This window comes from Coregonus clupeaformis, unplaced genomic scaffold (assembly GCF_020615455.1).
Source record: "Coregonus clupeaformis isolate EN_2021a unplaced genomic scaffold, ASM2061545v1 scaf0343, whole genome shotgun sequence".
Lineage (NCBI taxonomy): Eukaryota > Metazoa > Chordata > Actinopteri > Salmoniformes > Salmonidae > Coregonus > Coregonus clupeaformis.
Genome location: NW_025533798.1, coordinates 267950 through 339615, shown reverse-complemented (window position 1 = coordinate 339615; position 71666 = coordinate 267950). Strand labels below are relative to the sequence as shown.

Below are 71666 nucleotides of genomic sequence, written 5' to 3'. Positions count from 1 at the left end.
CTGTCTGTCTGTCTCTGCAGCAGGTACTCTGTCAATCTGTATGTCTGTCCATCTGTCTGTCTCTGCAGCAGGTACTCTATCTGTCTGTATGTCTGTCTGTCTGTCTCTGCAGCAGGTACTCTGTCTGTCTGTCTGTCTGTCTGTCTGTCTGTCCGTCTGTCTGTCTCTGCAGCAGGTACTCTGTCTGTCTGTCTGTCTGTCTGTCTCTGCAGCAGGTACTTTGTCTGTCTGTCTGTCTGTCTCTGCAGCAGGTACTCTGTCTGTCTGTCTGTCTGTCTGTCTGTCCGTCTGTCTGTCTCTGCAGCAGGTACTCTGTCTGTCTGTCTGTCTGTCTGTCTCTGCAGCAGGTACTCTGTCTGTCTGTCTGACTGTCTCTGCAGCAGGTACTCTGTCTGTCTGCTTGCCTGTCTGTCTGTCTGTCTGCCTGCCTGTCTGTCTGTCTGTCTGTCTGTCTGTCTGTCTGCCTGTCTGCCTGTCTGCCTGTCTGTCTGTCTGTCTGTCTGTCTGTCTGTCTGTCTGTCTGTCTGTCTGTCTGTCTGTCTGTCCATCTGTCTCTGCAGCAGATACTCTGTCTGTATGTCTGTCTGTCCATCTGTCTCTGCAGCAGGTACTCTGTCTGTCTGCTGCTGTAACCGCCCAGGCAGTCGAACACTGATCTATCATAGAGCTGGAACTGAACGGATCTATGTGTCACAGATCTATGTCTGTTTTGTTTGAAAATGTCCCCTGCTGCACCATCTATAACCTTTGAGGACATAATGTTTTCAGTATTCTTTTCATATTTATCTAAATGAAGTGGGAGTAAATGCAGTGGGATGTTTATCTGAGCAGCAAGCGTTTAGCCGTAGCAGTCTTCATCAGGTTGACCTTTCAACATCTATTCAGACCAGACTAACTAAAGGGATGTCCAGCTAATCAATGATAATCAATTACTTTGATTAATCAACTGAGGGGAATGAGACTTGACAACCAGCAGACAATGCTATGCAATCCAACCCTGGGGCACCAAGGTTTAGGATTTAACCTAATTATGAATGACTAAAGTCAAAACCCCACCATTAAAGCAACCTTACCTGTCATTATAAACACACACAGTCTAATTCCTCTCCCCTCTCCCTCATCAGTGAGCTGTCTTCCTTTGCAAACTTAGAATAGATCATAACTAAATGATTCCACTGTGAGGGCCACCTGTGGCTCTCTGTAATAACCAAAGTGTCACACACTCTCTAGTCAAACACACAGACGCCCCCTGCAGGTTGTTATTTTGATGCTCCCAATGGTGCTGCAGGGTTCGTTACGTTACCTGGTGAATTGCCATGTAGTGCCATTTAGTGTTTTTCTTGTCTTAGTGGTGTGATGATGGTTGGTGATGACTCTTGGGCTCTGTGTAATGTGCTATATCGTATTTCAGAATTACATTTACATTTACATTTTTTGGTACTCTGTCTGAATGAACTGCACAGTCACAACAGCTGAGGCATATCGCCCCCTTGTGTTCAAGTTAAATAAAATAAAATAAATACATGTTTCGTCATCACCTACGTAATCTCTCTTAATATGATCACTCTATTTTCGCAGAGAACTTTCCTGTGCAGCAGGAAATGCAAATGTGTAGTGTATTCGAAGTTTGAAAAGGCTTCTAAAGTTTGTAATTTCCACAAAAAAAGTCTGACTTGATTTGCCCTAATGAAAAATGTATCAACCCCTTACAAAATTGTCCATTAATTTATATGCACATAATAATTCACATTTCCTGTAACTGGAGGATTATTTTCCTGCTGTGAGAAACTGGTCAAATTAAGATCTGATATCTGTAGAATTAGAGCAATAGAGTGCTTGCTTGCGTTCATGTGTGCAGATATGGGATTCTATGTGTGTGTGTGTGTGTGTGTGTGTGTGTTTGTGTGTGTGTGTGTGTGTGTGTATGTGTGTGACACTCACCATGAAAGATGCTGTTGTCTGTGAGGAAGTGGCGGGAGTACTGCAGTCCTCCTTTCCTGTTCACAACCCAGGAACTCATGGTAGAGGGAAGATGGAGGGTGCGATGGGAGACCTGTGAAGGGGGAGAAAAGAGTGATACTCAGTGGACTGGACACAATACAGTTCCCCATAGGCCTAAGCTTTTTGCCTGGTTCCTCTCTAGGTTTCTTCCTAGGTTCCTGATTAACTTCTTCCTAGGTTCCTCTCTAGGTTTCTTCCTAGGTTCCTGATTAACTTCTTCCTAGGTTCCTCTCTAGGTTTCTTCCTAGGTTCCTGTCTCCTAGGGAGTTTCTCAGAGCAACTGTGCTTCTGCCTCTGCATGGCTTGCTCTGTGGGGTTTTAGGCCGGGTATCTGTAAAGCACTTTGTGACAACTGCTCATGTAAAAAAGGGATTTATAAAATCTGATTGATTGATGAAACTAGTGTAGCATGCTCTTGAGTCACTGACGTCACTCTGTGTGGAATAGAACACCACAGACGGGACATCTCTATGTGTGATGTGATGAAGCAACAGCATTTAGAATTAAATACCACGTTCACCTCAGAGAGCCTTAAGAATGAACTACCACCTCTGAACTCTGGTCTAGACAGACTCCTTCCTCTCAGGTCAGCTGACATCAAGACACCCCAGCCTATCAGAAGACGCTCCTGAACTCTGTAGACAGAGGCTGTCAATCACAGGGAGACGGACCAGGAACAGGTGGAAAAACAAAGAGGAGAGGAAAGATGAGAAGAGAGAGAGAGGAAGGGACTAAGGGTTAAGGGGAGCAATGGAAAAACAAAATGGTAGAGTGGAGGTGGAGAGGGACATGATAGGGAGAAGGGAATATGAAAGATGAGGGGAGGTAGAGGAGAGGGTTAGGGTTATATGTAGGGAGAAGGGAATATGAAAGATGAGAGGTAGAGGAGAGGGTTAGGGTTAGATCTGTAGGGAGAATATTTAAGTGCCTTTGAACGGGGTATGGTAGTGGGTGCCAGTGGCACCGGTTTGAATGTGTCAAGAATTGCAACGCTGCTGGGTTTTTCACGCTCAACAGTTTCCCCGTGTGTTTCAAGAATGGTCCACCACCCAAAGGACATCCAGCCAACAAGACACAGCTGTGGGAAGCATTGGTGGTAACATTGGCCAGCATCCCTGTGGAACGCTTTCGACACGTTGTAGAGTCCATGCCCCAACGAATTGAGGCTTTTCTGAGGGCAAAAGGGGGGGTGCAACTCAATATTAGGAATGTGTTCCTAATGTTTTGTACACTCAGTGTACAAATCTCTGGTTGCAGTGGAATTTCTTTACACACACAGAGAGAGAGAGAGAGCATGACGCTGGTGAATTTGCACGTCCTATGTAATGTAAGTGGGATCGATGATTGTTTTCTGACACATTCATCACATAGCCAGCCACACAGACTTGTGGGGCATAGTAACACTAGGCTATTTCCTGTGCGTTGATTAACAACTGAACAGCAAGCGTTGACTAGTTTATAAAAGGTGTCCAGCTGACTGAATAAAGTCCATCTCCTACATCCCTTTACCATTAATAAATCATGCAACGTGGTTATATGTCCATGGTTATCCCTTTACCATTAATAAATCATGCAACGTGGTTATATGTCCATGGTTATCCCTTTACCATTAATAAATCATGCAACGTGGTTATATGTCCATGGTTATCCCTTTACCATTAATAAATCATGCAACGTGGTTATATGTCCATGGTTATCCCTTTACCATTAATAAATCATGCAACGTGGTTATATGTCCATGGTTATCCCTTTACCATTAATAAATCATGCAACGTGGTTATATGTCCATGGTTATCCCTTTACCATTAATAAATCATGCAACGTGGTTATATGTCCATGGTTATCCCTTTACCATTCATAAATCATGCAACGTGGTTATATGTCCATGGTTATCCCTTTACCATTAATAAATCATGCAACGTGGTTATATGTCCATGGTTATCCCTTTACCATTCATAAATCATGCAACGTGGTTATATGTCCATGGTTATCCCTTTACCATTCATAAATCATGCAACGTGGTTATATGTCCATGGTTATCCCTTTACCATTAATAAATCATGCAACGTGGTTATATGTCCATGGTTATCCCTTTACCATTCATAAATCATGCAACGTGGTTATATGTCCATGGTTATCCCTTTACCATTAATAAATCATGCAACGTGGTTATATGTCCATGGTTATCCCTTTACCATTCATAAATCATGCAACGTGGTTATATGTCCATGGTTATCCCTTTACCATTAATAAATCATGCAACGTGGTTATATGTCCATGGTTATCCCTTTACCATTCATAAATCATGCAACGTGGTTATATGTCCATGGTTATCCCTTTACCATTCATAAATCATGCAACGTGGTTATATGTCCATGGTTATCCCTTTACCATTCATAAATCATGCAACGTGGTTATATGTCCATGGTTATCCCTTTACCATTCATAAATCATGCAACGTGGTTATATGTCCATGGTTATCCCTTTACCATTCATAAATCATGCAACGTGGTTATATGTCCATGGTTATCCCTTTACCATTCATAAATCATGCAACGTGGTTATATGTCCATGGTTATCCCTTTACCATTAATAAATCATGCAACGTGGTTATATGTCCATGGTTATCCCTTTACCATTCATAAATCATGCAACGTGGTTATATGTCCATGGTTATCCCTTTACCATTCATAAATCATGCAACGTGGTTATATGTCCATGGTTATCCCTTTACCATTAATAAATCATGCAACGTGGTTATATGTCCATGGTTATCCCTTTACCATTAATAAATCATGCAACGTGGTTATATGTCCATGGTTATCCCTTTACCATTAATAAATCATGCAACGTGGTTATATGTCCATGGTTATCCCTTTACCATTAATAAATCATGCAACGTGGTTATATGTCCATGGTTATCCCTTTACCATTAATAAATCATGCAACGTGGTTATATGTCCATGGTTATCCCTTTACCATTCATAAATCATGCAACGTGGTTATATGTCCATGGTTATCCCTTTACCATTCATAAATCATGCAACGTGGTTATATGTCCATGGTTATCCCTTTACCATTCATAAATCATGCAACGTGGTTATATGTCCATGGTTATCCCTTTACCATTAATAAATCATGCAACGTGGTTATATGTCCATGGTATCGCATCGGGACAAGCAAATCAAAGGACTTCGTAGGTTTCCTTTCGTACGACGTCGGGCCTTGCCAGACAGCGACGCTAAAGTGAGTGACTCTCGTCTCGTCAGTCAGTGTAGCGTACCAAACCGCATTGGTGAGAAAGACGTTCATTTGGCTCCTTCATTTGCATAGGCTACTGGTAGACCTTTGCTTTTTGTCGATGATCTGCAGATGAATTATGAAAACATACCATGAAGGAACAACAGGTAGTAAGAGAACCTCATTCTGGTCCAAATAGGATAATCTGGGCCCTCACGGAATCCAGCCATTAAAACGGAATTCAACAATATTCAAAAATGCATTGACCTTATGGAATCAACTAAATGTATTGAAAATGTATTAATTCGCCCAAGTTTATCATAAGACATGAACAGAAGGTATCGTATTTTCCTGCAACTTTCTGAAGAGGCAACGAGAATGCCCCTGTCTGTTTGTGTGTGTGCGTGGTGCACCAGTCTACCACTTTGTGTAGTCGTTAGCATTGATGCTAATGAAAACAGTCTTCTAGTAAATGGAAAGGCTTTCCCAAAAACCTTCTCAATGAGATGTTATCTACAAAGTAGCCTATGCTTACCTGGCAGAATGCTATCATGATTATTTTCATTAATATCAATTCAGTGGGTATTGGTTTTGCAAAGGTGAGCAACAAAAACATTGCTAAACTAGAGCCTCTAGTGGGGTGTGTACTTGAATTAAAGGGAAACTACACACAAAAATCTAAATGTCTCACATTTTTCCCAGACCTCAAAAGTGGTCTCCTGATGTGATTTAAGCATTGTTGTGGACTTAGAATAACCAATTCTGTAGTTTTTTCTATTTAAAAAGTGTGATTTTGAGAGCGAAAAACAGAAACCTGAAAAACTTGAAAATAAAATAGATAATGTGGGCTATTTTATTTACTTCATTTTTCTGTTTGAATAAAATACATAATTTGAAGAGCTAACATCATTGCGGCAATTCACATCTTGCAGTAAACCTGTAAATAAGACTTTAATCTCAAGAGAACACAGGTTAAATGTTAAAAAAGGTTTAATGTTCTCTTAGAAAACAGTCCTGATCATATAGTCCTAGACAAGATCCAAAACTACTAACAACACACTGAACTCATACATTTTCAGTCATTTTAATTGTAAAGTCATGTCTTTCTACACAATAGCACAACTCATTTTTCCAGTCTGGTAGGTAAAGTCGTTAAAGTATTCAATAATTCCGCTGTGTATTTCAGATGTAATCAAGGCATTAGAATGTTCCAGAGACCACCAAAACAGAGCTCCTTCTGCAAAACAATTCAAACCCAGGCGGGAAAGGACCCCCGGACCTGGCTAGTCAAACACTGGGATAGACAGAATGCTATAGAGAAAGGTGAAAATGAAAGAGAAAGGGAAGCAGAAAATAACAAATAGAGTGAAAGAGTTGGAAAGAAAAAGGATTAAAGAGGTGAGATGGACTGACAGAACAGGAGCTGGTCTGGGCTGGGGTTGGAGGTGAGAGGGGACTGACAGAACAGGAGCTGGTCTGGGCTGGGGTTGGAGGTGAGAGGGACTGACAGAACAGGAGCTGGTCTGGGCTGGGGTTGGAGGTGAGAGGGGACTGACAGAACAGGAGCTGGTCTGGGCTGGGGTTGGAGGTGAGAGGGACTGACAGAACAGGAGTTGTTCTGGGCTGGGGTTGGAGGTGAGAGGGGACTGACAGAACGGGAGTTGGTCTGGGCTGGGGTTGGAGGTGAGAGGGGACTGACAGAACGGGAGCTGGTCTGGGCTGGGGTTGGAGTTGCGAGGGACTGACAGAACGGGAGTTGTTCTGGGCTGGGGTTGGAGGTGAGAGGGGACTGACAGAACGGGAGCTGGTCTGGGCTGGGGTTGGAGGTGAGAGGGGACTGACAGAACGGGAGCTGGTCTGGGCTGGGGTTGGAGGTGAGAGGGGACTGACAGAACGGGAGCTGGTCTGGGCTGGGGTTGGAGGTGAGAGGGGACTGACAGAACGGGAGCTGGTCTGGGCTGGGGTTGGAGTTGCGAGGGACTGACAGAACGGGAGCTGGTCTGGGCTGGGGTTGGAGGTGAGAGGGGACTGACAGAACAGGAGCTTGAGCACTATATGGGGGAGCCAGTCTAAAGTAGCAGGAGATTAGGGGTGGTCTGGACTGGGGTTGGAGGTGAGAGGTCACTGCCCTGAGTAACTGCTCCACTGTGACAGGCAGCCAGTACAGAGACATGACAGGACGGAGACAGGACAGGACGGAGACATGACAGGACGGAGACGGGAGGTTGCAAATGACTTCGACACATGTTTTACCTCTGCACGTTTATCCTGATACGGTAAACACGTGTAGATGAGTAGTACTGGTACCCGTGTATATAGCCAAGTTATCGTTACCCATTGTGGATTTATTCCTCGTGTTATTATTGTTATGTTATTTCTCTTTTTTCATTGTTGGGAAGGGCCATTATGTAAGCATTTCACTGTTAGTCTAAACCTGTTGTTTATGAAGCATGGGAGAAATACAATTTGATTTTATTTGAGTTTTATGATGGAAGACATTTTGTTTGTTTGCTATTCACAGCACCTTCCATAGCTTTACAATAAGGCTAGGTTTGGCCAATATCAGAATTTATAAAAACACATATATGGTTCTTTGTTTGCAAGGGTTAATTTACATGTATCTAATATAGCCCCTACAACACCATAATATCTATCCCTGTAGCCTGTAGAACTGTGATATCCAAACACTGATCAAATGTGAAAAATACATTACATTAATACGAGCACATACAGTGGGGAAAAAAAGTATTTAGTCAGCCACCAATTGTGCAAGTTCTCCCACTTAAAAAGATGAGAGAGGCCTGTAATTTTTATCATAGGTACACGTCAACTATGACAGACAAAATGAGGAAAAAAAATCCAGAAAATCACATTGTAGGATTTTTAATGAATTTATTGGCATATGATGGTGGAAAATAAGTATTTGGCCAATAACAAAAGTTTCTCAATACTTTGTTATATACCCTTTGTTGGCAATGACACAGGTCAAACGTTTTCTGTAAGTCTTCACAAGGTTTTCACACACTGTTGCTGGTATTTTGGCCCATTCCTCCATGCAGATCTCCTCTAGAGCAGTGATGTTTTGGGGCTGTCGCTGGGCAACACAGACTTTAAACTCCCTCCAAAGATTTTCTATGGGGTAGAGATCTGGAGACTGGCTAGGCCACTCCAGGACCTTGAAATGCTTCTTACGAAGCCACTCCTTCGTTGCCCGGGCGGTGTGTTTGGGATCATTGTCATGCTGAAAGACCCAGCCACGTTTCATCTTCAATGCCCTTGCTGATGGAAGGAGGTTTTCACTCAAAATCTCACGATACATGGCCCCATTCATTCTTTCCTTTACACGGATCAGTCATCCTGGTCCCTTTGCAGAAAAACTGCCCCAAAGCATGATGTTTCCAACCCCATGCTTCACAGTAGGTATGGTGTTCTTTGGATGCAACTCAGCATTCTTTGTCCTCCAAACACGACGAGTTGAGTTTTTACCAAAAAGTTATATTTTGGTTTCATCTGACCATATGACATTCTCCCAATCCTCTTCTGGATCATCCAAATGCACTTCAGACGGGCCTGGACATGTACTGGCTTAAGCAGGGGGACACGTCTCGCACTGCAGGATTTGAGTCCCTGGCGGCGTAGTGTGTTACTGATGGTTGGCTTTGTTACTTTGGTCCCAGCTCTCTGCAGGTCATTCACTAGGTCCCCCCGTGTGGTTCTGGGATTTTTGCTCACCGTTCTTGTGATCATTTTGACCCCACGGGGTGAGATCTTGCGTGGAGCCCCAGATCGAGGGAGATTATCAGTGGTTTTGTATGTCTTCCATTTCCTAATAATTGCTCCCACAGTTGATATCTTCAAACCAAGCTGCTTACCTATTGCAGATTCAGTCTTCCCAGCCTGGTGCAGGTCTACTTTTTTGTTTTTGGTGTCCTTTGACAGCTCTTTGGTCTTGGCCATTGTGAAGTTTGGAGTGTGACTGTTTGAGGTTGTGGACAGGTGTATTTTATACTGATAACAAGTTCAAACAGGTGCCATTAATACAGGTAACGAGTGGAGGACAGAGGAGCCTCTTAAAGAAGAAGTTACAGGTCTGTGAGAGCCAGACATCTTGCTTGTTTGTAGGTGACCAAATACTTATTTTCCACCATAATTTGCAAATAAATTCATTAAAAATCCTACAATGGGATTTTCTGGATTTTTTTTTCTCAATTTGTCTGTCATAGTTGACGTGTACCTATGATGAAAATTACAGGCCTCTCTCATCTTTTTAAGTGGGAGAACTTGCACAATTGGTGGCTGACTAAATACTTTTTTTCCCCACTGTAGATGAAACAGTGTAATGTTGCTTGGCTCTCTCTCCTCTCTTCCATAAAGACAAATAGCATTGTCAGATCTCATATAGGAAGCTAATATAAATCTGCTACATATACTTCGTACTCCATCTGTACCTAGACAGAAAACGGCTGTTGCTGAGATCCACGGAGGCTTGGCCCGGGGGGAGTATTAATGGGCATGAGTGTGTTGTCATGCTGTGGTAATGCTGTGAACACACCTCTCCTCTCTGTAACCCAAGCCACCCACTCAGACATGGGAGGGTCCCTAGCCCAGAGGAACACAATCTGCTCCTTCCTGTCCAACGGGGTAGTGTGAAAACCTGCCCTCATAAATAAATGCAGTCCTACTAGTTGCCCTCTCCTTCTGAAGGCTGTGTCATAAAGAGTGGATATCCTCTCATTCTGATGGCCCACAAATGTCAAGGGACTCGTCTGTCTGAAGGTAACCCATACAGATTAATGGAAATATGGAGGTTGTTTTGTGCCCACAAAAATAAGGGGTTAAATATGTGTAAAACAAAACAAAAATATTTCCTGAGCTTTCTTATCCTAGATATAGGACAGACACTTCAAAACCTTATTCCTTATAATTAATTTTTTTACCGTCTTTTTGGCCATTTATGAATGTGTTATTCAATGTGTTTCTAGGGTAGTAAAAGGTCAAATTAAGTATTATTTTTTTGATACCTAAAGGGGTCCTAAAATTCTAACCCCCCCCCTTTCTCCTTAACCCCCAGAAGCTACTCTTCTCTCTCCTATAGTTTTTTCAACTATCACTCTCCTCCTCTTTCCCGAGACCTGTCTTTCTCTTTCTTTTTCACACACACACACACACACACACACACATGCGCGCACACACACACACACACACACACACACACAGTGCCAAAGTGCTTCTGCTTTCATCCCAAACTGAAACACCAGCTGTGGTTTTTGAGATAAGTCAATAAGTCAAAAGGTGATCGATCTGCTTTGCCAGCGCTCAGTCCAGCCTCGTTATATGTGTCTGTGTGTCTAAATGAGATTGGCCATCACAAATTACACACAAAGAGAGCATCTGTCTCCCCTGAGTTTGTGCACACACACACACACACACACACACACACACACACACACACACAAACATACACACACAGTGACACAGAGACACACACACACACAACAAGACTTAGAGTTTTTCCATTTAAGTTATTATAAAAAATTATTGCAACCAATAGAATGTTATATAGTGTACATTATACAGTGCCTTGCAAAAGTATCCATCCCCCATGGCATTTTTCCTATTTTGTTGCATTACAACCTGTAATTTAAATGGATTTTTATTTGGATTTCATGTAATGGACATACACATAATAGTCCAAATTGGTGAAGTGAAATGAAAAAAAATAACTTGTTTCAAAGAATTCTAAAAAATTAATAACGGAAAAGTGGTGCGTGCATATGTATTCACCCCCTTTGCTATGAAGCACCTAAATAAGATCTGGTGCAACCAATTACCTTCAGAAGTCACATAATTAGTTAAATAAAGTCCACCTGTGTGCAATCTCAGCGTCACATGATCTGTCACATGATCTCAGTATACAGTGGGGGGAAAAAGTATTTAGTCAGCCACCAATTGTGCAAGTTCTCCCACTTAAAAAGATGAGAGAGGCCTGTAATTTTCATCATAGTCTGTCAACTATGACAGACAAATTGAGAAATGTTTTCCAGAAAATCACATTGTAGGATTTTTTATGAATTTATTTGCAAATTATGGTGGAAAATAAGTATTTGGTCACCTACAAACAAGCAAGATTTCTGGCTCTCACAGACCTGTACCTTCTTCTTTATGAGGCTCCTCTGTCCTCCACTCGTTACCTGTATTAATGGCACCTGTTTGAACTTGTTATCAGTATAAAACACACCTGTCCACAACCTCAAACAGTCACACTCCAAACTCCACTATGGCCAAGACCAAAGAGCTGTCAAAGGACACCAGAAACAAAATTGTAGACCTGCACCAGGCTGGGAAGACTGAATCTGCAATAGGTAAGCAGCTTGGTTTGAAGAAATCAACTGTGGGAGCAATTATTAGGAAATGGAAGACATACAAGACCACTGATAATCTCCCTCGATCATGGGCTCCACGCAAGATCTCACCCCATGGGGTCAAAATGATCACAAGATCGGTTAGCAAAAATCCCAGAACCACGCGGGGGGACCTAGTGAATGACCTGCAGAGAGCTGGGACCAAACTAACAAAGCCTACCATCAGTAACACACTACGCCGCCAGGGACTCAAATCCTGCAGTGCCAGACGTGTCCCCCTGCTTAAGCCAGTACATGTCCAGGCCCGTCTGAAGTTTGCTAGAGTGCATTTGGATGATCCAGAAGAGGATTGGGAGAATGTCATATGGTCAGATGAAACCAAAATAGAACTTTTTGGTAAAAACTCAACTCGTCGTGTTTGGAGGACAAAGAATGCTGAGTTGCATCCAAAGAACACCAAACCTACTGTGAAGCATGGGGGTGGAAACATCATGCTTTGGGGCTGTTTTTCTGCAAAGGGACCAGGACGACTGATCCGTGTAAAGGAAAGAATGAATGGGGCCATGTATCGTGAGATTTTGAGTGAAAACCTCCTTCCATCAGCAAGGGCATTGAAGATGAAACGTGGCTGGGTCTTTCAGCATGACAATGATCCCAAACACACTGCCCGGGCAACGAAGGAGTGGCTTCATAAGAAGCATTTCAAGGTCCTGGAGTGGCCTAGCCAGTCTCCAGATCTCAACCCCATAGAAAATCTTTGGAGGGAGTTGAAAGTCCGTGTTGCCCAGCGACAGCCCCAAAACATCACTGCTCTAGAGGAGATCTGCATGGAGGAATGGGCCAAAATACCAGCAACAGTGTGTGAAAACTTTGTGAAGACTTACAGAAAACGTTTGACCTGTGTCATTGCCAACAAAGGGTATATAACAAAGTATTGAGAAACTTTTGTCATTGACCAAATACTTATTTTCCACCATAATTTGCAAATAAATTCATAAAAAATCCTACAATGTGATTTTCTGGAGAAAAAAAATCTCATTTTGTCTGTCATAGTTGACCTATGATGAAAATTACAGGCCTCTCTCATCTTTTTAAGTGGGAGAACTTGCACAATTGGTGGCTGACTAAATACTTTTTTCCCCCACTGTATATACACCTGTTCTGAAAGGCCCCAGAGTCTGCAACACCACTAAGCAAGGGGCACAATCAAGCAAGCGGCACCATGAAGACCAAGGAGCTCTCCAAACAGGTCAGGGACAAAGTTGTGGAGAAATACAGATCAGGGTTGGGTTATAAAAAAAAATATCCAAAATTTGAACGTCCCACACAGCTCTGACACCCATGCATACCCCACAAGACATGCCACCAGAGGTCTCTTCACAGTCCCCAAGTCCAGAACAGACTATGGGAGGTGCACATTACTACATAGAGCCATGACTACATGGAACTCTATTCCACATCAAGTAACTCATGCCAGTGGTAAAATTTTATAAAAAAAACAGATAAAACTACACCTTGTGGAACAGCAGGGACTGTGAAGCAACAGGAACGTTGACACCTGCATACAAACACATGATAACATACACACTATACACATGGATTTTGTGTTATAGATATTTGGTAGTAGAGTAGAGGCCTGAGGGCACACACTTAATATGTTGTGAAATCTGTTATGAATGTATTGTAATGTTTTTTTTTATGTATAACTGCCTTAATTTGCTAGACCCCAGGAAGAGTAGTATTATGGGGATCCATAATAAAAACAAATACAAATACAAATCTATCTCTGTAGACCATCCAGTTTAGATGTTTTAATTGCCAAATATTTTTCAGCTGTGATGTTTAACAAAAGTTCTGAACCTTTCTATTCTCATAGTTTCTACAGATTGTAAATTAAAGATAGATTTTTTTGCTAAGAGTGTTAATATATTATTGATCTATTGACTATGACTTCAAATCACCCAGCAGTGCTATTTGCAGAGTTAGCTCCAGGTAAATGTTGCAATTCTTCAGCCATTCCTGAACCTGCGACCAAAAACAAGCTACATATAGACAGTACCAAAACAAGTGATCTAATGATTCTGTCTCTTCACAGCAAAATCTGCAGAGCTGGGACGGCTGTATCCCCCATACAGTGGCTTGAGAAAGTATACACCCTCCCTTGGCATTTTTCCTATTTTGTTGCCTTACAACCTGGAATTAAAATGGATTTTGGGGGGGGGTTGTATCATTTGATTTACACTACATGCCTACCACTTTGAAGATGCAAAATATTTTTTATTTTGAAAGAAACAAGAAAGACAAAAAAACTGAAAACTTGAGCGTGCATAACTATTCACCCCCCTTTGGCTTTGACTAGGCCATTCCAAGACATTTAAATGTTTCCCCTTAAACCACTCGAGTGTTGCTTTAGCAGTATGCTTAGGGTCATTGTCCTGCTGGAAGGTGAACCTCCGTCCCAGTCTCAAATCTCTGGAAGACTGAAACAGGTTTCCCTCAAGAATTTCCCTGTATTTAGCGCCATCCATCATTCCTTCAATTCTGACCAGTTTCCCAGTCCCTGCCGATGAAATACATCCCCACAGCATGATGCTGCCACCACCGTGCTTCACTGTGGGGTGTTCTCAGGGTGATGAGAGGTGTTGGGTTTGTGCCAGACATAGTGCTTTCCTTGATGGCCAAAAAGCTCAATTTTAGTCTCATCTGACCACAGTACCTTCTTCCATATGTTTGGGGAGTCTCCCACATGCCTTTTGGCGAACACCAAACGTGTTTGCTTATTTCTTTCTTTAAGCAATGGCTTTTCTCTGGCCACTCTTCCGTAAAGCCCAGCTCTGTGGAGTGTACGGCTTAAAGTGGTCCTATGGACAGATACTCCAATCTCCGCTGTGGAGCTTTGCAACACCTTCAGGGTTATCTTTGGTCTCTTTGTTGCCTCTGATTAATGCCCTCCTTGCCTGGTCCGTGAGTTTTGGTGGGCGGCCCTCTCTTGGCAGGTTTGTTGTGGTGCCATATTCTTTCCATTTTTTAATAATGGATTTAATGGTGCTCCGTGGGATGTTCAAAGTTTCTGATATTTTTTTATTACCCAACCCTGATCTGTACTTCTCCACAACTTAGTCCTTGACCTGTTTGGAGAGCTCCTTGGTCTTCATGGTGCCACTTGCTTGGTGGTGCCCCTTGCTTAGTGGTGTTGCAGACTCTGGGGCCTTTCAGAACAGGTGTATATATATACTGAGATCATGTGACATATCATGTGACACTTAGATTGCACACAGGTGGACTTTATTAAACTAATAATGTGACTTCTGAAGGTAATTGGTTGCACCAGATCTTATTTAGGGGCTTCATAGCAAAGGGGGTGATACATATGCACGCACCACTTTTCCGTTATTTTATTTTTTAGAATTTCTTGAAACAAGTTATTTTTTTCATTTCACTTCACCAATTTGGACTATTTTGTGTATGTCCATTACATGAAATCCAAATAAAAATCCATTTAAATTGCAGGTTGTAATGCAACAAAATAGGAAAAACTCCAAGATTTTACTTACTTTCTCATGGTCGTCTTATTTCTATTTCTTGTGTGATTTTGTTCTACTTTGTGTTCTACTTTTAGTACTACATTGATATTAATTACTGCATGATTGGATTTGGAGCTTGCAAGAAATTCATTTCACTGTACTTGGGCAATGTGACATTAAACTTGAAACTTGAGACCCCGACTGAGTTCCTCTTTTTATTTTATTTTATAGAACAATAATTTTTGAAAGTTACCGACCGGACCTCGGTGTCCTCTTATGTAACTTAGTCTTCTCCAGAGGTTCCCAGCACTAAACCACCTGGTAACTGATAACTGTCCTACAGGGCAGTCCTACAGGGCTGCTGCAGAGTTTCAACAGCTCCACCTCTGCTCTGTAACACTCCCCAGACTCTCCTCTAACCCCCCTGACCTAATGCTCTCCATGTCCCTCCTATCAGCTGAAGTAACTCGTTATCAGGTACCAGGTAGTTTAGTGCTGGGAACCTCTCCAGTTGTCAGTTACCAGGTGGTTTAGTGCTGGGAACCTCTCCAGTTGTCAGTTACCAGGTGGTTTAGTGCTGGGAACCTCTCCAGTTATCAGTTACCAGGTGGTTTAGTGCTGGGAACCTCTCCAGTTGTCAGTTACCAGGTGGTTTAGTGCTGGGAACCTCTCCAGTTATCAGTTACCAGGTGGTTTAGTGCTGGGAACCTCTCCAGTTATCAGTTACCAGGTGGTTTAGTGCTGGGAACCTCTCCAGTTATCAGTTACCAGGTGGTTTAGTGCTGGGAACCTCTCCAGTTATCAGTTACCAGGTGGTTTAGTGCTGGGAACCTCTCCAGTTGTCAGTTACCAGGTGGTTTAGTGCTGGGAACCTCTCCAGTTATCAGTTACCAGGTGGTTTAGTGCTGGGAACCTCTCCAGTTATCAGTTACCAGGTGGTTTAGTGCTGGGAACCTCTCCAGTTATCAGTTACCAGGTGGTTTAGTGCTGGGAACCTCTCCAGTTATCAGTTACCAGGTGGTTTAGTGCTGGGAACCTCTCCAGTTATCAGTTACCAGGTGGTTTAGTGCTGGGAACCTCTCCAGTTATCATTTACCAGGTGGTTTAGTGCTGGGAACCTCTCCAGTTATCAGTTACCAGGTGGTTTAGTGCTGAGAACCTCTCCAGTTATCAGTTACCAGGTGGTTTAGTGCTGGGAACCTCTCCAGTTATCAGTTACCAGGTGGTTTAGTGCTGGGAACCTCTCCAGTTATCAGTTACCAGGTGGTTTAGTGCTGGGAACCTCTCCAGTTGTCAGTTACCAGGTGGTTTAGTGCTGGGAACTTCTCCAGTTGTCAGTTACCAGGTGGTTTAGTGCTGGGAACCTCTCCAGTTGTCAGTTACCAGGTGGTTTAGTGCTGGGAACCTCTCCAGTTATCAGTTACCAGGTGGTTTAGTGCTGGGAACCTCTCCAGTTATCAGTTACCAGGTGGTTTAGTGCTGGGAACCTCTCCAGTTGTCAGTTACCAGGTGGTTTAGTGCTGGGAACCTCTCCAGTTGTCAGATACCAGGTGGTTTAGTTTAGTTTTATTTTTGGCCGATACCGATATCCAATATTTTCTTGCCAAAAAACCCGAAACTGATACCAATAACCGATATTTAAAAATGTTAGTGGCCTTTTAAGCATTCTAGTACAGTTAAATAGTTGAAACAAAGTGTCATATGTTCATTTGTTCAGTTAGGAACAGATTGTTTAGTAACTTGTAAATCAGAAAAACAACAAATCCATGAACGTATTTTATCGCACAACTGATATTCATGACACAAATATTTTAGCAGCCACGCATTACAAAGATGGTTCAGTTGGTGGCTCTCCTTACTATCCAATCTTGACTGTATGGAGAAACTTAAAAATGCTTTGAAATAAACAAAATAACAAAACTGCTTTGTTTTAAATTAAATGAAAATCTTGACCTATACCAGCCATGAATAAACAGGAAAGCCATTGGGCTTTAGTCAATTTTTGTCCAGTGACTCTAGATGGCTGGGTTACAATATGACTGCCCATTTACAATTTAACATTTGGGAGAGGATTTTCTTCACAAAGAGGACCTGCTCGAGGTCAAGTCATGTCAAGCAGTGAAGTTTCAGCTCTGTCTGTCCGTGGCCTCTTCTGTCCGTGGTTCCTCTCTATCGATGCGCAGTGTCACCGTGTCCGTTTCCATCTTGTCCAGCTGTGTCTGTAACATTTCACCTAAACCCTGTTTCTTGTCTGCGTCGAAGTAGCGGTCCTTGTACCTGGCATCGAGCATGGTGGCAACACAGTAAAGAGGCTGAGAGAGAATGCCTCCGAATCGCTTGTTCACAGCCTCTAGTAGAGTACATTTGCAAGTTTTAACCGCCACGGTCTGTGTCGGCAGTTTTGTTGAGCAGGCGTTTCAATGCCATGACAGAGGGTATCACATCTGCTGCAGACGCAGTTGATGAGCTTATTTCTCTAGTCAGTTGTTCGAATGGAGCTAGGAGTGTGTTCATGGTTTGTACTGATTGTTGCAGGTAACTCATAGTCGGCTGTGTACACGCCAAGCACTGGTTTCTGTTCCAGCAGGCTCTCCATCATGTAAAAGGTACTGTTCCATCTGGTGGAAATGTCTTCCTTAAGCCTTTCCGTTTTCACTCCAAGCTGCTCCTGTATTGCTTGCAGGTGGCTGTATGCTAGCTGTGAGTGTTTAAAATGACCCACTATCTTTCTACCTGTTGTCACTGTGTCAGATATGCTGAGCTATGCAAAAACATCTTAGTTCACAGCCAGTTGCAGATTGTGTGCCACGCATGGCAAACTGGCGACTCCGCATTCTTCCAAAGCCTTTCTCATGTTACGTGCATTATCACGTAGCACAGCCTGTTCTTTGTTCTTGGGTATTTTCCAAGTTTCAAACATGTTCTCAAATGCCATTGAAATGGCAGCAGCGGTATGAGAACCAGCACATTCTTGAGCATGCAATACGGCTTTCCTCAGTACAAAATCCTCGTCGACCCACTGTGCTGTCAGACTCAGCATGCTCGTGGGGCTGACATCGCTGGTCCAAATGTCAGTAGTGAAGCTAATAGCAGTGACGCCCATGGCAAGTAGCAAATGGATGTGCATTTCAACAATACTGTGTAACTCTCTGGTAGGGCAACATCTGAAAAATAGTGCCTACTTGGTAGTGTGTACCGGGGCTCGAGGTGCTCGACCAGTCGGCAATAGCCAGCATCATCCACGACAGAGAACGGTTGATTGTCAAGGGCAATGAATTCCATTATCTTGGCGTTAATGGATTTGGCCTTTGAGTCTCGCTGAAATTTTCTTACTCTTCCAAGTGACTGCTGGACTTGTTTAGTGATTGGAAGTGTGCGCTTAGTTTTTTCTGCTTTTGTTCTAAGTAGTCGCTGAACGTCTGGGGGTGATGCACTTTCAAATGAGCAATTAGGTTTGTGGTTTGAAAAATTTCACTTTCTCCCTTCCTCAGGAAATAATAGCAACACAAACGTTGCATATGGCCTTTCTGTTATCTTCCTTTGAAACTTCAGAATAGATCCACACAACAGACATTGTGGGCTAGGTTGGGAATGATGTGTTGCACGTGTAGCACTGTATTTTTCGTGGCGTCATTACGTCATCTACCTCCGTTATATACAGGTATGCACGTCAGCTTTGACATCGGTTTTGCACATCGGCGTTAAACTATACACAGAGCCGATACCGATGTTGGCATTTTCAGCTAATATCGGCCAATTCCAATATGCTTACCGATATATTGTGCATCCCTAATGTTTACCGTTCATTTTTTATTGTTTATTAGAGACACATATTTCCCTCAGATTACAGAGATCCACAAAGAATTAGAAAACAAACCCAATTTTGATAAACTCCCTTATCTATTGGGTGAAACACCACAGTGTGCCATCACAGCAGCAAGATTTGTGACCAGTTGCCACAAGAAAATGGCAACCAGTGAAGAACAAACACCATTGTAAATACAACCCATATTTATGTTTATTTATTTTCCCATTTGTACTTTAACTATTTGCACATTGTTACAACACTGTATATAGACATAATATGACATTTGAAATGTCTTTATTCTTTTGGAACTTCTGAGTGTAATGTTTACTGTTAATATTTATTGTTTATTTCACTTTTGTTTACTATCTACTTCACTTGCTTTGGCAATGTTAACATACGTTTCCCATGCCAATAAAGCCCTTGAATTGAAATGAAATTGAATTGAAAAGAGGGCCTTGTATGAGACAACTGGGCAGTCTTTAGGAAGAGAGAGTGGAGACAGGGTAGAGACACAGAGAACACACACACACACACACACACACACACACACACCACCACACACACTCACACACACACACACACACACACACACACACACACACACACACACACACACACACACACACTCACTCACACCCTCACCCTCACACACACACACACACACACTCATACCCTCACACACACACACACACTCACACGCACACACTCACACCCTCACACACACACACTCTCACACACACACACACACACACACACCCTCACACACACACTCACACACACACACACACACACACTCACACCCTCACACACACACACACACACACACACACACACACACACACACACACACTCACACCCTCACACACACACACACACCTACACTCACACACACACACACACTTACGCACACTCACGCTCGAAAACATGCACACACGCACTCGCACACGCACACACTCACACACTCACACATACACACTCACACCCTCACACACACACACTCACACACACACTCACACACACTCACACTCACACCCTCACACACACACACACTCACACACACACACACTCACTCACGTTCGCACGCATGCACTCGCACACGCACACACACACACACACTCACGCTCTCACACACACACTCACACACACACTCACTCACACACACACACTCACACACACTCACACTCACACACTCACACACACACACACTCACTCACGTTCGCACGCATGCACTCGCACACTCACACTCTCTCACACACGCACTCACACACACACACTCACGCACACGCACACACTCACACGCTCTCACACACACTCTCACACACACACTCACTCACACACACACACACTCACACTCACTCACACACACACACACACACACACTCACACACACACTCACACAATCTCCCTACTGTTCACATTATTGTCCATCTTGATTGACACACACTACAGCAGTGGACCCACAAAGAGATCGGTTCACTTCAACCCAATATCTGACCCCTCCAGTCCTCTCCTCCTCCAGTCCTCTATTCCTGCTTTCCCACACTAATCCATGTCTCCAGTCCTCTACTCCTCCAGTCCTCTGAGAGAAATAGTGAAATTATTAATTAGGACTCACTCTACTAACAAAGAGATTGTTTCCACTCCAACCCTACACCCAGCAAACTGAACCACCCCAGAGTACTCCACTCTAACCCTACACCCAGCAAACTGAACCACCCCAGAGTACTCCACTCTAACCCTACACCCAGCAAACTGAACCACCCCAGAGTACTCCACTCACATAACACTGGAATGACTTCACCCTCACACAAACACATGCACATATACACACACACACACACCCACAACAGATCCTTGTGACAACGAGAAGATTGTTTACTTATTCATGAGGGGCATTCCTTTACTGTGCAAGTGGGATTCTTTTCCCTTGAGTGAGAGAGAGGAGGGTTGAGGGAAGTTACACGTCCTGTCACCACAAGTGTCCAAGAGACAGACAATAACATTGGAGTGTGTTTGATGTTCTGTACACATTCAGATAGAATATAGATAGAATCTGCAGCAGTGTCTACCTCAATGTCCTAGTAAAACAACAGCTTTCGACTCTGTCAACCACCGCATTCTTATTGGCAGACTAAATAGCCTTGGTTTCTCAAATGACTACCTCGCCTGGTTCACCAACTACTTCTCAGATAGAGTTCAGTGTGTCAAATCGGAGGGCCTGTTGTCTGGACCTATGGCAGTCTCTATGGGGGTGCCACAGGGTTCAATTCTTGGGCCGACTCTTTTCTCCGTGTATATCAATGATGTCGCTCTTGCTGCTGGTGACTCTCAGATCCACCTCTACGCAGACGACACCATTTTGTATACATCTGGCCCTTCATTGGACACTGTGTTAACAAACCTCCAAACGAGCTTCAATGCCATAAAACACTCCTTCAGTAGCCTCCAACTGCTCTTAAACACTAGTAAAACTAAATGCATGCTCTTCAATCGAATGCTGCTGGCACCCGCCCACCCGACTAGAATCACCACTCACGTGGTCTGACCTAGAGTATGTGGACAACTACAAATACCTAGGTGTCTGGTTAGACTGTAAACTCTCCTTCCAGACTCACATTAAGAATCTCCAATCCAAAGTTAAATCTAGAATCGGCTTCCTATTTGCAACAAAGCCTCCTTCACTCATGCTGCCAAACATGCCCTCGTAAAACTGACTATCCTACCGATCCTTGACTTCGGCGATGTCATTTACAAAATAGCCTCCAACACTCTACTCAGCAAATTGGATGTAGTCTATCACAGTGCCATCCGTTTTGTCTCCAAAGCCCCATACACTACCCACCACTGTGACCTGTACGCTCTTGTTGGCTGGTCCTCACTACATGTTCGTCAGTCAAACCCACTGGCTCCAGGCCATCTATAAATCACTGCTAGGCAAATCCCCGCCTTATTTTAGCTCATTGGTCACCATAGCAGCACCCACCCGTAGTCTGCGCTCCAGCAGGTATATCTCACTGGTCATTCCCAAAGCCAACACCTCCTTTCGCCGCCATTCCTTCCAGTTCTCTGCTGCCAATGACTGGAACGAATTGCAAAAATCTCTGAAGCTGGAGACTCTTATCTCCCTCACTAACTTTAAGCATCAGTTGTCAGAGCACCTTACCGATCACTGCACCTGTACACAGCCCATCTGAAATTAGCCCACCCAACTACCTCATCCCTATATTGTTATTTATTTTGCTCCTTTGCACCCCAGTATCTCTATTTGCACATAATCTCTTGCACATCTAGCATTCCAGTGTTAATACTAATTGTAATTATTTTGCACTATAGCCTATTTATTGCCTTACCTCCATAACTTGCTACATTTGCACACACTGTATATATATATTCTGTTGTATTTTTTGACTTTATGTTTTTTTACCCCATATGTAACTCTGTGTTGTTGTTTTTATCGCACTGCTATGCTTTATCTTGGCCAGGTCGCAGTTGTAAATGAGAACTTGTTCTCAACTGGCTTACCTGGTTAAATAAAGGTGAAATAAAATAAAATAAAACACCTATCAGGAAAACCTCCTATAACAAACACAGGTGCTTTCAACTTTAGTGTCCATCCTCATCATCACTGTGTCAGAGCGGACATGGAGGGGAGGAGCCATGCATGACCAGACTGGCACAGAGGCTTGGCCATCTGATCCCTGTAGTGGAACTGCCGTGCCTGGTCGAGGGATAAGCGTGGGGAGACTGGTGTACTGTGCGCTTGATCCTGTTCCTTTAATGGGCTGTTTTATTGCTCCCTGATCTTTATGACTCCTCATGTGACACTCGGAACCAACCGACTCACTGAAGAGTGAGTGTAAATAGAGCGCGTCCCGGGACTATAGCGCAGTTCATGATTAACAACTATAACGGCTCCAACTTTATGGCTCTTTTTTTTTTTTTTACTCAGAAACAAATAAGTAACTGACTCTAGAACCACCAGAGGCGGGCGAACACGCCTGTATCGCTTTACTGTACATACGATCTCTACCTACCTGTAGGCCTGACAAAGCGATGATTGCGGTTACGCCGCACAATGTGGTTGAGGGGACGGGGTGAGGGGTGAACCTTTAGGGCTTTGTCCGTGGGACGTCATTTATGAAGTGCCCCTCTCTATTCAATTCAATTCTCTATCTCTCTCTCTCTCTCCGAAAATCCCAAAGGGCCCAGAGGAGGAGTGCCATGTATCTTTCTTTAAGGGACGTCTACCCGGCGGGGTGTAAAGGCCATGTCCTGATACAGGCATAATAAAGGCTTAGTTTACCAATTTTGTGAGGAATTAAAAAAAAGTATATACGTATTTTTTTCTTCCCATTGATCAGGGTGCGCTGCAGCACCCCTCCATCCCGTGGCTATGGTAAAGGCCCTTTGTTATTCCCATCAACCAATTCTGGTGCAAATCGGTGGTGCAAAAGGAAAATGAAGCGAAATTCCAAAATTATTGTAAAATGTAGAAAGTACACTCAACTTTGGTTTGAATCAATCTTGCAAATTAATTCATGATTTTGATGTCACATGAAACATATGCCTTTAATGCTCACTTAATTAGGCTGTTTGCACAACAATGAAACAATGTTGCCTAATATGTGTAAAAGTAAAAAAAAATATATAGCCTAATCAAAAACGTAAAAGCTTAAGAGATGCAATAAAGCTTTAATAAATAGCATATTGCAGTGTCTTTCTTATAAACTACAAAACTATAAAACCTCTTTAGGCCTATAAGAAAAATTGTGACAAAACATTGGGCAGATAGCCTATTCAAAACATAGACTGCCATTGGTTTATGTGGTAGCCACAGCAGCCTAACTCAAAAACAAGGGCAGGCGCATTGGTCAGCAAGTTCCTTGGCTCCTTCTCCTGTAGCCTTCCTGTGCGAAGCTCATCTCGTGAAAACAATCTTGCAACTTTAACATTGTCAATGGCAACATGCGCACTTTACGCAGACAGGACATTGTGCCAAGAGAAAACAAACTATGTTGACTATCGAAGAGCACACAATAACACATGCAACATCCGCCACATAGATTCTTCCATAAAATGTACCAGCTAGTCCAACAAAGAAAATAAATACTTACGTTAGTCCGTTCTTTCCAGAGTCAACTTCTAATAAAATGTTAACATCTATTCACCAGAATAATATTCCTTCAGGGTCCTGTCTTCCATGTCATGAAGCACATCAATACTATCCTGTTCCCGTCTAGTAGTGAAGGGAGTGTCCAACTGTCTCGAGAAAGTCCCTACCGCCAACAGCCGAGTCCCCATTCAAACCCGCAAGTACATTTAGGGACCCGGCAGTTTGGGAAAACCCGGAAAGGATTTATTGGAACGGGTTCCTGAAAGCTCTCTCTGCTTCGCTTAGCCTACTTACTACACACGGAATCCTACTCGGACCTGTCTTGGAAATTGAAGCTCAAGAAAAAGACCACAAAAATTGTATTCTAAAGTTATTTCATTGTCTGCCACTGAATTCAACTCAAAGGGCTTTTTATTGGCATGGGAAACGTGTTTACATTGCCAAAGCAAGTGAAATAGATAAACAAAAGTGAAATAAACAATCAGAAATTAACAGTAAACATTACACTCACAAAAGTTTCAAAGGAATAGAGGCATTTCAAATGTCATATTATGGCTATGTACAGTGTTGGAAAGATGTGCACTCACTCACTCACTCACTCCTCCTAATGGGCAGATCAAAGTTTTCCAAGTGAAACATTTATTAATTAATTCTCTTCCAAAACAATCACATTATCCTTGTAAAAAAAATTAACTATGAAAGAAAGGTTTAGAATACAATTTTAGTGATCTTTTTCTTGTGCTTCAATTTCAAAGACAGTCTTCCATTTCATAGTTATTATCTAGTGCAGTGTGATATTATCTAGTACAGTGTTATGATCTAGTGCAGTGTGTTATGATCTAGTGCAGTGTGTTAAGATCTAGTGCAGTGTGTTATTAAAAAGTGCAGTGTGTTATGATCTAGTGCAGTGTGTTATTATCTAGTGCAGTGTGTTATTATCTAGTGGAGTGTGTTATTATCTAGTGCAGTGTGTTATTATCTAGTGCAGTGTGTTATTATCTAGTGCAGTGTGTTATTATCTAGTGGAGTGTGTTATTGTCTAGTGCAGTGTGTTATTATCTAGTGGAGTGTGTTATTATCTAGTGGAGTGTGTTATTATCTAGTGGAGTGTGTTATTATCTAGTGCAGTGTGTTATTATCTAGTGGAGTGTGTTATTATCTAGTGGAGTGTGTTATTATCTAGTGCAGTGTGTTATTATCTAGTGGAGTGTGTTATTATCTAGTGGAGTGTGTTATTATCTAGTGGAGTGTGTTATTATCTAGTGCAGTGTGTTATTATCTAGTGCAGTGTGTTATTATCTAGTGCAGTGTGTTATTATCTAGTGCAGTGTGTTATTATCTAGTGGAGTGTGTTATTATCTAGTGGAGTGTGTTATTATCTAGTGCAGTGTGTTATTATCTAGTGCAGTGTGTTATTATCTAGTGCAGTGTGTTATTATCTAGTGCGGTGTGTTATTATCTAGTGCAGTGTGAATCAGACAGGCTTGTAGTGATGGTGCTCTATAGTTAACATACACTGATGGCTCTGGCCGATTCTCTCCGTGGTTTCCTTCCCACAATTCCCCTCAGTGGCAGTTCAAAGTCTGCCAGCACCAGTCATCAATGCTCCATGCACCATACAATTCAAACCAGCCAACCAATGAGAGTCCACGTACACAAATCAAATCAAATCAAATTGTATTTGTCACATACACGTGTTTAGCAGATGTTATGGCGGGTGTAGCGAAATGCACTCACTCACTCACTCACTCACTCTCCTAATGGGCAGATCAAAGTTTTCCAAGTGAAACATTAATTAATTAATTCTCTTCCAAAACAATCACATTATCCTTGTAAAAAAAATTAACTATGAAAGAAAGGTTTAGAATTCAATTTTAGTGATCTTTTTCTTGTGCTTCAATTTCAAAGACAGTCTTCCATTTCATAGTTATTATCTAGTGCAGTGTGATATTATCTAGTACAGTGTTATGATCTAGTGCAGTGTGTTATGATCTAGTGCAGTGTGTTAATATCTAGTGCAGTGTGTTATCTAGTGCAGTGTGTTATGATCTAGTGCAGTGTATTATTGTCTAGTACAGTGTGTTCTTATTTAGTGGAGTTTGTTAGTATCTAGTGCAGTGTGTTATTGTCTAGTGCAGTGTGTTATGATCTAGTGCTGTGTGTTTTATCTAGTGCAGTGTGTTATTGTCTAGTGGAGTGTGTTATTGTCTGGTGGAGTGTGTTATTGTCTAGTGCAGTGTGTTATTGTCTAGTGGAGTGTGTTATTATCTAGTGCGGTGTGTTATTATCTAGTGCAGTGTGTTATTATCTAGTGCAGTGTGTTATTATCTAGTGGAGTGTGTTATTATCTAGTGCAGTGTGTTATTATCTAGTGCAGTGTGTTATTATCTAGTGCAGTGTGTTATTATCTAGTGCAGTGTGTTATTATCTAGTGGAGTGTGTTATGATCTAGTGCTGTGTGTTTTATCTAGTGGAGTGTGTTATTATCTAGTGCAGTGTGTTATTATCTAGTGCGGTGTGTTATTATCTAGTGCAGTGTGTTATTATCTAGTGCAGCATGTTATTATCTAGTGCAGTGTGTTATTATCTAGTGCAGTGTGTTATTATCTAGTGCAGCATGTTATTATCTAGTGCAGTGTGTTATTATCTAGTGCGGTGTGTTATTATCTAGTGCAGCATGTTATTATCTAGTGCAGTGTGTTATTATCTAGTGCGGTGTGTTATTATCTAGTGCAGTGTGTTATTATCTAGTGGAGTGTGTTATTATCTAGTGCAGTGTGTTATTATCTAGTGCAGTGTGTTATTATCTAGTGCGGTGTGTTATTATCTAGTGCAGTGTGTTATTATCTAGTGGAGTGTGTTATTATCTAGTGGACTGTGTTATTATCTAGTGCAGTGTGTTATTATCTAGTGCAGCATGTTATTATCTAGTGCAGTGTGTTATTATCTAGTGCGGTGTGTTATTATCTAGTGCAGTGTGAATCAGACAGGCTTGTAGTGATGGTGCTCTATAGTTAACATACACTGATGGCTCTGGCCGATTCTCTCCGTGGTTTCCTTCCCACAATTCCCCTCAGTGGCAGTTCAAAGTCTGCCAGCACCAGTCATCAATGCTCCATGCACCTTACAATTCAAATCAGCCAACCAATGAGAGTCCACGAACGACAAATCAAATCAAATCAAATTGTATTTGTCACATACACGTGTTTAGCAGATGTTATGGCGGGTGTAGCGAAATGCTTGTGCTTCTAGCTCCGACAGTGCAGTAATATCTAACAAGTAATATCTATCACAGCAACAACCGCTAGTGACATTTACAAAAGACACACAGGCTGATTCAACCCACTCCCCCTCCCTCCCTCCCTCCCTCCCTCCCTCCCTCCCCCTGGTTTCAAAATTTCATCTGCCTCTCTCCCCGGCTCCCCCTCTCCTCTCCCCCTCTCCCCTCTCCCCTCTCCCCTCTAATCCCCTGGTGCCCAGTAAAGTTGATGAAGCCCTCTTTCACTGCCTAGGCCCCCACAGTACCACTACACACATACACACACATTTTACTGGAAAGGCATTTCACTGTACTTGTGCACGTGAAAATAAAACTTGAAACACACACACATGCACACAACCTCCAGGACCATCACATCAACCCTGCTGGGAAAACAAAATGGCTAACACTGTCACCCCAAGCACGTGGTTAACACTGTCACCCCAAGCACATGGTTAACACTGTCACCCCAAGCACATGACGAGTGAAGGGTGGTACTTTCAAATAGTTTATTTGATGGGGGAAAGATACTATCATCAACATGGACACAGTAAATCGTCAGACAAGTGCATTGTAGCATAGTCATGAACAGATACACAGCCATATGTGTAATCCTCTCTCCTCTCTGTTCGTTCGTCCATCTCTCTGTGTATTAGACTGCTCCAGTGTCTCTCATTGGGTTATAGAGCCTGGTCTACGGGCCTCTAGTCTCTACCTCCTGCTTTAAGACTGAGTTACAGTGGGGAGAACAAGTATTTGATACACTGCCGATTTTGCAGGTTTTCCTACTTACAAAGCATGTAGAGGTCTGTCATTTTTATCATAGGTACACTTCAACTGTGAGAGACGGAATCTAAAACAAAAATCCAGAAAATCACATTATGATTTTTAAGTAATTAATTTGCATTTTATTGCATGACATAAGTATTTGATACATCAGAAAAGCAGAACTTAATATTTGGTACAGAAACCTTTGTTTGCAATTACAGAGAACATACGTTTCCTGTAGGTCTTGACCAGGTTTGCACACACTGCAGCAGGGATTTTGGCCCACTCCTCCATACAGACCTTCTCCAGATCCTTCAGGTTTCTGGGGCTGTCGCTGGGCAATACAGACTTTCAGCTCCCTCTTCAGGTCATTGACCAGGTCCTGCCATGTAGTTCTGGGCTGATCCCTCACCTTCCTCATGATCATTGATGCCCCACGAGGTGAGATCTTGCATGGAGCCCCAGACCGAGGGTGATTGACCGTCATCTTGAACTTCTTCCATTTTCTAATAATTGCGCCAACAGTTGTTGCCTTCTCACCAAGCTGCTTGCCTATTATCCTGTAGCCCATCCCAGCCTTGTGCAGGTCTACAATTTTATCCCTGATGTCCTTACACAGCTCTCTGGTCTTGGCCATTGTGGAGAGGTTGGAGTCTGTTTGATTGAGTGTTTGGACAGGTGTCTTTTATACAGGTAACGAGTTCAAACAGGTGCTGTTAATACAGGTAATGAGTGGAGAACAGGAGGGCTTCTTAAAGAAAAACTAACAGGTCTGTGAGAGCCGGAATTCTTACTGGTTGGTAGGTGATCAAATACTTATGTCATGCAATAAAATGCAAATTAATTACTTAAAAATCATACAATCTGATTTTCTGGATTTTTGTTTTAGATTCCGTCTCTCACAGTTGAAGTGTACCTATGATATAAATTACAGACCTCTACATGCTTTGTAAGTAGGAAAACCTGCAAAATCGGCAGTGTATCAAATACTTGTTCTCCCCACTGTAGTTCTCTAACGTCTGAGTCATGTTAGCTCTAAAGAGCCCTTTTATGAGCTCTTCAACACCCCTTCTCCCTGTCTCTCCGACTCTCTCCGTCTCTCTCTCCCTGTCCCTCCGTCTCTCTCTCCCTGTCCCTCCGTCTCTCTCTCCCTGTCTCTCTCTCCCTCTGTCTCTCTCCCTGTCTCTCTCTCTCTCTCAATTCAATTTCAATTTCAATTTAAGGGCTTTATTGGCATGGGAAACGTATGTTAACATTGCCAAAGCAAGTGAAGTAGATAGTAAACAAAAGTGAAATAAACAATAAATATTAACAGTAAACATTACACTCAGAAGTTTCAAAAGAATAAAGACATTTCAAATGTCATATTATGTATATATACAGTGTTGTAACAATGTGCAAATAGTTAAAGTACAAATGGGAAAATAAATAAACATATATATGGGTTGTATTTACAATGGTCTTTGTTCTTCACTGGTTGCCCTTTTCTTGTGGCAACAGGTCACAAATATTGCAGCTGTGATGGCACACTGTGGTTTTTCACCCAGTAGATAAGGGAGTTTATCAAAATTGGGTTTGTTTTCGAATTCTTTGTGGATCGCTGTAATCTGAGGGAAATATGTGTCTCTAATATGGTCATACATTTGGCAGGAGGTTAGGAAGTGCAGCTCAGTTTCCACCTCATTTTGTGGGCATTTTGTGGGCCTACGGCGGCCTTTCTCAATAGCAAGGCTATGCTCACTGAGTCTGTACATAGTCAAAGCTTTCCTTAAGTTTGGGTCAGTCACAGTGGTCAGGTATTCTGCCACTGTGTACTCTCTGTTTAGGGCCAGATAGCATTCCAGTTTGCTCTGTTTTTTTGTTTGTTCTTTCCAATGTGTAAAGTAATTCTCTTTTTGTTGTCTCATTATTTGGTTGGGTCTAATTGTGTTGTTGTTGTTGTTGTTGTTGTTGTCCTGGGGCTCTGTGGGGTCTGTTTGTGTTTGTGAACAGAGCCCCAGGACCAGCTTACTTAGGGGACTCTTCTCCAAGTTCATCTCTCTGTAGGTGATGGCTTTGTTATGGAAGGTTTGGGAATCGCTTCCTTTTAAGTGGTTATAGAATTTAACGGCTCTTTTCTGGATTTTGATAATTAGCGGGTATTGGCCTAATTCTGCCCTGCATGCATTATTTGGTGTTTTACGTTGTACACGGAGGATGTTTTTGCAGAATTCTGCATGCAGTCTCAATTTGGTGTTTGTCCCATTTTGTGAATTATTGGTTGGTGAGCGGACCCCAGACCTCACAACCATAAAGGGCAATGGGTTCTATAACTGATTCAAGTATTTTTAGCCAGATCCTAATTGGTATGTCAAATTTTATGTTCCTTTTGATGGCATAGAAGGCCCTTCTTGCCTTGTCTCTCAGATCGTTCACAGCTTTGTGGAAGTTACCTGTGGCGCTGATGTTTAGGCCGAGGTATGTATAGTTTTTTGTGTGCTCTAGGGCAACGGTGTCTAGATGGAATTTGTATTTGTGGTCCTGGCAACTGGACCTTTTTTGGAACACCATTATTTTTGTCTTACTGAGATTTACTGTCAGGGCCCAGGTCTGACAGAATATGTGCAGAAGATCTAGATGCTGCTGTGGGCCCTCCTTGGTTGGTGACAGAAGCACCAGATCATCAGCAAACAGAAGACATTTTACTTCAGATTCTAGTAGGGTGAGGCCGGGTGCTGCAGACTGATCTAGTGCCCTCGCCAATTTGTTGATATGTTGAAGAGGGTGGGGCTTAAAATGCATCCCTGTCTCACCCCACGGCCCTGTGGAAAGAAATGTGTGTGTTTTTTGCCAATTTTAACTGCACACTTGTTGTTTGTGTACATGGATTTTATAATGTCGTATATTTTTCCCCCAACCCCACTTTCATCAATTTGTATAGCAGACCCTCATGCTAAATTGAGTCAAAAGGTTTTTTGAAATCAACAAAGCATGAGAAGACTTTGCCTTTGTTTTGGTTTGTTTGTTTGTCAATTAGGGTGTGCAGGGTGAATACGTGGTCTGTTGTACGGTAATTTGGTGAAAAGCCAATTTGACATTTGCTCAGTACATTGTTTTCACTGAGGAAATGAACTAGTCTGCTGTTAATGATAATGCAGAGGATTTTCCCAAGGTTGCTGTTGACGCATATCCCACGGTAGTTATTGGGGTCAAATTTGTCTCCACTTTTGTGGATTGGGGTGATCAGTCCTTGGTTCCAAATATTGGGGAAGATGCCAGAGCTAAGGATGATGTTAAAGAGTTTAAGTATAGCTAATTGAAATTTGTGGTCTGTATATTTTATCATTTCATTCAGGATACCATCAACACCACAGGCCTTTTTGGGTTGGAGGGTTTGTATTTTGTCCTGTAGTTCATTCAATGTAATTGGACAATCTAGTGGGTTCTGGTAGTCTTTAATAGTTGATTCTAAGATTTGCATTTGATCATGTATATTTTTTAGCTGTTTGTTCTCTGTTATAGGGCCAAAAAGATTGGAGAAGTGGTTTACCCATACATCTCCGCTTTGGATAGATAGCTCTTCGTGTTGTTGTTTGTTTAGTGTTTTCCAATTTTCCCAGAAGTGGTTAGTCTATGGATTCTTCAATTACATTGAACTGATTTCTGACATGCTGTTCCTTCTTTTTCCGTAGTGTATTTCTGCATTGTTTTAGTGATTCACCATAGTGAAGGCGTAGGCTCAGGTTTTCTGGGTCTCTATGTTTTTGGTTGGATAGGTTTCTCAATTTCTTTCTTAGGTTTTTGCATTCTTCATCAAACCATTTATCACTGTTGTTACTTTTCTTTGGTTTTCTGTTAGAGATTTTTAGATTTGATAGGGAAGCTGAGAGGTCAAATATACTGTTTAGGTTTTCTACTGCCAAGTTTACACCTTCACTATTACAGTGGAACGTTTTGTCCAGGAAGTTGTCTAGAATGGATTGAATTTGTTGTTGCCTAATTGTTTTTTGGTAGGTTTCAACACTACTTTCCTTCCATCTATAGCATTTCTTAATATTATTCAGTTCCTTTGGCTTTGATGCCTCATGATTGAGTATTGCTCTGTTCAAGTAGACTGTGATTTTGCTGTGGTCTGATAGGGGTGTCAGTGGGCTGACTGTGAACGTTCTGAGAGACTCTGGGTTAAGGTCAGTGATAAAGTAGTCTACAGTACAACTGCCAAGAGATGAGCTATAGGTGTACCTACCATAGGAGTCCCCTCGAAGCCTACCATTGACTATGTACATACCCAGTGTGCGACAGAGCTGCAGGAGTCGTGACCCATTTTTGTTGGTTATGTTGTCGTAGTTGTGCCTAGGGGGGCATATGGGGGAGGGAATGCTGTCACCTCCAGGTAGGTGTTTGTCCCCCTGTGTGCTGAGGGTGTCAGGTTCTTGTCCAGTTCTGGCATTTAGGTCGTCACAGACTAGTACATGTCCCTGGGTCTGGAAATGATTGATTTTCCCCTCCAGGATGGAGAAGCTGTCTTCATTAAAGTATGGGGATTCTAGTGGGGGCATATAGGTAGCACACAGGAGGAAATATTTCTCTGTTGAGATAATTTCCTTTTGAATTTCTAACCAAATGTAAAATGTTCCTGTTTTGATTAATTTAATAGAGTGAGTTAGGACTGCTCTATACCAAATTAGCATACCCCCTGAGTCCCTTCCCTGTTTCACACCTGGTAGTTTGGTGGATGGGACTACCAGCTCTCTGTAACCTAGAGGGCAACCAGTGGGGGTCTCTCTCTCTCTCTCTCTCTCTCTCTCTCTCTCTCTCTCTCTCTCTCTCCCCCTCTCTCCCCTCTGTGGTTTGTAAGGGCCCAACTAGGGTTTCACCTCTCAGATTTGGTGTTACCGTGGCAACGGTGATCTCGGTAGGGGGGAGACCAGTAGACCCCCACAGTTCTATCGCCGTGACAATCCAAACCCCCCTTTTCCCCTCTCTAACACACAAACACTTCTCTAAGGGAACAGAACTGTTAAGAACTAAACTAAAGAGCCCAACAAGGAATGGGAGACGGATAATTTGAAATTATATGTGCAAACTTTTCAGTTATAAACACTTAGCAAATCGGTCTGTCCCTCTTTTCTTTGTCAGCAAAATTATATTAGTATTTTAACCAAACATTTTTCATGCCCACATAACTCTTTTGCTGATATTCTTGAGATGAAATTCAACCATTGGAAAATTAGTTTTTATTTTATTTATTTACCTAAATGTGCATGTCTTTTCTTCTGCTATAAACCATCTTGACTTGGATCCCATTATGCCTGGCGAAAACCAAACACATTCCACAGTAAGAACCTTATACCAACGGTCATGCATGGTGGTGGTGGTGTGATGGTTTGGGGATGCTTTGCTGCCTCAGGACCTGGACAACTTGCCTTAATAGAAGGAACCATGAATTCTGCTCTGTATCAGAGAATTCTACAGGAGAATGTCAGGCCATCCGTCTGTGAGCTGAAGATGAAGCACAGCTGGGTCATGCAGCAAGACAATGACCCAAAACACGCAATCAAGTCTACATGAAAATGGCTAAAAAGCAACACATTTCTAGTTTTGGAATGGCCTAGTCAAAGTCCAGACCTAATCCCAATTGAGATGTTGTGGCAAGGCTTGAAACGTGCAGTTCATGCTAGAAAACCCACAGTTCATGATTGATGTCTTGTAGAATACTAAACACAAGACGAAAATGTTTTGTACCAAAATAGCACCCACCTGTTGTGAATGTCAATATACTGTATATGCATATTTATTTCACAATAGGGGAAAGATAAAAAATTGCGCGATTGACCTAGATATGTGGATTTTTCGTGTCGCCTTTCTTTTGACTAACGAGTTTGTTTACATTATCTAATCAAACATCCACACATTTCTATCCCACAAAGAACACTTCCTGTAATTAGACCATTTTCTATGCTCTCTGGTCATGTAGTTGCCGTGTCAGTGCGTTTAATCCCCATCGACATATCAACTTTGATAGACACGTGGGTCAACCCCATGTAACCCCCATCTTTTTGAGACATCGTTTCACATTTTTACCCGACATTAAAGTACAGGAGAAAAGATGGTTTGCACGGGTAATCGTATGAATATTATCAGTTTCTATTTTGACAGCAATCGGTGAAGTGGCAATTAGTTGACAAATAGATGGCCCACTTCTCAAAAACAGACAAATGATGGCAGAGCTGTATTCCCAGGTGGACGTGGCTTGAACCTTGCTACATTCATAAACTTCCTTTCAAGCCCACTTGAATCAACCAAATCAGTCAGTCAGTCAATCAACCAGTCAGTCAGTCAATCAACCAATCATTCAGTCAGTCAGTCAGTCAGTCAACCAATCAGTCAGTCAGTCAGTCAATCAACCAATCATGTCCACTTGAAGATCCTCCTGATCAGTCTGACCAGTGAGTTCTCCCTGACAGCCTGTGAGGTCCTTTCCCATAGGCTGTCCTCTTTCCACATGCCCCGCCCCTTCCGCTCGGCCTTGACCTCTGCCCTGAGCAGCCGTTGGTGGAGCCGCAGGTAGAGACGGGACTGGGGGTGGAGTCCAGAGACTGGGACGGTGCGTGCCAGACCCAACCTCAACACCTCGTCATTCAGACACAGACTCCTCAGTGACCCCTGGGGGAGAGAGACAGAGGGAGGTTAATAACACTTATCTGTAGGTTTCATTGTCTTCCAACATTCAGTTAATTAATACAGTCATAAAGAGTAACAGTGTCCTGAAGATACCAGAGAGTCAGTAACTAACGAATGTTCCTCCACTCACAGACACAGACAGTAAGGCTGCATTTACACAAGCAGTCCAATTCTGATCTTTTTTACACTAATTGCTCATTTGCAGCCTTACTGACCTGCTAACAGACATAGACAGTAACTGACCCTGTTAACAGACATAGACAGTAACTGTACCTGTTAACATACACAGACAGTAACTGACCCTGCTAACAGACAGACAGTAACTGACCCTTCTAACAGACAGTAACTGATCCTTCTAACAGACAGTAACTGACCCTACTAACAGACAGACAGTAACTGACCCTGCTAACAGACAGACAGTAAGTGACCCTTCTAACAGACAGACAGTAACTGACCCTTCTAACAGACAGTAACTGACCCTTCTAACAGACACCAGACAGTAACTGACCCTTCTAACAGACACCAGACAGTAACTGACCCTTCTAACAGACACCAGACAGTAACTGACCCTACTAACAGACAGTAACTGACCCTTCTAACAGACAGACAGACAGTAACTGACCCTTCTAACAGACACCAGACAGTAACTGACCCTTCTAACAGACACCAGACAGTAACTGACCCTTCTAACAGACACCAGACAGTAACTGACCCTGCTAACAGACAGTAACTGACCCTTCTAACAGACAGACAGACAGTAACTGACCCTTCTAACAGACACCAGACAGTAACTGACCCTTCTAACAGACACCAGACAGTAACTGACCCCTTCTAACAGACACCAGACAGTAACTGACCCTTCTAACAGACACCAGACAGTAACTGACCCTTCTAACAGACAGACAGACAGTAACTGACCCTTCTAACAGACACCAGACAGTAACTGACCCTTCTAATAGACACCAGACAGTAACTGACCCTTCTAACAGACACCAGACAGTAACTGACCCTTCTAACAGACACCAGACAGTAACTGACCCTTCTAACAGACACCAGACAGTAACTGACCCTTCTAACAGACACCAGACAGTAACTGACCCTTCTAACAGACACCAGACAGTAACTGACCCTTCTAACAGACAGACAGACAGTAACTGACCCTTCTAACAGACACCAGACAGTAACTGACCCTTCTAACAGACACCAGACAGTAACTGACCCTTCTAACAGACACCAGACAGTAACTGACCCTTCTAACAGACAGACAGACAGTAACTGACCCTTCTAACAGACAGTAACTGATCCTGCTAACAGACAGACAGTAACTGACCCTGCTAACAGACAGACAGTAACTGACCCTTCTAACAGACAGACAGTAACTGACCCTGCTAACAGACAGTAACTGACCCTGCTAACAGACACCAGACAGTAACTGACCCTTCTAACAGACACCAGACAGTAACTGACCCTTCTAACAGACACCAGACAGTAACTGACCCTTCTAACAGACACCAGACAGTAACTGACCCTTCTAACAGACACCAGACAGTGCAGTGTCTCCTCCTCTCTGCTGACCAGTTTGAGCCACACCGTCTGGGCCGGGCTCAGGTGCTGCTCAAGCCACGCCCTCCCCTCTGGGGTCAGATCCACCCCCGCCAGGCGCACAGCCAGGGGAAACACACCACCACCACCTGAGGAGAGAAGACCTGCCCAGGTGAGACACACATACAGTACACCTGACCTCTTGACCCCTGTAGAGTGGACCTGGATGTTGAACTATGGCTGTGGTCCACTGCATAAACCTGAAGGTGGCACAGTGAAGATCCTGACCAACTGAAAGAACAAACAGAAAGACAGACTGTTGGAAGATATAGCAGCAGACATGCACTATGGAAAGCTGTACAACTACAGCAGTAGATATACTGTATTACTAAAGGCACAGGCAAGCGAATACACGCAACAACAAAAGACTGTGGCCAGAGGTCAAGCCTGTGTCGTAAAACAACAGGAACTCAAAGAGACAGAGCTATAGAGAGAGACACTTCTAATCTCTGTAACTAGAGAAGAGCTTAGTAAGAGAATCTCCCTGGCCACGGATGGAGCTGAAAGAGTACTATCTAGTACCCTCAGTTTGACTGCAGGGCAGAACCATAACTTAATACTGCAGCTAGCCTCTTCTCTAACAGGCTTCCTATGCTAACTCAGCCTCTTCTCTAACAGGCTTCCTATGCTAACTCAGCCTCTTCTCTAACAGGCTTCCTATGCTAACTCAGCCTCTTCTCTAACAGGCTTCCTATGCTAACTCAGCCTCTTCTCTAACAGGCTTACTATGCTAACTCAGCCTCTTCTCTAACAGGCTTCCTATGCTAACTCAGCCTCTTCTCTAACAGGCTTCCTATGCTAACTCAGCCTCTTCTCTAACAGGCTTACTATGCTAACTCAGCCTCTTCTCTAACAGGCTTCCTATGCTAACTCAGCCTCTTCTCTAACAGGCTTACTATGCTAACTCAGCCTCTTCTCTAACAGGCTTCCTATGCTAACTCAGCCTCTTCTCTAACAGGCTTCCTATGCTAACTCAGCCTCTTCTCTAACAGGCTTCCTATGCTAACTCAGCCTCTTCTCTAACAGGCTTCCTATGCTAACTCAGCCTCTTCTCTAACAGGCTTCCTATGCTAACTCAGCCTCTTCTCTAACAGGCTTACTATGCTAACTCAGCCTCTTCTCTAACAGGCTTCCTATGCTAACTCAGCCTCTTCTCTAACAGGCTTACTATGCTAACTCAGCCTCTTCTCTAACAGGCTTACTATGCTAACTCAGCCTCTTCTCTAACAGGCTTACTATGCTAACTCAGTCTGATGAAGGGAGCTAAACTACATCTTGTAAATGTGTACGGTCCGGTGCCTCTGAATGCGGGCAGAAGGCATGAAACTCACTCAATCTTTACAAAAAAATGTTGGTCTTAATTAGATAAAGGTGAAAAAGATGTCGTGTTTCAGTCACAATGACCTTCATCAGACATCAAGCCATGATCCAATACCTATCAAATCAAATGAATTGGATTAAAGTAGCATTTACTTTGGTTTTAGGAAAATATAGAAAACTGACTCTACAGGAGAGGCTAACCATTAGGTTGACTACAATACTTCAGCAAATATCAAAGCCAACCTTCCCTTCCACTAAATCCAACAGCATAGTTAAAGAGAGCAGACGGTCAATGGCTGACACAGTTATGTTAAAGAGCAGCAGATGGTCTAAGGTTGACACAGTTATGTTAAAGAGAGCAGCAGATGGTCTATGGCTGACTCAGATATATTAAAGAGAGCAGATGGTCTATGGCTGACTCAGATATATTAAAGAGAGCAGATGGTCTATGGCTGACTCAGTTATGTTAAAGAGAGCAGCAGATGGTCTATGGCTGACACAGATATGTTAAAGAGAGCAGATGGTCTACGGCTGACACAGTTATGTTAAAGAGAGCAGCAAATGGTCTATGGCTGACATAGTTATGTTAAAGAGAGCAGCAGATGGTCTATGGCTGACACAGATATATTAAAGAGAGCAGCAGATGGTCTAAGGTTGACACGGTTATGTTAAAGAGAGCAGCAGATGGTCAATGGCTGACACAGATATGTTAAAGAGAGCAGATGGTCTATGGCTGACACAGTTATGTTAAAGAGAGCAGCAGATGGTCTATGGTTGACACAGTTATGTTAAAGAGAGCAGCAGATGGTCTATGGCTGACACAGTTACATTAAAGAGAGCAGCAGATGGTCTATGGCTGACACATATATGTTAAAGAGAGCAGATGGTCTATGGCTGAAACAGTTATGTTAAAGAGAGCAGCACATGGTCTATGGCTGACACAGTTATGTTAAATAGAGCAGCAGATGGTCTATGGCTGACTCCGTTATGTTAAAGAGAGCAGCAGATGGTTTATGGCTGACTCAGTTATGTTAAAGAGAGCAGCAGATGGTTTATGGCTGACTCAGTTATGTTAAAGAGAGCAGATGGTCTATGGCTGACTCAGATATGTTAAAGAGAGCAACAGATGGTCTATGGCTGACTCAGTTATGTTAAAGAGAGCAGCAGATGGTCTATGGCTGACACAGATATGTTAAAGAGAGCAGATGGTCATTGGCTGACACAGTTATGTTAAAGAGAGCAGATGGTCTATGGCTGACACAGTTATGTTAAAGAGAGCAGCAGATGGTCTATGGCTGACACAGATATGTTAAAGAGAGCAGATGGTCATTGGCTGACACAGTTATGTTAAAGAGAGCAGCAGATGGTCTATGGCTGACTCAGTTATGTTAAAGAGAGCAGATGGTCTATGGCTGACACAGTTATGTTAAAGAGCGCAGCAGGCGGTCTATGGCTGACACAGTTATGTTAAAGAGTGCAGCAGATGGTCTATGGCTGACACAGATATGTTAAAGAGAGCAGATGGTCTATGGCTGACACAGTTATGTTAAAGAGAGCAGCAGATGGTCTATGGCCGACACAGTTATGTTAAAGAGCGCAGCAGGCGGTCTATGGCTGACACAGTTATGTTAAAGAGCGCAGCAGATGGTCTATGGCTGACTCAGTTATGTTAAAGAGAGCAGATGGTCTATGGCTGACACAGTTATGTTAAAGAGAGCAGCAGATGGTCTATGGCTGACACAGATATGTTAAAGAGAGCAGATGGTCTATGGCTGACACAGTTATGTTAAAGAGAGCAGCAGATGGTCTATGGCTGACTCAGTTATGTTAAAGAGAGCAGATGGTCTATGGCTGACACAGTTATGTTAAAGAGCGCAGCAGGCGGTCTATGGCTGACACAGTTATGTTAAAGAGTGCAGCAGATGGTATATGGCTGACACACTTATGTTAAAGAGCGCATCAGGTGGTCTATGGCTGACAGTTATGTTAAAGAGCGCAGCAGATGGTCTCTGGCTGACACACTTATGTTAAAGAGCGCAGCAGGCGGTCTATAGCTGACAAACTTATGTTAAAGAGCGCAGCAGGCGGTCTATGGCTGACACAGTTATGTTAAAGAGCGCAGCAGATGGTCTATGGCTGACTCAGTTATGTTAAAGAGCGCAGCAAATGGTCTATGGCTGACACACTTATGTTAAAGATCGCAGCAGGCGGTCTACGGCTGACACACTTATGACGCTCTAATAGCCACTAGGTAATTGATCTGTTTGGATGTGTCCAACGGCTTGGGATTAGTAAAGACACAAATGACTAATTGGGGACAGCTGTGTGAATGATCAGGCTTTCCAACAGCTGGGAGGTGAATCCTAATCCTTGTTACTACAGTGTGATTGACCGTTACCCTGTGGGCTTTGTGTGTCTGTGTGTGTTGGGAAAGTTGAAGGGGATGTGAACCCATTCATTCTTCCATACGTTAAGCCAGCAGGGGCAGAGGAGAGGGGTGTAGATGGGGGTACGTTTAGCCAGCAGTGGGGAGAGGAGAGAGATGTAGATGGAGGTACCTTTAGCCAGCAGGGAGGAGAGGAGAGGGAGGTAGATGGGGGTACCTTTAGTCAGCAGGGGGGAGAGGAGAGGGATGTAGATGGAGGTACATTTAGCCAGCAGGGGCAGAGGAGAGGGATGTAGGTGGGGGTACCTTTAGTCAGCAGGGGGGAGAGGAGAGGGATGTAGATGGAGGTACATTTAGCCAGCAGGGGCAGAGGAGAGGGATGTAGATGGAGGTACATTTAGCTAGCAGGGGGGAGAGGAGAGAGATGTAGATGGAGGTACCTTTAGTCAGCGGGGGGAGAGGAGAGGGATGTAGATGGAGGTACATTTAGCCAGCAGGGGCAGAGGAGAGGGATGTAGGTGGGGGTACCTTTAGTCAGCAGGGGGAGAGGAGAGGGAGGTAGATGGAGGTACCTTTAGTCAGCAGGGGGAGAGTAGAGGGATGTAGATGGGGGTACGTTTAGCCAGCAGGGGGCAGAGGAGAGGGATGTAGATGGGGGTACCTTTAGTCAGCAGGGGGAGAGGAGAGAGATGTAGGTGGGGGTACCTTTAGTCAGCAGGGAGGAGAGGAGAGAGATGTAGATGGAGGTATGTTTAGCCAGCAGGGGGGGAGGAGAGAGATGGGGTCATTTAGTCAGCGGGGGGAGAGGAGAGGGATGTAGATGGAGGTATGTTTAGCCAGCAGGGGGGGAGGAGAGAGATGGGTACCTTTCACGGGGGGAGGAGAGGGATGTAGATGGAGGTACATTTAGCCAGCAGGGGGGGAGGAGAGGGATGTAGGTGGGGGTACCTTTAGTCAGCAGGGGGAGAGGAGAGAGATGTAGATGGAGGTATGTTTAGCCAGCAGGGGGGGAGGAGAGAGATGGGGGTACATTTAGCCAGCAGGGGGGGAGGAGAGGGATGTAGGTGGGGGTACCTTTAGCCAGCAGGGGGAGAGGAGAGGGATGTAGATGGGGGTACATTTAGCCAGCAGGGGGAGAGGAGAGGGATGTAGGTGGGGGTACCTTTAGTCAGCAGGGAGGAGAGGAGAGAGATGTAGATGGGGGTAACTTTAGCCAGCAGGGAGGAGAGGAGAGGGGGGAGAGGAGAGGGATGTAGATGGGGGTACATTTAGCCAGCAGGGGGAGAGGAGAGGGATGTAGATGGAGGTATGTTTAGCCAGCAGGGGGGGAGGAGAGAGATGGGGGTACATTTAGCCAGCAGGGGGAGGAGAGGGATGTAGGTGGGGGTACCTTTAGCCAGCAGGGGGAGAGGAGAGGGATGTAGATGGGGGTACCTTTAGCCAGCAGGGGGAGAGGAGAGGGATGTAGATGGAGGTACATTTAGCCAGCAGGGGGAGAGGAGAGGGATGTAGATGGAGGTACCTTTAGCCAGCAGGGGGAGAGGAGAGGGATGTAGATGGGGGTACATTTAGCCAGCAGGGGGGAGAGGAGAGGGATGTAGGTGGAGGTACATTTAGCCAGCAGGGGGAGAGGAGAGGGATGTAGGTGGGGGTACCTTTAGCCAGCAGGGGGAGAGGAGAGGGATGTAGATGGGGGTACCTTTAGCCAGCAGGGGGGAGAGGAGAGGGATGTAGATGGAGGTACATTTAGCCAGCAGGGGGAGAGGAGAGGGATGTAGATGGAGGTACCTTTAGCCAGCAGGGGGGAGAGGAGAGGGATGTAGATGGAGGTACCTTTAGCCAGCAGGGGGGAGAGGAGAGGGATGTAGATGGGGGTACATTTAGCCAGCAGGGGGAGAGGAGAGGGATGTAGGTGGAGGTACATTTAGCCAGCAGGGGGAGAGGAGAGGGATGTAGGTGGGGGGTACCTTTAGCCAGCAGGGGGGAGAGGAGAGGGATGTAGATGGGGGTACCTTTAGCCAGCAGGGGGAGAGGAGAGGGATGTAGATGGAGGTACATTTAGCCAGCAGGGGGAGAGGAGAGGGATGTAGATGGAGGTACCTTTAGCCAGCAGGGGGAGAGGAGAGGGATGTAGATGGAGGTACCTTTAGCCAGCAGGGGGAGAGGAGAGGGATGTAGATGGGGGTACCTTTAGTCAGCAGGGAGGAGAGGAGAGGGGGGAGAGGAGAGGGATGTAGATGGGGGTACCTTTAGCCAGCAGGGGAGAGGAGAGGGATGTAGATGGAGGTACCTTTAGTCAGCAGGGGGGAGAGGAGAGGGAGGTAGATGGGGGTACCTTTAGCCAGCAGGGGGGAGAGGAGAGGGATGTAGATGGGGGTACGTTTAGCCAGCAGGGGGCAGAGGAGAGGGAGGTAGATGGAGGTACCTTTAGTCAGCAGGGGGGAGAGGAGAGGGATGTAGATGGGGACGTGCTCCACTTCCAGGGCTCTCTCTGTGATGGTCTGGACCCTCCCTCTGAGGCTCACATTGTTCTCTATGAACCGTGCTGGGATCTCAGAGGCTACGCCAAACCTAGTCATCTGACGAGGGTGGTGAGACATGAAAGACCTTGTTAGAAAAGCATTCTTAATGGGAATAACTGTTGTAAGTACAATGTGTTGTAATCAGTTGCACTGAACCTTCCTAAGTCACCATGAAATATTGTTTTGGCAACACAGAATTGGAACTGCTACAAACATTCTATTGGGTAAACAAAACCACAGATCATTCTGAAAAATATATATAAACGCAATATGCAACAATTTCAACGATTTTACTGAGTTACAGTTCATATAAGGAAATGAGTCAATTAAACTATGGATTTCACATGACTGGACAGGGACAGCCGGTCCAGCCAATCAGAATCAGTTTTTCCCCACAAAAGGGCTTTATTACAGACAGAAATACTCCTCAGTTTCATCAGCTGTCCGGGTGGCTGATGACTAAGACGGATTTGGAGGTCCTGGGCTGGCGTGGTTACACATGGTCTGGTGTTCAACCTTCCCAAGTTCCCTCACGTCACCCCGCTCCTCCGCACACTCCAATGGCTTCCAATTGAGGCTCGCATCTACTACAAGACCATGGTGCTTGCCTACGGAGCTGTGAGGGGAACGGCACCTCCTTACCTTCAGGCTCTGATCAGACCCTACACCCAAACGAGGGCACAATGTTCATCCACCTCTGGCCTGCTAGCCCCCCTACCTCTACGGAAGCACAGTTCCCGCTCATAAATTGAATGCACCAATTTGTAAGTCGCTCTGGATAAGAGCGTCTGCTAAATGACGTAAATGTAAATGTCTGCTGTTGTGAGGCCGGTTGGACGTACTGCCAAATTCTCTAAAACAACATTGGAGTCGGCTTACGGTAGAGACATGAACATTAAATTATCTGGCAACAGCTCAGGTGGACATTCCCGCAGTCAGCATGCCAATTGCACACTCCCTCAAAACTTGACACATCTATGGCATTGTGTTGTGTGACAAAACTGCACATTTTAGAGTGGCCTTTTATTGTCCCCAGCACAAGGTGCACCCTGTGTAATGATCACACTGTTTAATCAGCTTCTTGATATGCTACACCTGTCAGGTGGATGGGTTATCTTGGCAAAGGAGAAATGTTCACTAACAGGGATGTAAACAAATTTGAGCACAAATTGAGAGAAATAAGCTTTTTGTGTATATAGAACATTTCTGGGATCTTTTATTTCAGCTCATGAAACATGGGGCCATCACTTTACATGTGTTTATATTTTTTGTTCAGTATATTAGCTAAACAAAACAACAGATCATTCTATTACCTAAACAAAACAGATCATTCTATTAGCTCAACAAAACGACAGATCATTCTATTAGCTAAACAAAACGACAGATCATTCTATTAGTATTTTTTTAAATAAATGTTTTATTTATTTTTTAGTCATTTAGCAGACGCTCTTATCCAGAGCGACTTACATGAGCAATTAGGGTTAAGTGCCTTGCTCATGGGCACATCGACAGATGTTTCACCTAGTCGCTCCGGGATTAGAACCAGCGACCTTTTGGTTACTGCTAAACAAAACGACAGATCATTCTACTAGCTAAACAAAACGACAGATCATTATATTAGCTAAACAAAACTACCTTTCTAAAGCCAAGGGATGGAAGTTGATGATCTGGTTAAGAAGAAAAGGCTGTTAGGCTGACTAACTAAACAACATCAACTAGGATAAACAACAACACATTAGGCAAACAGCTCATCAACTGCCATCCTAAATTGATCCTGACCTTATAACCTACGCAGAACAGCCATCTGGCATTTCATTGAATAAGGGGGAAGGGCTCATCTCGTCTGGTTAAAACGCCACAATCTGTCGATATCGTTAAGAGAATTCCCTTGACATTGGCCAGAGAGAGAATTTCGCCCAAGTCTTCCTTTAACCAGGGTTCGTGTGAAACCCGACTCGCTACCGCCTCCTGGAGGAACATGCCTGCATCACATTTGGCTTTTTATGCATAGGCTAAGCTACTTACCAATTTAATACTCCTTGATATTACTATTACCCCGGCAATTGCTAGTCCAGTACTGATGTTCTAGAGGAGAAAACAAGATATGTTAGCTAAAGATGTTGGAATGTGTTAGCTGGACCTTTAGTACATTTTAACAACAGCTAATCTGCTGTCTCATTTGAACGAAGCGTCTACTTCCTCCCCATCAATGTTTGAATGTGCAATTTGTATCCCAGTCGGTTCTTACCCGGACAAAGGTTAAATGATCGTCAGCGAACTGAGAAATTACAGAAATTATGTTTTTAGAAGGCTTTTCTCCTTTCTCGTCGGTCTCTGCCTCACTCCTGGACTCCGGCATGTTGTTGACATGTCTAAAAGACTACAAAAGTCGCTCCGCCCACTAGGTAGTGAAGGTGGCGTGGACCCAAAACCTCCAGCACCGTCTGGTGTGGCGTTTTCGTAAATGTTTCATTATCTGGTCCTAGAGCTAAATTGAACGTTATGTATCGTGTATATGCATTGCAACAATTAGGCGTGAGATACGTAAAAATATTATTATGATTTCACACACCCACAAAGCATTAACTATTTCATAATGTAAAGTACAGTATGCTATAGGAGTTATCAGACACAAAACCATTTGAAACCACCGAGTGCATATTCATTGTATTACATATATATGTATTTCTGTAAATATTTTCTATATTACATCTTGGGAATGTTGGTACAAAAGTTCCTCAGAACATTTCATAGCATAGTATACAAGTATCTCAGGGTACAGTCCAGAGTTGGGGTAAATCACATTGGAATTTGAGTCAAAAAATAACATTTTATAATAATAATAATAATCCAAAGAGAATGGATTGGAATTGTAGTGTACTTCCCGAACTGACTGGAAATGAAATGGATGGCAACCCTGGTGGTCACTCTCAGTAGAACATGGCACTTGCAATGCCAGGGTTATGGGTTCAATTCCAACGGGGGACCAGTACGAACAAATATGAAAATGTATGCACTCATTGCTGTAAATCGTTCTGGATAAGAGCGTCTGTAAAATAACTAAAATGTAAATGTAATGTCTGAGCGTTTCTATTTAAAAAGAGGTCATGTGAACACTGTCCTCAGAGGGGGTAGGGAAAACAACACCAAGCAGGCTTTTAACGTCAGCATTTATAGTGTGTGTTGGGAATCAAAGATTTGTTTGCAGCAGCCCATGACAATTGATTTGTATCCATGGGAAATTCAGTAGCTGAACATGCTGAAATTGTGACAAACCAACATGCAAAAATGGTGCTAAAAATAACCACAAAAAAAAGTACATTCATTTCATTTAAATATTTGGTAAATCAAACAAATCATAAATATACAAACAGATCCATATGTAAGTGAACGCAGAGGGTGAATGGGCAAGACAAAATATTTAAGTGCCTTTGAACGAGATATGGTGGTAGGTGCCAGGCACACCGGTTTGTGTCAAGAACTGCAATGCTGCTGTGTTTTTCAAGCTCAACAGTTTCACGTTGTAGAGTCTGTTCAAAGGGCAAAAGGGGAGGGGGGTGCAACTCAATATTAGGAAGGTGTTCCTAATGTTTTGTACACTCAGTGTATATTAAACAGTACTGTTATAGTTTAGGCATTTCTGTCGAAGGGGCTATTGATTACCATCAAGAATACAGATGTGATTTCTGACTCCATGTTACACAGACACATTTGACCTATTTATCAACTAGGTCTTGGCTTACAGTGAGGGAAAAAAGTATTTGATCCCCTGCTGATTTTGTACGTTTGCCCACTGACAAAGAAATGATCAGTCTATAATTAATGTTCAGTCTATAATTTTAATGGTAGGTTTATTTGAACAGTGAAAGACATAATAACAACAACAAAAATCCAGAAAAACGCATGTAAACATTTTTATAAATTGATTTGCATTTTAATGAGGGAAATAAGTATTTGACCCCCTCTCAAATCAGAAAGATTTCTGGCTCCCAGGTGTCTTTTATACAAATAACGAGCTGAGATCTTGAGCACACTCTTAAAGGGAGTGCTCTTAATATCAGCTTGTTACCTGTATAAAAGACACCTGTGCACAAAAGCAAACAATCAATCAGATTCCAAACTCTCCACCATGGCCAAGACCAAAGAGCTCTCCAAGGATGTCAGGGACAAGATTGTAGACCTACACAAGGCTAGAATGGGCTACCGTCAAATCTTGGGTGAGAACCTCCTTCCCTCAGCCAGGGCATTGTTGTTATTCTGTCTATCACTGTTCAAATAAAACTACCATTAAAATTATAGACTGATCATGTCTTTGTCAGTGGGCAAACGTACAAAATCAGCAGGGGATCAAATACTTTTCCCCCCTCACTGTACATCTCAATGTTGATATTTAACCATCCATATTTAATGTGGTTTTTTATGATGTTTTATTATGAATGCCTTTTCATTATTTCTGTACCCCCTTTTTCTCTCCAATTTCAATCTCGTCTCATCGCTGCAGCTCCCCAACGGCCTCGGGAGGCGAAGGTCGAGTCATACGTCCTCCGAAACATGACCCGCCAAACCGCACCTCTTAATATTCTTAACACCCGGAAGCCAGCTGCACCAATGTGTCGGAGGAAACAGCGTTCAACTGACGACCCAAGTCAGCCTGCAGGTGCCCGGCCCGCCACAAGGTGTCGCTAGAGCGCAATGAGCCAAGTAAAGCCCCACCGGCCAAACCCATCCTAACCCGGATGACGCTGGGCCAATTGTGCGCCGCCCTATGGGACTCCCGATCACGGCCGGTTGTGACACAGCCTGGGATCGAACCTGGGTCTGTAGTGACGCCTCTAGCAGTGCAATGCAGTGCCTTAGACCGCTGCGCCACTCGGGGGGCCCAATTAATGCCTTTTCAAATATCAGACACAAACTTTATAATCAGAGTCTTTGAAGAACAGAGCAAGGCACAAATAACAGTGACAGAAAGTTAAATAGTTTAAGTAGCAGACAATGTGGATTGAGAAGAAAGCGCAGCTACTTCCTGGAGTAAATGTCTACTGTAAATATTCCTAGCAAGAAGAATAGTTCCTTCTTTTGTTTCCAATGGGAAATGGTTGAAGTGGCAGCCACAGAAGCCATGGCGAGGACGTGGTGTTTGGTGCAAGGAGAAACAAAACCCTTGGCTCTACAAGAGTGTGTGTGGGTATTGACCGTTATGGGTATTGACCGCTATGGGTATTGACCGCTATGGGTATTGACCGTTATGGGCCATAGTCTTGTGGTGGCCGCACAACAGTTACAGTTAACTCAAAGAAAGAAAGAGTGCTGAAGGATGATCTATACACTAAGCTGAAAAGGATGGGAAGAAGGGAGGGGGGGGAAAGAGGGACACTGAGAAGAGAGAGAGAAGAGGAGAGAGAGAAGAGGAGAGAGAGGAGAGGAGAGAAAAGAGGAGAGAGAAAAGAGGAGAGAGAAAAGAGGAGAGAGAGAAAAGAGGAGAGAGAAAAAAGAGGAGAGAGAAGAGGGGAGAGAGAAAAGAGGAGAGAGAGAAAAGAGATGAGAGAGAGAAAAGAGGAGAGAGAGAGGAGGAGAGAGACATGAGACAGACAAGATAAATAAAGAGAGTCAGAGGAAGACAGACAAACAGAAATGAGAGAAAGAGAGGAACAGATGATTTCCAGTGAGGTTCGTGCCAGGGTCAGAGGCTGCTGACAGAAGCTTTGATATCAGACTGTAGCAGTCTGGTGATGGGCCTTGCTGGGGTGAGGAAGGGGTTGTGCAGGTCAGGAGCTGGGTGAATGTCATTGGCCGATCCTGCACCTCCACGCTGCAGGGTTCTGGTCCTGTAGCCTTCTCATCCTCTTCCCTAGCCACACCCACCACGCTAGTCCTATCACCACACACACCACCGACTCCACATAGTAACCATCCAACGACGTCACACACAGACCGCCCTCCTTAACACACATCTGTAGGGGGGGGGAGAGAAGTGTTTCCACAGAATTCACATAATAGCTATTCAATGGACTACGACATTACAATGGGATAACGGTCAGGTAATTCTCTCTCCCACTTACCCCCGTCTCCTCTGGGGAGCCACAATTCTGCCCAGCAGCTCCCTGGCACTCCTTAGAGGTGAGTGGGTCAACCATCCACAGTGCCAGGGTGGAGGGCCAGTTTCCCCCCAGGTTGGTGACAGTGTTCAGCAGGGTCATGTAGGTCCCACCAATCACTGGGTCACTCACTTTAGCATGGAAAGCCATACAGGCCACATACATGCTGTACAGCGCCACCTGTGGGTAAGGAGGGGAAAGGCAGGAATTTGAGAAAATGTAAGTGTATAGTGTCCCAAGCTGGATCAAGTGGATTTATACTGCCTAATTTCACATTGAGAGAGAACAGAGAAAGGGTAACAGAGCGAGCGAGAGAACAGGTAAGAGAGAGAGAGAGAGACAGAGAAAGGGTAAGAGAGAGAGAGCAGAGAAAGGGTAAGAGAGAGAGCAGAGAAAGGGTAAGAGAGAGAGAGCAGAGAAAGGGTAAGAGAGAGAGAGCAGAGAAAGGGTAAGAGAGAGAGAGACAGAGAAAGGGTAAGAGAGAGAGCAGAGAAAGGGTAAGAGAGAGAGCAGAGAAAGGGTAAGAGAGAGAGCAGAGAAAGGGTAAGAGAGAGAGCAGAGAAAGGGTAAGAGAGAGAGAGACAGAAAGGGTAAGAGAGAGAGAGACAGAGAAAGGGTAAGAGAGAGAGACAGAAAGGGTAAGAGAGAGAGACAGAAAGGGTAAGAGAGAGAGACAGAAAGGGTAAGAGAGAGAGACAGAAAGGGTAAGAGAGAGAGAGACAGAAAGGGTAAGAGAGAGAGAGACAGAAAGGGTAAGAGAGAGAGCAGAGAAAGGGTAAGAGAGAGAGACAGAGAAAGGGTAAGAGAGAGAGAGCAGAGAAAGGGTAAGAGAGAGAGACAGAAAGGGTAAGAGAGAGAGCAGAGAAAGGGTAAGAGAGAGAGACAGAGAAAGGGTAAGAGAGAGAGACAGAGAAAGGGTGAGAGAGAGAGACAAAGAAAGGGCGAGAGAGAGAGACAGAAAGGGTAAGAGAGAGAGCAGAGAAAGGGTAAGAGAGAGAGACAGAGAAAGGGTAAGAGAGAGAGACATAGAAAGGGCGAGAGAGAGAGACAGAAAGGGTAAGAGAGAGAGAGAGACATAGAAAGGGTAAGAGAGAGAGAGAGACATAGAAAGGGTAAGAGAGAGAGCAGAGAAAGGGTGAGAGAGAGAGACAGAGAAAGGGTAAGAGAGAGAGAGAGACATAGAAAGGGTAAGAGAGAGAGCAGAGAAAGGGTGAGAGAGAGAGACATAGAAAGGGTAAGAGAGAGAGAGAGAGACATAGAAAGGGTAAGAGAGAGTAGAGAAAGGGTAAGAGAGAGGAGAGAAAGGGTGAGAGAGAGAGACAGAGAAAGGGTAAGAGAGAGAGAGACATAGAAAGGGTAAGAGAGAGAGCAGAGAAAGGGTAAGAGAGAGAGAGAGACATAGAAAGGGTAAGAGAGAGAGCAGAGAAAGGGTGAGAGAGAGAGACAGAGAAAGGGTAAGAGAGAGAGACAGAGAAAGTGTGAGAGAGAGAGAGACAGAAAGGGTAAGAGAGAGAGAGATACATAGAAAGGGTGAGAGAGAGAGACAGAGAAAGGGTAAGAGAGAGAGACAGAGAAAGGGTGAGAGAGAGAGACAGAGAAAGGGTAAGAGAGAGAGACATAGAAAGGGTAAGAGAGAGAGAGCAGAGAAAGGGTAAGAGAGAGAGAGACAGAGAAAGGGTAAGAGAGAGAGAGACAGAGAAAGGGTAAGAGAGAGAGACAGAGAAAGGGTGAGAGAGAGAGACAGAGAAAGGGTAAGAGAGAGAGACATAGAAAGGGTAAGAGAGAGAGAGCAGAGAAAGGGTAAGAGAGAGAGACAGAGAAAGGGTAAGAGAGAGAGACAGAAAGGGTAAGAGAGAGAGACAGAGAAAGGGTAAGAGAGAGAGAGACAGAGAAAGGGTAAGAGAGAGAGAGACAGAGAAAGGGTAAGAGAGAGAGCAGAGAAAGGGTGAGAGAGAGAGACAGAGAAAGGGTAAGAGAGAGAGAGAGAGACAGAGAAAGGGTAAGAGAGAGAGAGAGAGACATAGAAAGGGTAAGAGAGAGAGAGAGACATAGAAAGGGTAAGAGAGAGAGTAGAGAAAGGGTAAGAGAGAGAGGAGAGAAAGGGTGAGAGAGAGACAGAGACATAGAAAGGGTAAGAGAGAGAGCAGAGAAAGGGTAAGAGAGAGACAGAGACATAGAAAGGGTAAGAGAGAGAGCAGAGAAAGGGTAAGAGAGAGAGAGAGACAGAGAAAGGGTAAGAGAGAGAGAGCAGAGAAAGGGTAAGAGAGAGAGAGACAGAGAAAGGGTAAGAGAGAGAGAGACAGAGAAAGGGTAAGAGAGAGAGACAGAGAAAGGGTGAGAGAGAGAGACAGAGAAAGGGTAAGAGAGAGAGACATAGAAAGGGTAAGAGAGAGAGAGCAGAGAAAGGGTAAGAGAGAGAGACAGAGAAAGGGTAAGAGAGAGAGACAGAAAGGGTAAGAGAGAGAGACAGAGAAAGGGTAAGAGAGAGAGAGACAGAGAAAGGGTAAGAGAGAGAGAGACAGAGAAAGGGTAAGAGAGAGAGCAGAGAAAGGGTGAGAGAGAGAGACAGAGAAAGGGTAAGAGAGAGAGAGAGAGACAGAGAAAGGGTAAGAGAGAGAGAGAGAGACATAGAAAGGGTAAGAGAGAGAGAGAGACATAGAAAGGGTAAGAGAGAGAGTAGAGAAAGGGTAAGAGAGAGAGGAGAGAAAGGGTGAGAGAGAGACAGAGACATAGAAAGGGTAAGAGAGAGAGCAGAGAAAGGGTAAGAGAGAGAGAGAGACATAGAAAGGGTAAGAGAGAGAGCAGAGAAAGGGTGAGAGAGAGACAGAGAAAGGGTAAGAGAGAGAGACATAGAAAGGGTAAGAGAGAGAGACATAGAAAGGGTAAGAGAGAGACATAGAAAGGGTAAGAGAGAGAGACAGAGAAAGGGTGAGAGAGAGAGACAGAGAAAGGGTAAGAGAGAGAGACAGAGAAAGGGTGAGAGAGAGAGACATAGAAAGGGTAAGAGAGAGAGAGAGACATAGAAAGGGTAAGAGAGAGAGCAGAGAAAGGGTGAGAGAGAGAGACAGAGAAAGGGTAAGAGAGAGAGAGAGACATAGAAAGGGTAAGAGAGAGAGCAGAGAAAGGGTGAGAGAGAGAGACATAGAAAGGGTAAGAGAGAGAGAGAGAGAGACATAGAAAGGGTAAGAGAGAGTAGAGAAAGGGTAAGAGAGAGGAGAGAAAGGGTGAGAGAGAGAGACAGAGAAAGGGTAAGAGAGAGAGAGACATAGAAAGGGTAAGAGAGAGAGCAGAGAAAGGGTAAGAGAGAGAGAGAGACATAGAAAGGGTAAGAGAGAGAGCAGAGAAAGGGTGAGAGAGAGAGACAGAGAAAGGGTAAGAGAGAGAGACAGAGAAAGTGTGAGAGAGAGAGACAGAAAAGGGTAAGAGAGAGAGAGATACATAGAAAGGGTGAGAGAGAGAGACAGAGAAAGGGCAAGAGAGAGAGACAGAGAAAGGGTGAGAGAGAGACAGAGAAAGGTAAGAGAGAGAGACATAGAAAAGGGTAAGAGAGAGAGAGCAGAGAAAGGGTAAGAGAGAGAGAGACAGAGAAAGGGTAAGAGAGAGAGAGACAGAGAAAGGGTAAGAGAGAGAGACAGAGAAAGGGTGAGAGAGAGAGACAGAGAAAGGGTAAGAGAGAGAGACATAGAAAGGGTAAGAGAGAGAGAGACAGAGAAAGGGTAAGAGAGACAGAAGAAAGGGTAAGAGAGAGAGACAGAGAAAGGGTAAGAGAGAGAGAGAGGAAGAGAGAGACAGAGAAAGGGTAAGAAGAGAGAGAGACAGAGAAAGGGTAAGAGAGAGAGAGAGAGACAGAGAAAGGGTAAGAGAGAGAGAGAGAGAAAGAAAGGGTAAGAGAGAGAGAGAGACATAGAAAGGGTAAGAGAGAGAGTAGAGAAAGGTAAGAGAGAGAGAGAGAGAAAGGGTGAGAGAGAGACAGAGACATAGAAAGGGTAAGAGAGAGAGCAGAGAAAGGGTAAGAGAGAGAGAGAGACAGAGAAAGGGTAAGAGAGAGAGAGCAGAGAAAGGGTAAGAGAGAGAGAGACAGAGAAAGGGTAAGAGAGAGAGAGACAGAGAAAGGGTAAGAGAGAGAGACAGAGAAAGGGTGAGAGAGAGAGACAGAGAAAGGGTAAGAGAGAGAGACATAGAAAGGGTAAGAGAGAGAGAGCAGAGAAAGGGTAAAGAGAGAGAGACAGAGAAAGGGTAAGAGAGAGAGACAGAAAGGGTAAGAGAGAGAGACAGAGAAAGGGTAAGAGAGAGAGAGACAGAGAAAGGGTAAGAGAGAGAGAGACAGAGAAAGGGTAAGAGAGAGAGCAGAGAAAGGGTGAGAGAGAGAGACAGAGAAAGGGTAAGAGAGAGAGAGAGAGACAGAGAAAGGGTAAGAGAGAGAGAGAGAGACATAGAAAGGTTAAAGAGAGAGAGAGACATAGAAAGGGTAAGAGAGAGAGTAGAGAAAGGGTAAGAGAGAGAGGAGAGAAAGGGTGAGAGAGAGACAGAGACATAGAAAGGGTAAGAGAGAGAGCAGAGAAAGGGTAAGAGAGAGAGAGAGACATAGAAAGGGTAAGAGAGAGAGCAGAGAAAGGGTGAGAGAGAGACAGAGAAAGGGTAAGAGAGAGAGACATAGAAAGGGTAAGAGAGAGAGACATAGAAAGGGTAAGAGAGAGACATAGAAAGGGTAAGAGAGAGAGACAGAGAAAGGGTGAGAGAGAGAGACAGAGAAAGGGTAAGAGAGAGAGACAGAGAAAGGGTGAGAGAGAGAGACAGAGAAAGGGTAAGAGAGAGAGACAGAGAAAGGGTAAGAGAGAGAGAGAGAGAGAGAGAGAGAAAGGGTAAGAGAGAGAGAGACAGAGAAAGGGTAAGAGAGAGAGAGCAGAGAAAGGGTGAGAGAGAGAGACAGAAAGGGTAAGAGAGAGAGCAGAGAAAGGGTAAGAGAGAGAGAGACAGAGAAAGGGTAAGAGAGAGAGAGACAGAGAAAGGGTAAGAGAGAGAGACAGAGAAAGGGTAAGAGAGAGAGACAGAGAGAACAGAGATTAGATAGATTGAGTGTGAGCAGTGTTACCTGATGCAGTGCGTAGCTGAACAGTACTATAGCATAGTAGTAGAGAGGGAATCCTCCATCCTGCTTTAAACTGGGAGTCCACCACACCAACAGGGCATACTCCAGACCTATCAACAACCTACACACAGAAACACAAATGTACAGGAAGTGTGTGTGTGTCTCTCTCTCTGTGTGTGTGTGTGTGTGTGCGCGTGTGTGTACCTGAAGGGAAAGGCCTTGTAGAAGACGTCTAGTGGTCGTGGTCCTGCAGTGTATTTACTGATGATGAGTGGTAGTAGGACTTGTAGTGGAACCATTGGGACTGCCAGTAACGCCAGCTGCTCTTTAGGAACACCTGCCTCCACCAGCTTCAGACCCGTCACTGCGTCTGCCGCAGAGAAGCCCATCTGGAGACACACAGACAGACTGCTAAGTCCCACGGGTACGTTTCCAGCGAGTGGGTTAGATACAGCAGGTGAGTTAGGTTAGTTGTCCAGGTTGGTTGGTTAATTGGTGACCACAGTCGGGGGGCTTGTCTGGCCTGGTTAAGTTACAGGTGCAGTAAGATATACTGGGTGACATGTATAGATATGTCAGGTGCAGTAAGCTATACTGGGTGACATGTATAGATATGTCAGGTAAGTTAGGTGCAGTAAGCTATACTGGGTGACATGTATAGATATGTCAGGTAAGTTAGGTGGTCTATACTGGGTGACATGTATAGATATGTCAGGTAAGTTAGGTGCAGTAAGCTATACTGGGTGACATGTATAGATATGTCAGGTAAGTTAGGTGCAGTAAGCTATACTGGGTGATATGTATAGATATGTCAGGTGCAGTAAGCTATACCGGGTGATATGTATAGATATGTCAGGTAAGTTAGGTGCAGTAAGCTATACTGGGTGACATGTATAGATATGTCAGGTAAGTTAGGTGCAGTAAGCTATACTGGGTGATATGTATAGATATGTCAGGTAAGTCAGGTGCAGTAAGCTATACTGGGTGATATGTATAGATATGTCAGGTAAGTCAGGTGCAGTAAGCTATACCGGGTGATATGTATAGATATGTCAGGTAAGTCAGGTGCAGTAAGCTATACTGGGTGATATGTATAGATATGTCAGGTGCAGTAAGCTATACCGGGTGATATGTATAGATATGTCAGGTAAGTTAGGTGCAGTAAGCTATAATGGGTGATATGTATAGATATGTCAGGTAAGTTAGGTGCAGTAAGCTATACTGGGTGACATGTATAGATATGTCAGGTAAGTCAGGTGCAGTAAGCTATACTGGGTGATATGTATAGATATGTCAGGTAAGTCAGGTGCAGTAAGCTATACTGGGTGATATGTATAGATATGTCAGGTGCAGTAAGCTATACTGGGTGATATGTATAGATATGTCAGGTAAGTCAGGTGCAGTAAGCTATACTGGGTGATATGTATAGATATGTCAGGTAAGTCAGGTGCAGTAAGCTATACTGGGTGATATGTATAGATATGTCAGGTAAGTTAGGTGCAGTAAGCTATACTGGGTGACATGTATAGATATGTCAGGTAAGTCAGGTGCAGTAAGCTATACTGGGTGATATGTATAGATATGTCAGGTAAGTCAGGTGCAGTAAGCTATACTGGGTGATATGTATAGATATGTCAGGTAAGTCAGGTGCAGTAAGCTATACTGGGTGATATGTATAGATATGTCAGGTAAGTCAGGTGCAGTAAGCTATACTGGGTGATATGTATAGATATGTCAGGTAAGTTAGGTGCAGTAAGCTATACTGGGTGACATGTATAGATATGTCAGGTAAGTCAGGTGCAGTAAGCTATACTGGGTGATATGTATAGATATGTCAGGTAAGTTAGGTGCAGTAAGCTATACTGGGTGATATGTATAGATATGTCAGGTAAGTCAGGTGCAGTAAGCTATACTGGGTGATATGTATAGATATGTCAGGTAAGTCAGGTGCAGTAAGCTATACTGGGTGATATGTATAGATATGTCAGGTGCAGTAAGCTATACTGGGTGACATGTATAGATATGTCAGGTAAGTCAGGTGCAGTAAGCTATACTGGGTGATATGTATAGATATGTCAGGTGCAGTAAGCTATACCGGGTGATATGTATAGATATGTCAGGTAAGTCAGGTGCAGTAAGCTATACTGGGTGACATGTATAGATATGTCAGGTAAGTTAGGTGCAGTAAGCTATACTGGGTGACATGTATAGATATGTCAGGTAAGTCAGGTGCAGTAAGCTATACTGGGTGATATGTATAGATATGTCAGGTAAGTCAGGTGCAGTAAGCTATACTGGGTGATATGTATAGATATGTCAGGTAAGTCAGGTGCAGTAAGCTATACTGGGTGACATGTATAGATATGTCAGGTAAGTCAGGTGCAGTAAGCTATACTGGGTGATATGTATAGATATGTCAGGTAAGTCAGGTGCAGTAAGCTATACTGGGTGATATGTATAGATATGTCAGGTAAGTTAGATGCAGTAAGCTATACTGGGTGATATGTATAGATATGTCAGGTAAGTCAGGTGCAGTAAGCTATACTGGGTGATATGTATAGATATGTCAGGTAAGTTAGGTGCAGTAAGCTATACTGGGTGATATGTATAGATATGTCAGGTAAGTCAGGTGCAGTAAGCTATACTGGGTGACATGTATAGATATGTCAGGTAAGTCAGGTGCAGTAAGCTATACTGGGTGATATGTATAGATATGTCAGGTAAGTCAGGTGCAGTAAGCTATACTGGGTGATATGTATAGATATGTCAGGTAAGTCAGGTGCAGTAAGCTATACTGGGTGATATGTATAGATATGTCAGGTGCAGTAAGCTATACTGGGTGATATGTATAGATATGTCAGGTAAGTCAGGTGCAGTAAGCTATACTGGGTGATATGTATAGATATGTCAGGTAAGTCAGGTGCAGTAAGCTATACTGGGTGATATGTATAGATATGTCAGGTAAGTCAGGTGCAGTTAGCTATACTGGGTGATATGTATAGATATGTCAGGTAAGTCAGGTGCAGTAAGCTATACTGGGTGATATGTATAGATATGTCAGGTAAGTCAGGTGCAGTAAGCTATACTGGGTGATATGTATAGATATGTCAGGTGCAGTAAGCTATACTGGGTGACATGTATAGATATGTCAGGTAAGTCAGGTGCAGTAAGCTATACTGGGTGATATGTATAGATATGTCAGGTAAGTCAGGTGCAGTAAGCTATACTGGGTGATATGTATAGATATGTCAGGTAAGTCAGGTGCAGTAAGCTATACCGGGTGATATGTATAGATATGTCAGGTAAGTTAGGTGCAGTAAGCTATACTGGGTGACATGTATAGATATGTCAGGTAAGTTAGGTGCAGTAAGCTATACTGGGTGATATGTATAGATATGTCAGGTAAGTCAGGTGCAGTAAGCTATACTGGGTGATATGTATAGATATGTCAGGTAAGTCAGGTGCAGTAAGCTATACTGGGTGATATGTATAGATATGTCAGGTAAGTCAGGTGCAGTAAGCTATACTGGGTGATATGTATAGATATGTCAGGTGCAGTAAGCTATACCGGGTGATATGTATAGATATGTCAGGTAAGTCAGGTGCAGTAAGCTATACTGGGTGATATGTATAGATATGTCAGGTGCAGTAAGCTATACTGGGTGATATGTATAGATATGTCAGGTAAGTCAGGTGCAGTAAGCTATACTGGGTGATATGTATAGATATGTCAGGTGCAGTAAGCTATACCGGGTGATATGTATAGATATGTCAGGTAAGTCAGGTGCAGTAAGCTATACTGGGTGATATGTATAGATATGTCAGGTAAGTTAGGTGCAGTAAGCTATACCGGGTGATATGTATAGATATGTCAGGTAAGTCAGGTGCAGTAAGCTATACTGGGTGATATGTATAGATATGTCAGGTAAGTCAGGTGCAGTAAGCTATACTGGGTGATATGTATAGATATGTCAGGTGCAGTAAGCTATACCCGGGTGATATGTATAGATATGTCAGGTAAGTCAGGTGCAGTAAGCTATACTGGGTGATATGTATAGATATGTCAGGTAAGTTAGGTGCAGTAAGCTATACCGGGTGATATGTATAGATATGTCAGGTAAGTTAGGTGCAGTAAGCTATACCGGGTGATATGTATAGATATGTCAGGTAAGTCAGGTGCAGTAAGCTGTATAGCAGGCACCTTAGCAGTGAGCAGCAGGCTACAGAAGGTGAACACAGCAGGCATCTTGATGATGGACACCAGCATCTTGTATGTTTCCATGACGCTCTGCGTCTCCTCCCGGACCTTCCTCTTCCCATGCTGTCCCCTGGCGTTCTCCTTCTTCATAACGGCCACCAGCGTGGTTGACACCAGGAACACCACACCCCAGAAAAACAGGAAGTCTGCGCCAAGGGAGCCAATCACAGACAACAACGTTACAGAGTGATTACAACAGCAGAGCAATGGGATATGACACAGTGCAATGATGGTCAAGGGTTATTCACCCATCTTCTATAGCATGTTACTGCCTGTTGACTGCCAACACTGTACTGAAAATCATCAGCCAAGAGTTCACTCCAAACCCAGAGTTTATTTTATATCTCACTTAGCTAAATAATGACCAATATCTGTGCTCTGAATGGAGGATTGCCCCAACATTGCCCACTAGGTGGCACTGCCACTCAAATTTCCCAAGATAATAAAAAGTTGCTTGGCCTCAAAATGTTGCTTGGCCTAAATATCTGATACATAGATTACATTCTCAGATCTCTGCCTTCTCATCTTTGTCTCTCCCTCCCTCCCTCTCTCCATACCTGACAGTGTAACGATGCCAGTCTCTCCCTCCCTCCCTCCCTCCCTCCCTCCCTCCCTCTGTACCTGACAGTGTAACGATGCCAGTCTCTCCCTCTCTCCCTCTCTCCATACCTGACAGTGTAACGATGCCAGTCTCTCCCTCCCTCCCTCCCTCCCTCTGTACCTGACAGTGTAACGATGCCAGTCTCTCCCTCCCTTCCTCACTCACTCCCTCTCTCCATACCTGACAGTGTAACGATGCCAGTCTCTCCCTCCCTCCCTCTCTCCATACCTGACAGTGTAACGATGCCAGTCTCTCCCTCCCTCCCTCTCTCCCTCTGTACCTGACAGTGTAACGATGCCAGTCTCTCCCTCCCTCCCTCTCTCCCTCTGTACCTGACAGTGTAACGATGCCAGTCTCTCCCTCCCTCCCTCACTCCATACCTGACAGTGTAACGATGCCAGTCTCTCCCTCCCTCCCTCTCTCCCTCTGTACCTGACAGTGTAACGATGCCAGTCTCTCCCTCCCTCCCTCACTCCATACCTGACAGTGTAACGATGCCAGTCTCTCCCTCCCTCCCTCTCTCCCTCTGTACCTGACAGTGTAACGATGCCAGTCTCTCCCTCCCTCCCTCTCTCCATACCTGACAGTGTAACGATGCCAGTCTCTCCCTCCCTCCCTCTCTCCATACCTGACAGTGTAACGATGCCAGTCTCTCCCTCCCTCCCTCCCTCCCTCCCTCTGTACCTGACAGTGTAACGATGCCAGTCTCAAAAGTGAGTGGTAAGATGATAGTAAGTGGCTGAGAAGGAAATACCTGGGATAGCATATGGTCTGCCTTTTGGTGCCTGTTGTTTATTATATGGTGATTGTCTTGTATAGATTAGGGATTGATTGTTTTATATATTAAGGGTATGTGAGACAAGGGAGTACATGTCCATAGTCATTCATTAGGAAAGGAAATTGTACTAATTATCTCATGTTATGAAACAAACAGAAAAATGTGTCTGTCATTGTCTGTTGCCATTACAATTACCGCCCAACCTTGTTGCGTTCCCCGTTCCCCCATTCCCCGTTCCCCGTTCCCCCTTCCCCGTTCCCCCATTCCCCCATTCCCCCTTCCCCGTTCCCCATTCCCCGTTCCCCGTTCCCCGTTCCCCGTTCCCCGTTCCTCGTTCCCCGTTCCCCGTTCCCTCTTCAAAAGGACAACAATGGAAATAAGCTATTAAGCTTTATTGTGTTATCCGATTTTCTTAAATTGTATGTGGAGGCTTCACCGGCTGGAGCGCCCTTATGTATGTATTTTACAAATTGTCAAATATATTAAATCAATCAATCAGTCTCTCCCTCCCTCCCTCCCTCCCTGACAGTGTAACGATGCCAGTCTCTCCCCCCCCCCCTCCGTACCTGACAGTGTAGCGATGCCAGTCTCTCCCTCCCTCCCTCCCTCCGTACCTGACAGTGTAACGATGCCAGTCCCCCTCCGTACCTGACAGTGTAACGATGCCAGTCTCTCCCTCCCTACCTGACAGTGTAACGATGCCAGTCTCTCCCTCCCTACCTGACAGTGTAACGATGCCAGTCTCTCCCTCCCTACCTGACAGTGTAACGATGCCAGTCTCTCCCTCCCTACCTGACAGTGTAACGATGCCAGTCTCTTCAGGCTCTGCTCTCAGGTATTTGTTGCAGAAGTCAGCTGACTCCAGGGCCAGGAAGAGCACGTTGCCTAGGAAGTAGCCAGCAGTCTGTCCCACAGAGTTACAGGTGGAGGCGTAGCCCACGTTCTCCCGAGACAGCATAGTCAGAGCCCAGCCATCCACTGCTATGTCCTGGGATCAGGGATGGGAAAATAACAGAGTTATATATCACCATAACTTGGAGTGTGTGTGTGTGTGTGTGTGTGTGTGTGTGTGTGTGTGTTACCTGGGTGGCTGCCAGAAAGGCTAGCATGAAGAACACTGCTGTCAGGGTTACCACATCGGGGCCCCGCCCCTCGTCACTTTTCAGCAGCGTATCCACGGTAACCGACAGGTACAGCATGAAGAGACCCAGCAGGTACTGGGTGGGCACCAGCCACGACTTCCTGAGAGGGAGACATGAGATAAGGCTTTGACCAATTTGACTGCAACAGTCAAAACATCAGACACAATATAATACATAAAGTAAACATATCAGCCTTATAAATAATTGTCTTACCGGCGTCCAAACCTGGTCAGGTAGAGCGCGTCGACCAGAGGGGCCCACAGCAGCTTGAGACTGAAGGGCCAGAAGACAAAGCTGAAGAAGGCCTGGTCCTTGTAGCTGACATTCTTACTCTGCAGAATGAGAGGGATGCTCCCAGCCAGGCCCAGAGGGATGCCCTGGAGGACATAAAGGAAGAGCAGCAGAGACACGTTCCCCAGCTCCTCTCTGATCCCAGGCCGCACACTTTCATGTCCGTTGTTCTCCGTGTCGGATCCTTGGAGCAGGGCTTCCCCCTCCTCTTCCAGGTCAGGGGTGGTGTTGAGAACCCTATTCCCGTCCCTCATGTCTCCCTGGGGGACAGCAGGCTTCCTCTGCCGCCCGTTCCTATGTGTGACTGAGTCAGATAGCTCCATTGTGCAGCTGCGGGCATCAAACCAGCTGTGCCCTCTGTAAACCTGGAGAGGAAGGATGCAGGCAGGGGTTAGTCCATTTCTAGTAGGAAAATATCCGTCTTGTTCTATCCCTCACTTTGTGTTTTTAGATGGGTTACTCTAGGCCAAGGGTACGCAACTCTTACCCTATGAGGTCAGGAGCCTGCTGGTTTTCTGTTCTACATGATAATTAATTGCACCCATTTGGTGTCCCAGGTCTAAACCAGTCCCTGATTAGAAGGGAACGATGAAAAAATGCAGTGGAACTGGCTTCGGGGTCCAGAGTTGAGTTTGAGGGCTCTAGGCCACACTTTTCTGAGGTTGGTTTCCTTTGTCAAAGCAATGTAGAACTACAAACAAGTGAATTCCTGGTCTGGATGAGACCCTAGTTAGCATCTCCAGCTAGCACAGTAATGCTCAGCTTCTGCATAAACAAGGTTGCTAGCTAGAAGTCTTAATCCAGACCAATAGGAGAGAGAAGGTTGCTAGTTAGAAGTCTTAATCCATGGGAGAGAAGGCAGCCCAAGCAGGCACCTGCAACCTCCTGACGTGGGTGGGAACCAAAACAACGCAGTGCCATGACACATTGATAAGTTAAAAAAAGAAACTCTCCAGGAAATCTTTATCTAACACACAGCAAAATAGTATTCAGTTTGCTAAGAAAAACAAAAAGGCAACGTGAATTCAATAAATATTGGTTAAAGGGGTAATTGAAGATCAAACATGAATTTGACAACGAATGAGAGATGACAATATAGCGAGCTAGCTAAGCATGTTATCATAACGTTGTAGGAAATATTTGACGTTACCTTGTGTTGTCATGCGACACCACATCCCAAACCAAACAATGAATGATTAATGAATGTGTCGATCACTATCATTCAAACAATGGATTGTAGTTGATTCGACAGCGAACGTTGCCTTGAACTTTGTATGAATTGCATTTAATACGGTCAAAAACACAGAAATAGCTACCTATTTTGCCTTCACCTGGTTACATCGATAGATTGTTTTGCAGAGGGCGAGGAAGTATAGCTATGTGTGTAACGTCGACATGTGTCCGTGTGCTTCAGCTGACGTGTCAAAATGCTGTTAATTAAAGTTCCGCTTGGATCTGCGTACACATTATTATGCTTTTCATGTATGCCTTTCATGTGGTTCAGTATGCCCTCTTGTCACTCAGCCCAGTAATGGACTTAATGAGCCAAACGTTACTCCTTATAGTCCAAGGACCTTGCATGTTTTATTTAAAGGCGAATTGGCTATTGAAGCCAAAACAGCCAAATACTCCATCTAAACGTGAATAGATTCACATTTGTGGTATGGTTCAAGAAACATAAATCCCTGTAATTTCATATCACATCAAAATAATTTCACAAATGCAAAATACACACTTACTGTACACTGTTTTAACCGGTTTTAACACAGTTGCAGCCGACAATTTTACCTTTTGTTTTTAGAAAATTATTTATCGCTGACATGAAAGATAAGAAGGTCCTTATGCTTCCAAAACCGTATTGCAAGGGATACGTGTTAATGCTCAGACTGATCGTTGGCGCTCTTAACAAAACTCCCAGCACAGAAGACGCCTTCGTCCAATGACTCGTATGTGTAATGTAATGGAACTGAGAGTCATGATCAAAGGTCACTCACTACAGTTGCAAATGTTAATCTTTAATAAAACATAATTAATAAATATACATATAGATATACAGTACCAGTCAAAAGTTTGGACACACCTACTCATTCAAGGGTTTTTCTTTATTTGTACTAGTTTCTACATTGTGGAATAATAGTGAAGACATCAAAACTATGAAATAACACATATGGAATCATGTAGTAACCAAAAAAGTGTTAAACAAATCAAAATATATTTTATCAAATAGCCACCCTTTGCCTTGATGATAGCTTTGCACACTCTGGAGTTCTATTTTATACCTTCAGGTCAGTCTCACATAGTTGCATTCATCAGGAGCAGACTGGAGTTCTATTTTATACCAGGCCTTCAGGCAGGCCAGTATCGTATCTGAAGATTATGCCTTTGTTAAATGTTTTGGAGGAACAAAGAATGTTGTTTTATGATCTTAGTTCAAATGTAGCGTTGGGAGGGTGATGCCCCAGGGGAGACTGGTGATTGGCCAGAAGAGGGGAGTCACTCCTCTTTTTGCATTGTTTATAAATAGGGGGTAAACGATGAGACGGCAGAACGGCCATGGCAATCGGGGAGCCGTTCTCCGGACACCGCGGGTCTGTACCTATGCTGTAAATCTCGTGGTATGAATAAAAACTTCTGACACGATGCAGCATAGATGGACTCTTTTGTTGACAGCAATGATGACCACCATTCATCATATACTACACCAGTCTCACATAGTTGCATTTATCAGGAGCAGACAGGATGTACAAGAAGTCCTGTGATTTCTCTCAACTTAAAGCTGACAGTCTGCGCTTGAACCTCATACATTTGGAGAATAGAGTCAAAAGAAAAAATGCTTCACTGTCCCAATAATTAAGGAGGCACTGCATTGAATCTAATAGCTAATCTCTTTTAACTTTTTGTTACATATTATATAGCTATGAGTTATAGATTGTGACAAATAATAATTAGAGGGCAATGGATTTATAACTTTTTTTAAACATTTCAGTCATTTAGCAGACACTCTTATCCAGAGCGACTTACAGTTAGTGAGTGCATACCTTTTTCATTCTGGCCACCCGTGGGAATCGAACCCACAACCCTGGCATTGCAAGCACCATGCTCTACCAACTGAGCTACAGGAGGACAATGCACATTTTAAGTGACCACACTCTCAATCCTACACTGAAATGTGATAACACTGCCACGTACAACAAGTCAACTCTCCTAAATGATGTGCTCTCTCTCTCACACACACACACACACACACAACATTTATGCCTATTACTTAATGTAATCAAATCAAATCAAATGTTATTTGTCACATGCGCCGAATACAACAGGTGAAATACAACCTTACCGTGAAATGCTTACTTACAAGCCCTTAACCAGCAATGCAGTTTTAAGAAAATAGAGTTAAGAAAATGTTGATTAATTGTTCAGCAGTCTTATGGCTTGGGGTTAGAAGCTGTTAAGGAGCCTTTTGGACCTAGACTTGGCGCTCCGGTACCGCTTGCCGTGTGGCAGCAGAGAGAACAGTCTGTGACTTGGGTGACTGGAGTCTTTGACAATTTTTTGGGCCTTCCTCTGACACCGCCTAGGATATAGGCAGTGGCGGCTCCTGAAAAAATTCTCAGGGGGGGCAATTTTTCTGACGATTTAGGTGACCTACACACATTTTTAAAAAGATATGTCCAGCAACAACATGAAGACAGGGGCAGCATATAAGTCAATACCAGAAGCATTTATTGACTGATCTCAAAAGTGTTGGCTTACAAAAGCAAAATAAGTTATCACAGTAAAAATAATCAAGGGTGTTCTTTCACATTCCTCAACACTGCATAAACAATATGCATTTCCATAAACAAATGAAATATCAGCTGAAAATACAGCATCTTGGTATTTGTTCAGATTGCAGGATCAACAAGAGCTTTTACCACATTTTTTGCCTCATGGTTGAATTGGAAATATGTGCACCTGAGCATAATTCACAACAAGCAAGCAGGAGCTTTTGATAGAGGCTACTGAAAACATTGATGCAAGTTATTGGTAATAAGAATTTTTTATAGACTTCCATATTCTGCCCTCTTGTATAGATTTGTGAAAATGAACAGTGATAGACATTTCGCCTGAAAACAGAATTTGAAAGTAATTTCTAGAAAAGGTAAACACAGCTATCTGTATGGCTTTGTAAAAATGAACAACCATATTCTGGCCAATTGTATAGATTTGTAAATATGAACAACCATATTCTGGCCAATTGTATAGATTTGTAAAAATGAACATGAACAGATTTTTTATTTTTTTGAATGGCAGTACCTTTCAAACATGTCTGCTTGCAGTAAGGTAGCACTCACAAGGTGGCCAGAGAAAGAGAACCTTTCTTTGGTGTGATCCAGGATGGTGTTGCAGACCTCTTCAGACAGCCTCTGCTTCTCCTCTTCTCTCAAAGCTGTTCTGGGTCTTTTGGCTCCTGTTGCTTCTTGCAGCTGCTGTTGAGAGGAGTCCCTGAAGGCAAACAGACCAATGTGTTTGTTGGCTTTGTACAGTATTGTTGTCTATGTGAATGAACCCGTGAATGAATGAACCCGTCCGGATGGCTTCAAAACATTCTATGAGGTCGTCTCGATTCTCGTAGACAGTGTTCACGACTCTGCTGTTGCTAACCTCATCGTTGTGGCGGCGGACAGCTAGTGTCGTAGTAAATATATTCACTCTCCCCAAAGCAGACAATCTCAAACAGCTATCCATGTGGGTCTTTGACAGCTCATTTTTCTTAATCTTTTCTGAAAGATGGTGCATGTCGGTTACACCAGTCGCTGTCCAAGCGGTGCTGTCTGCCGTGCCGCCTTCAGGGTGAAAGAGTAGTTTCTTAGTTACGTTCATGGCTATGTTACGTTACGTATGACGAAAGCGCGTAAGTGCAAGCCCTCAGAAACCCATAGAGATTGTATTGAAAGCTCTGATATTTGAAAAAATTTTTTTTTACATTAGAGGCTATGAGAGACTTCTGGGCGATTTTCAACCTGACTGAAATCGCCCCAAAACGGGCGGGGACATTTGAAGCACGACTTTAGCCTGATTGGACATTTATTGGCAGATCAGACGTCTAGATTAGAACACTGAACTACTGTTGCCGTGATATAATTGATTAGAAAAAAAAATCCCTTCCTTTTCCCGTTTGGCAGTGCGTCGCCCATATCGCCCTAATGAACACACCGCCCCTGGATATAGGTCCTGGATGGCAGGGAGCTTGGCCCCAGTGATGTACTGGGCCGTACACACTACCCTATGTAGTGCCTTACGGTCGGATGCCGAGCAGTTGCCATACCAGGCTGTGATGCAACCGGTCAGGATGCTCTCGATGGTGCAGCTGTATAGCTTTTTGAGGATCTGGGGACCCATGCCATATCTTTTCAGTCTTCTGAGGGGGGAAAGGCGTCACATAATGAACCTGGCATTGAACACATGGTAAGATCTCACCAAGGATTTCATCACATCTCCATGTTCCATTGATCTCACATTATAAGTCACTAGTAGGAACACTGATCATTTGACAGGATACAAATGATGTACTTCCACACACAATCCCCGGGACCACCCATACACAAAAAATGTATGCACGCATGACTGTAAGTCGCTTTGGATAAAAGCGTCTGCTAAATGGCATATTATTATTATTAATATTGTACAATAGTAGATTATTATAAAAAAAGAAATTGGAAAATGTACTAACTTATTTACCCTCAGCTGGTTTGCGGCAATACTCATAGGCCTACTGCTTGATATTTCCACAAAAATTAATCTAGTCACTGTTTTCCCCAATTTGCTTAGAAATGTGACATTTAAGGTGAGTTTTGTTTTTCTAAGGGGGAACAGCACCTTTCAAAATTGACTGACGTGCATCCTCTAGTGGTAATTTGGTATAACTACAGTTTCAAGAGAAACCTGACATCCACTGACACTGTGGGATCATCTTATCACCAGATAAGTTTTCTCCCTGTCTCTCGCATACTGTGATAATTAACCATGTGAAATATTATCCACAGCAGTACTTTTGGCCCGTTTACCATTGTGCATTTATGCATCACTTTCCCATAGACAGTGCAGGGTTGGGAGACAGGGCAGTGTTGGTAGAGGAATAGAATGAGAGAGATTGTGTGTGGCTGGAACAAGCCTTTACTTTAACCTGGTGCTGATTTCTCTCACAATATGGAGCCTATATCCTATGGTACAGTATTTATACAGTATTCCTCAGAACAAACCTCTGCACTCCACTGATTGTTGGAAACAGTTTAATTTAATACGGGGCCCAGTTTAATTCAAGCAGGACATTTTCTAAATTTGATATAATTTGTCAGTTTGTGAATGGATCTGTTACTTATCTTTGTATGCTAAGAGTGGCAGTGTCAAGGTGAGGTGTTCAGATGGAGGGGAAACCCTGTTTTCTTAAACAGACTTTTGAGGGGTAACTGATCCTCCTTTGACCTATATCACCCAGGTGCTACCAACTCACCCAACCTAAAACAAGAGGTACGTTGTGAGGGGCCCCCTCTCATAGTATTATAAGTAAATGCCATGTAAAGCATCCATCGTGTCAACCAAGGTGAGTCTCCATTCTGTGTCTAAGGTAATGAATGACTGCATGCTCCTCTATGCCACAGCTATGAGGGCCATGTGAAACTGGTTAAAGTCGTGTGACCAGGCAAGGCAAACGAGGATAAAGCATGTGACACTGCGTTAGCTAACCCCATACACAAGAAGTCACTGTTTCAGATAGAAAGGGGGATGAGGGTTTGGGGTGGATTGCTAGGCCTCAAACTTGAATTTACAGTCCACTATATGGGTATTTATTTGACATTACATTATAACTACATAATAATCACCTTTTTATTTATCTTCTAATTTCCCCATCTTGCCCTGATCTAGTGGTACTCATTTCTACAGTATTTTTCTGACAATTTGCCATTTAGAATGGATCATTTCCCCCTCAAGCCCCCTTTCACTCTCTTAGCATTTGATACATGAGAGAGATGTTGTCAGAAATAAACCACCCTGATAACTGCATCCATCCAACCACGAGTCATATCAAATTATATATCCAGCAGCTTTCTTTATTATTTTACAAATATGATTCACCTTTAATTAAAGATAATAATCCCAGGTGAACAAACCAGTATGTTCCGCATGAAACTGAAAGGGTGAAACACGACCCTGCAGCACAACAGTTGGATCATTTTGTTCCAGTAGTGGGCATTCTGTCTCTTTGCTGTGAGATTCCCTCTCCTCTGCCCTCCTCAGGTGTTGCATAACTTAACTGAAGGTACACAACACAGAGGTTGAAAAAGGTTCACACGTCCATCTTCCATCTACTCCAACAGCAGGGAACCTTCTTTAATAGTCCCTTTCAGAAAGTCAGATGACTCCTCTTCATATTTGTCCCTTTTTACCTGCAGTATACCATGCTGACAGTGAGTGTACAAACACTCTGTTCCTCGAGTTGAAGTTGAACAGCATGATCCAGACATACCGGTACCTAGATTTCCTCTCATAGCTCCTGTTACACTTCACCCACAGAGCGTGAAAAAGAGGGGGACAGCTAGCGCACAGCGCTCACGTGAAACCAAAGAAGCCTCTTAGAGGCTGGAAGTGATTCTCCCCATCTGCCACACTACCCCATTGAAAAAAAAGGAGCGCAGTAGCCTAGCCTAGCCTAGCCTACACAGAATCTATCCAGACCACTGAAATCTATCCACAAACAGAATGGATGCATCTCTTGCTATTCATTTAAGTGATTTATTGCCCTGGAGAGTCGCTGTTCTTTTATACCACATGAGTGCTTTCTTTTGCTACTTTGTGTCTGATGAATGTACAATTAATTGTCTCTCGTCGTCACACTAGTGTCCCAATCAAATCAAATCACATTTTATTTGTCACATGCGCCGAATACAACAGCTGTAGACCTTACAGTGAAATGCTTACTTACAAGCCCTTAACCAACAATGCAGTTTTAAGAAATAATACCCTAAAAAGAGAGGCTATATACAGGGGGCACCGGCACTGAGTCAATGTGCGGGGCACCGGCCAGTCGAGGCAATATGTACAGTTGAAGTCGGAAGTTTACATACAGTGAGGGGAAAAAGTATTTGATCCCCTGCTGATTTTGTACGTTTGCCCACTGACAAAGAAATGATCAGTCTATAATTTTTATGGTAGGTTTATTTGAACAGTGAGAGACAGAATAACAACAACAAAAATCCAGAAAAACGCATGTCAAAAATGTTATAAATTGATTTGCATTTTAATGGAGGGAAATACGTATTTGACCCCCTCTCAATCAGAAAGATTTCTGGCTCCCAGGTGTCTTTTATACAGGTAATGAGTTGAGATTAGGAGCACACTCTTAAAGGGAGTGCTCCTAATCTCAGCTTGTTACCTGTATAAAAGACACCTGTGCACAGAAGCAATCAATCAATCAGATTCCAAACTCTCCACCATGGCCAAGACCAAAGAGCTCTCCAAGGATGTCAGGGACAAGATTGTAGACCTACACAAGGATGGAATGGGCTACAAGACCATCGCCAAGCAGCTTGGTGAGAAGGTGACAACAGTTGGTGCGATTATTCGCAAATGGAAGAAACACAAAATAACTGTCAATCTCCCTCGGCCTGGGGCTCCATGCAAGATCTCATCTTGTGAAGTTGCAATGATCATGAGAACGGTGAGGAATCAGCCCAGAACTACACGGGAGGATCTTGTCAATGTTCTCAAGGCAGCTGGGACCATAGTCACCAAGAAAACAATTGGTAACACACTACGCCGCGAAGGACTGAAATACTGCAGCGCCCGCAAGATCCCCCTGCTCAAGAAAGCACATATACAGGGGCGTCTGAAGTTTGCCAATTAACATCTGAATGATTCAGAGGAGAACTGGGTGAAAGTGTTGTGGTCAGATGAGACCAAAATCGAGCTCTTTGGCATCAACTCAACTCGCCAAGTTTGGAGGAGGAGGAATGCTGCCTATGACCCCAAGAACACCCTCCCCACCATCAAACATGGAGGTGGAAACATTATGCTTTGGGGGTGTTTTTCTGCTAAGGGGACAGGACAACTTCACCGCATCAAAGGGACGATGGACGGGGCCATGTACCGTCAAATCTTGGGTGAGTACCTCCTTCCCTCAGCCAGGGCATTGAAAATGGGTTGTGGATGGGTATTCCAGCATGACAATGACACAAAACACACGGCCAAGGCAACAAAGGAGTGGCTCAAGAAGAAGCACATTAAGGTCCTGGAGTGGCCTAGCCAGTCTCCAGACCTTAATCCCATAGAAAATCTGTGGAGGGAGCTGAAGGTTCAAGTTGCCAAACGTCAGCCTCGAAACCTTAATGACTTGGAGAAGATCTGCAAAGAGGAGTGGAACAAAATCCCTCCTGAGATGTGTGCAAACCTGGTGGCCAACTCCAAAAAACGTCTGACCTCTGTGATTGAAGGGTTTTGCCACCAAGTACTAAGTCATGTTTTGCAGAGGGGTCAAATACTTATTTCCCTCATTAAAACGCAAATCAATTTATAACATTTTTGACATGCGTTTTTCTGGATTTTTTTGTTGTTATTCTGTCTCTCACTGTTCAAATAAACCTACCATTAAAATTATAGACTGATCATGTCTTTGTCAGTGGGCAAACGTACAAAATCAGCAGGGAATCAAATACTTTTTCCCCCTCACTGTACACTTAGGTTGGAGTCATTAAAACTAGTTTTTCAACCACTCCACAAATGTCTTGTTAACAAACTATAGTTTTGGCAAGTCGGTTAGGACATCTACTTTGAGCATGACAAGTAATTTTTCCAACAATTGTTTACGGACAGATTATTTCACTGTATCACAATTCCAGTGGGTCAGAAGTTTACATACACTAAGTTGACTGTGCCTTTAAACAGCTTGGAAAATTCCATAAAATGATGTAATGGCTTTAGAAGCTTCTGATAGGCTAATTGACATCATTTGAGTCAATTGGAGGTGTACCTGTGGATGTATTTCAAGGCCTACCTTCAAACTCAGTGCCTCTTTGCTTGACATCATGGGAAAATCAAAAGAAATCAGCCAAGACCTCAGAAAAAAAATTGTAGACCTCCACAAGTCTGGTTCATCCTTGGGAGCAATTTCCAAACACCTGAAGGTACCACGTTCATCTGTACAAACAATAGTATGCAAGTATAAACACCATGGGACCACGCAGCCGTCATACCGCCTAGAGATGAACGTACTTTGGTGCGAAAAGTGCAAATCAATACCAGAACAACAGCAAAGGACCTTGTGAAGATGCTGGAGGAAACAGGTACAAAAGTATCTATATCCACAGTAAAACGAGACCTATATCGACATAACCTGAAAGGCTGCTTAGCAAGGAAGACGCCACTGCTCCAAAGCCGCCATAAAAAAGCCAGACTACGGTTTGCAACTGCACATGGGGACAAAGATCGTACTTTTTGGAGAAATGTCCTCCAGTCTGATGAAACAAAAATAGAACTGTTTGGCCGTAATGACCATCGTTATGTTTGGAGGAAAAAGGGGGTTGGCTTGCAAGCCGAAGAACACCATCCCAACCGTGAAGCACAGGGGTGGCAGCATCATGCTGTGGGGGGTGCTTTGCTGCAGGAGGGACTGGTGCACTTCACAAAATAGATGGCATCATGAGGAAGGAAAATTATGTGGATATATTAAAGCAACATCTCAAGACATCAGTTCGGAAATTAAAGCTTGGTCGCAAATGGGTCTTCCAAATGGACAATGACCCCAAGCATACTTCCAAAGTTGTGGCAAAATGGCTTAAGGACAACAAAGTCAAGGTATTGGAGTGGCC

The 71666-nt window shown here is 43.8% G+C and overlaps 3 protein-coding genes across 6 annotated transcripts in view; all 3 read right to left on the bottom strand.

Moving 5' to 3' along the window:
• Nucleotides 1–24195, bottom strand: part of LOC121566948 (1-phosphatidylinositol 4,5-bisphosphate phosphodiesterase eta-1) — a gene marked incomplete at its 3' end in the record, with an annotated part of 109470 nt that extends 85275 nt beyond the window's left edge. Inside the window, 2 exon segments of the mRNA XM_045214952.1 lie at nt 1942–2053; nt 24050–24195. Coding sequence (XP_045070887.1) covers nt 1942–2020 — 79 coding nt within the window.
• A 9825-nt stretch (nt 24196–34020) lies between these two features.
• Nucleotides 34021–45583, bottom strand: c18h3orf33 (c18h3orf33 homolog (H. sapiens)). Of its 2 annotated transcripts, none has more exons than XM_041876894.2 (5): nt 44817–45583; nt 44594–44653; nt 42472–42625; nt 36480–36571; nt 34021–34720 (listed from the first exon to the last, which is right to left on the bottom strand). In XM_041876894.2, the coding sequence occupies exons 1-5, from the start codon at nt 44925–44927 to the stop codon at nt 34466–34468; spliced, it is 672 nt and encodes a 223-aa protein (XP_041732828.1). In that variant the 5' UTR covers nt 44928–45583; the 3' UTR covers nt 34021–34465. The 2 variants fall into 2 exon arrangements, with proteins under 2 accessions (XP_041732828.1, XP_041732827.1); XM_041876893.2 differs by lacking the exon at nt 36480–36571 and adding an exon at nt 36266–36429.
• Nucleotides 45584–48077: 2494 nt separating this feature from the next.
• LOC121566946 (acetyl-coenzyme A transporter 1) lies at nt 48078–62222 on the bottom strand. 3 transcript variants are annotated; one of them, XM_041876890.2, is made up of 9 exons: nt 62139–62222; nt 60745–61187; nt 60472–60631; nt 60182–60377; nt 57954–58156; nt 53957–54141; nt 53756–53873; nt 48628–48843; nt 48078–48519 (listed from the first exon to the last, which is right to left on the bottom strand). In XM_041876890.2, exons 2-9 carry the CDS (start codon nt 61143–61145, stop codon nt 48352–48354), a joined length of 1647 nt encoding a protein of 548 aa, XP_041732824.1. In that variant the 5' UTR covers nt 61146–61187; nt 62139–62222; the 3' UTR covers nt 48078–48351. The 3 variants fall into 3 exon arrangements, with proteins under 3 accessions (XP_041732824.1, XP_041732823.1, XP_041732825.1); XM_041876889.2 differs by having other exon boundaries at nt 61973–62211; XM_041876891.2 differs by having other exon boundaries at nt 62154–62202.
• Between the last annotated feature and the right edge of the window lie 9444 nt (nt 62223–71666).

Bases quoted from the DNA above. Each gene is read 5' to 3' on its own strand.
- c18h3orf33 (XM_041876893.2), bottom strand. From the start codon at position 44,927: ATGCCGGAGTCCAGGAGTGAGGCAGAGACCGACGAGAAAGGAGAAAAG. The intron at 36,430-42,471 runs GTACCTCCATCT...TTCTCTCCTCAG, and splicing joins CTCCCCCCTGCTGACTAAAG to GTGGTGGTGGTGTGTTTCCC. The intron at 34,721-36,265 runs GTCAGTTACTGT...TCTCTCCCCCAG, and splicing joins GTCTGGTGTCTGTTAGAAGG to GGGTCACTGAGGAGTCTGTG.
- LOC121566946 (XM_041876890.2), bottom strand. From the start codon at position 61,145: ATGGAGCTATCTGACTCAGTCACACATAGGAACGGGCGGCAGAGGAAG. The intron at 60,632-60,744 runs GTAAGACAATTA...TCTCCCTCTCAG, and splicing joins CTGACCAGGTTTGGACGCCG to GAAGTCGTGGCTGGTGCCCA. The intron at 48,520-48,627 runs GTAAGTGGGAGA...CCCCCCCTACAG, and splicing joins GCTCCCCAGAGGAGACGGGG to ATGTGTGTTAAGGAGGGCGG.